The sequence below is a fragment of the Cephus cinctus genome, unplaced genomic scaffold (genome assembly GCF_000341935.2).
Source record: "Cephus cinctus unplaced genomic scaffold, Ccin1 Ccin1_scaffold0303, whole genome shotgun sequence".
NCBI lineage: Eukaryota > Metazoa > Arthropoda > Insecta > Hymenoptera > Cephidae > Cephus > Cephus cinctus.
In genome coordinates this window covers 363261-417084 of record NW_014333006.1, presented here as the reverse complement: position 1 = coordinate 417084, position 53824 = coordinate 363261, and the positions used below count along the sequence as shown (strand labels likewise).

General features: G+C 36.3%; 3 protein-coding genes across 14 annotated transcripts; 1 reads left to right on the top strand and 2 right to left on the bottom strand.

Annotated features, from left to right (window-relative positions):
- Positions 1-8704: 8704 nt before the first annotated feature.
- LOC107266191 (potassium channel subfamily T member 2) lies at positions 8705-46899 on the top strand (the record flags this gene model as incomplete). 10 transcript variants are annotated; one of them, XM_025083461.1, is given in 23 exon segments in its annotated part: positions 8705-8784; positions 11196-11295; positions 11391-11589; positions 20497-20556; positions 22097-22180; positions 22276-22370; positions 28284-28467; positions 29552-29716; positions 29849-30069; positions 30377-30574; positions 30670-30896; positions 31070-31573; positions 32318-32479; positions 32597-32750; positions 34416-34424; positions 37087-37192; positions 37310-37437; positions 37519-37770; positions 37870-38041; positions 39695-39880; positions 39955-40086; positions 40731-40856; positions 41264-46899. In XM_025083461.1, coding segments are annotated over 23 exon segments (4447 nt in total), but the record flags the coding sequence as incomplete, so codon positions are not given.
- LOC107266193 (facilitated trehalose transporter Tret1) lies at positions 32496-37348 on the bottom strand. Of its 3 annotated transcripts, none has more exons than XM_015736445.2 (5): positions 36760-37093; positions 36404-36669; positions 35729-36010; positions 35380-35653; positions 32496-32780 (listed from the first exon to the last, which is right to left on the bottom strand). In XM_015736445.2, the coding sequence occupies exons 1-5, from the start codon at positions 36842-36844 to the stop codon at positions 32731-32733; spliced, it is 957 nt and encodes a 318-aa protein (XP_015591931.1). In that variant the 5' UTR covers positions 36845-37093; the 3' UTR covers positions 32496-32730. The 3 variants fall into 3 exon arrangements, with proteins under 3 accessions (XP_015591931.1, XP_024939239.1, XP_024939240.1); XM_025083471.1 differs by lacking the exon at positions 32496-32780 and adding an exon at positions 37107-37348 and having other exon boundaries at positions 33179-35653; positions 36760-36993; XM_025083472.1 differs by lacking the exons at positions 32496-32780; positions 36404-36669; positions 36760-37093 and adding an exon at positions 37107-37318 and having other exon boundaries at positions 33179-35653.
- Positions 46900-49018: 2119 nt separating the features above from the next.
- Positions 49019-50097, bottom strand: LOC112494130. The gene is made up of 2 exons (XM_025083473.1): positions 49919-50097; positions 49019-49635 (listed from the first exon to the last, which is right to left on the bottom strand). The coding sequence occupies exons 1-2, from the start codon at positions 50052-50054 to the stop codon at positions 49466-49468; spliced, it is 306 nt and encodes a 101-aa protein (XP_024939241.1). The 5' UTR covers positions 50055-50097; the 3' UTR covers positions 49019-49465.
- Positions 50098-53824: the final 3727 nt, after the last annotated feature.

Below are 53824 nucleotides of genomic sequence, written 5' to 3'. Positions count from 1 at the left end.
GGATTAATCAAGTCCAGGTATTCGTTTTGTAGAACTCTTTGAGAACTATTTTTCGACCGGGGGGATTGTCAGATTTTATACTCGCTCTCAGCGCTACACAGAACCAACAACGCAGACGTAATAATATCTGGCTCCATCACTATAATACAGCTGAGATGCTGATAAATAATTTTTAATAATTGTTTAGAGATGATAAGAGGCCATAACTCTTTTCGAGGGTATGTAGGGCGACTAGAACTGTGGATTTCACCCACGAGGGAGGCCAGAACTGAGATGCTGATAAATATGATAAAACTGTTTCCCACGTGGTTTATTCGTTAGAACTATTGAGATAACTTTCTTAGGGGATAGAACTCTGCAGGATTGTCTTCTTCTATGCTCATATATGTGAAATTCGATGAGATGCTGACAAGCGGTACGAGAAGTTAGCATCTCATTTCTCAAAAACGTGATTTGAAGGGGTAAATCGATTTAAATTCATTTAAACTACTGTTAAAACTTATCAAGAACTGTGGAACTATGATGGATGCAAGTAAATATGAAGTTTATTTGTGAGATGCTAATAGTTGAGATGCTAAGTTCACACACGTCTTTGCCTCTCTCCAGCAGGGCGCCGATGTCTCACCCGGACCTCCGCCGGTCCGGGAAGACGTCTCCGTCGGATCGTCTCCTCTGTCGGGCAACTCGGTACGTCGAGACTATCTCTCCACGGCAGATTCGAGCACCTCGACCTCCATTCAACAAAAACAAATCTTTCGAAAGCATTGGCGTGACTGTACGAATCGATCCGAAAGCGTAGCTTCTGAGCAGAGTGGCTGCTCGAAGTGAACCAAAAAGCTAGAACGTTATCTTAATTGGTATCTGGAGTCGCTTTGTGACCGTGAATCGAAAAATGACGTCACAAGATATATTAAAATATATAATTAAATATATTTATTCCAAACCCGTGCATATGCACACTTTGTAATAAATATTGTATACAATGACACGTGTGTCTTGCGAGAGACTTCATTATTTTCCATCTATCAAAAAAAAGGACTTTGAACACGTGGACCGACTATACGACTAATTAATGTTCCCAAATTTGTCAAATCAGCAATAGGTACGTGTCGAAAATCCCGAAAATGAGTTTAAATTCCTTAATGATCAGATTCCCGAGTAGCTACACAAATTAACCTGACAAAGCAGCATGCTCGAGACACACCTGCTTGAACTAATTAAAAACTGTAATTAGTGAGACGAAGATCAATTAAACGTTCGCACCTAGAACCAGTCCAAAATACCCAGGTCTCAAATACCTAAATACATTTTTATTACGATAAAGATCCTTCATCCAGAGAAAGGAGTCCTCATCGACCCATATCCAAAATGAAGATGGTGTATTATAGTGTACCACCTGACAATTAGGAACATTCTGAGTCTGACGAGGGTCAGGACCTAACCCCTTGCTCCGAAATACCAATCGCCCACACGAGCTTCTGTCTTCTTCAATGAACTGGGTTTAGGATGATTTTACGTTGGCTAAAAGTACGCAGCGTACACTTACTTACAGTATGTACTTCCGTTATCTGTCAATAAGTTGTATGCCTAGATGAGGGTCTAGTTAAAATTATGTTAACGATCCACGAAGTACGCAATTTGCGTGTCTATTCCAAAAATTCAAAATCCAACAAACACGGACATCGGGACTGATTGAACCTCAGACTCCGAACCAGCATCCCACCGTATACTGTAATCTGTGAGCAGCAGGACCAATGAATTATTATTGCTATTCGATTAAATTGCATCTAGAGTACCATGCAATAACTAGTGATCCTGAATAGGAAGCCTAGAATTTCTATGATTGGTTTAGTCGGTCAAGGATTGGACAATCCATATAACGTACAACGTTGATGGTTCGAATACGTTCTGGTCATCATGATATCTAGGACAACGTGAGTACGTCGTGGAGGTATAAGCTTGATCCTGACCACCCAACCAGCCTGGTCTTCCTGGTGAAAATTCAAGTCAATTTGCGGATCATGTACTCCGAGCACAAAAACAAACTATGGGATTATGGAGAACGTCCGGAGCAGAGATTACCTCTGAGCTCAAGCACGTGGCCGTCATATGGAACCTCAGTGCTCACCTGTCTAAGTAATCCTGTACTGGCGGGTGAGAAATTATCGGGAACTCATTTTCCTTATTAACTTTTATTTCATTCGGTTATCTACAGGACGGGCTGTGTACACGCGATCGAATGTAACTCCCGACACGCACCCTCATCCTATGAGACACAGGGAGTCTATGTTGCTAATTTTCTTTCTTTTTATTTTACGCAATCATTCTTGATGGCATTTCTAGGCGGATTACTCGGGTCAATTTGCCTAATTGATTCTACGTCGAAATAATTATGGCACTCGGTTATACTTGGATTATGAACATGGTTTTTCGGACTTTAGTTAATTTTCAACTTTAACGTATGTTTTCTTGCTATGCATTTAATTACGTACTGGTTGTCCTGGTATTAACGAAGGAGATTCACGTCGTTGCGATATTACGGTTTGCATCCATTAGCGATAATTGCAAAATTGCACAGTGCCTGGGATTCCGTATAAATTTGACGATGCATCAGTGGAGGATTGCAGGGTCTAGCGATGCAAATATATTCATGAATGCGACTTCTCGTAATTAGATTATTTCCTATGACAGAATCATCAATGTGATATGAAGTGTCGTGGGAAATCGTACGAAAATACAGTGTAGTCAATTTGTAATATCGAGTATGAAGATTTCATTGAAATTACAAATTACGTGACACGTACTATAATCGCAGACGTTATAAAACTCAAATATTCTAATCGGCGTTTTTGAGTAATTATAATAAAATTCTGAGTGTCGCGCGAATTATTAATCCTATACAAAACACTTATACTAAGTACTAATTTCAGAAACATGAAATTCTTAAGTATCACGAACTGCATTTTATTAGGAATTAAATTCGAAATCGTCGCCATTTTTAGTATCGCGTGTGTACGTATAGAGAAGTTCAATTTGCATTTGTGACAACTATACAAATATAGACTGTGGAAACTTTTGGATCGTCCTGAACACTTTCATGGATCAATTCACTGAATGAATTAATGTTATACTGGGTCAAGTTGGCTGGATCGAAATAAACGTGGCTACGTGTAGCGCGACTATTGAATAGAACCAGACAAAGAAACGTTACGTTGAAAGGAATTAAATGAAAAATATTCAGCAGCTTCATCTGAGAAATTCTTTTTAACGATAATAAGCTCTTATGAGAATACGTACATCGTACATTGCGTTATGTAGCAATTCAATCAGATGTGATTTTATCTATTGAGAGCTTTGTTTCAGGACTTTTGACGCGCTTAATCTTTTATCTAAAGTCGGATATTACTGTATACGGTCATATCAATATGTGGAGCGTATACTCTGGCATCAGCACTATACTTCATTGATCCTTTTTATACAGACGTATGTTTATATATATATGTATAGTATAGGAGTATAGTGCTCGTGCCAAAGTATAGTGAGTGCATATATGTATATATAGACACGTGGGTCAACATTCAACGTGCTATTGGACTTGGCATACATCCGATCTGTTCTTCCTTCCTGTAGTAGACGATCGAAAGCACTTTGTCACATGTGTTGTCAGTATGGCTTAAAAATAAATCAAATAAGAAAAAATATAATAAATTTGAGAAAAAAATTATAATTTTCTAAACTCTTGTATTCTTTTTTGTTGATTATTCCGAATGTCTGAATGGTACTTTTTGCGAAGCACTTTGTACCAATTTTCGTTGAATCGTTCTAGGAGGATGTGACGTAAACGGTTACGTGTATTTCGTAATCAATAACTTCCAAGCAACTTGATACTTAAGGATAACTTTCTATATCGAATTAGGTTAGTTCTTTTTTTGTATCTTCCTGAGAATCACAATGGCGCCAAATTCGGACTTTCAAACGAATCGGACGGCTACTGAAAACAACGAAACAACTTGAGAATCTCGTAAATTACTTTGGCGTCGTTGTTGATTTGGATTGTAGCTACTTGTAAAGAAAATTGTCATTTCATCTGCTGGAATTTCATATTAAATAAGAGTGAAGTAATATAAATAAAATTTGTAGGGAAAATTAGATCTTTATTTTCGAAAGGATAGAGAATTTTGTTCTCGCATCTAGTTTCAGAAAACTACTGTCTCGTGCTTTCTGTCTCATAAAAAAAAGCTTCGTGCTAAAAATAATTCTTAGTGTAGTTACGTACCTGTTTTTATGTCTGTTATTATTATAATTATTATTAAATTGTGACCTATACCCCATTCCCATTAATTTTCAAAATGCTAGTACGGCGTATTAGAAATGATAAAATTTCGTGTTTAAAATCGTATTCGATTGACACGTAATGTCATTATTTTCGAAATTGAGTTGAAGTAATAATTATTAAGCATGATTATATGATAAATGATTATTAAGCAAATTATATATGATGAATTGCTAAAAATTTCAGTTACAGATATCAATAATAAATAATTTTCGTATAATGTCAATAACTCGTATATTGAATACAACGAAGAAATAAGAAAGATTTAACAATAAAATTTTAAAAAGTTTAGATAAATTTACTCAAAATTCCGATAAAACCCGTGTGGAAATTTGTTAGGGAACTCCTCAATACGGAAAGGCCGTACTAGGAGTCAACTAGGGTATTCTCCGATACGTTTACTTAATGAGGCCTCGACAAGGGCCTGGTTTGATTTACTAACGAGGATATTTAGCCGGACCTTCACTCAGATTGCATTAGGGAATATTATTAGACACAATCAAGAAGCTTCATAAAGTTTTATGCTAACCATTCTTTGCACAAACTTGGTTATCGAAGTATTATTCGGCATAACGTCATTTTCAAAATGTTATTCTGATCTGCTAAAAATATTTTATTTTACTAATTTTTGTCAATCATTAAAATCAAAATCAGGCATAATTATAATTCCTTGCAATATTCATTTTATAATTGCTGGTATATATTGTATCATGTTCCTAGAGAAATTCGAAGAAGCTTATTATATTCATATTTACAAATACTTATTTAAAAAATTCTTAACCAAAATAACATTTGAAAATTCGGTTGGTAACTCAGTGGGTAGAATGTGCTCTAGATTTCGAGCATCCTGAAAATCGTAGGTTCGAATACCGCTTGTAGCTTCACATACATATAGATGGATTGTCTATTATAAACCTTTTTCTTTTATTTGGTTTTAATTACAGAATCATATCATTCCACCTTTCGTATCTTAGATGCATTTTAACGAATATTGACAGTCTAATCAATTTTAAATGAGTTCCAAAGTATATTATTATATTGATAAGCAGGCCTAGTGAGGAACGCATCTATTCACCCTAGTATGGTGTTTTCAGATTAAGCGTTACAGGGTATTTGGACCATAGCTGGATGAGAATTAGGAAAAGCTGATCGTGCCCTGTCCGTAGCCCTGAATAAATATCTACACGGGAATATGTATTTATTCCATAAAATTTCGTACTGACGTAAAGTATAATGCACACGACAAAGTTTATCCTAAAATAAGTATCCTATTATCAAACACTATTACCCTTAACAACAATAACGATACTAAAAAAATGTTAATCCACATTGAGAAAAATAATAACCATGATAAATCATTTACCTTAAAAATAACGATTCGTTACAAATATCAATTTTTTTTACTATTTCATATAAAATAAGACTTAGAACCATAGCCAATTCTTCGGGGACTAGTTTTTGTTTTCACTTCGACATGAAACTGGTCAATGATCGCTTGGAAATGAAGGGAAAAAAGTGAGAGGGGTAACCGAGTAGCTCATGTAAGCATTGAGCAATGGTCTTTGTTCGGAACGCCGAAAAGTCCGTCTCACCTTTCCAGGGTGCAGTGCCTGATTCCTACGTCCATCCGTCGCAACCGGGGGTCAGCTGGTTTTGAGGTCGACGTTGTCCCGGGGTGGACTCTCCCTTGATCTACGCCGAACTCGATGAATTAGCATCCTGGTCTTGAAGCTCCTAGGCTGCTAGACCCATGTAAAATTGGGTAGCGAGGACGGTGTTCGGACGGGTCGAGCGATTAGAGCTAAAGGCGATCTGGATCGAAGACGTCCAATTTATACGAATCGAATGATCATGGCGATAGGTGGATCGAATTCTACCCCAATTGACAGGACATTTACTAAAGTTCTGATTACCCTCTCGGTTCCTGTGAAAGGAAGTCCAGGGGAGACCAGGTCGTCAGTATTAGGTCTCCAACCCTAAAAGACTAGTTGGCAACGTTGTCCTATGTGGTCTACCTGCCTCTTAAGCACGTCCTGTGCGTTCTACCTCGAATTTTCTGATTGTCCAGCAGGATTAAGTCGGAAACCACCAGTCAGATTTAGTGCCGTTTCGTTCTGCAAATAAAAAGTTTTGACAATTTCAGATTAAAAAGAGTTAAACTTGAGTCATTTAGCATTGAAGTTCTAAGCTATCTGAACCTACCGTTAACCATTACCAAGCTGACTACCATAATTAGCAGTGAAGAATATTCGGAGTATCGTAAAGCGGCATTCACACCAAATTTTCAAAATTCTTTAAATGTTAAGCTGTGGTGAGTTTGCTAACGGCTATTCGATATTGACAGATCAGAACTTCAATGCTGGATGACCCAAAGTTTAGTTTATGAAAAAATATTATGTGCATATGTCGGTTTCCATCTCTATATGTACCCGAACTTTTGTTAATTTGTAGACTACGTGTAAACACATGCGTTAGTCTAAATACAGATAATTCTGGTATAAGAAAAATACTACATACGACAACGTTACCAACTAATGTTCGTTATAGCTACTCGGGCGGGATTAGCCTAGTAGTTTTCGGAGTAAAAGTAGCTCTAGATCGGAAGTCCAAGATAACGAGATTTCGTACCCGCCAGTGATAACCTCTCATTGGTACTTTCGAGCCTTCCAGCAGGTCATGAAACCCACTGGTCACGTGGAGTTATAGTTTAGAATTTCCTCAAAGGACAGAACGAAGGGATACTCTTCTTTAGTGTTGTTTTACTCGTAGCAGAGTGGACTACATGACACACAGCCAAATTGAAAAATCGATCGTAAATACGTCGTAGGATGTTATTTTCACGTTGTAGTATCCGTGTGTCGATACATCAATAGTAAAATTGGAAATAGCAGCCATACTCTGTTGCATGAAATTACAGTAATACTCAGAAATACAGTAATAGTATATTACGATACAAGTGCGCAAAGTAGGTGATTCCCGCAAGAGTCGGGTTTGTCGCCCGAGCGTAGCGAGGGTGACAAAAGAGACGAGTGCGGGAGACGCCTATGCGCACGTGTATCGTATACTATTTTTCCTAACAAGCTGCGTAAAATTCGATTTTGCACACGCGTTTGACAGTGCGGGAATGAGGCACTTTGCGCACGCAAACCCGTGCGCAAAATTCGATTTTGCGCACGCTGTTAGGAAAAATATATTGCGGCAATATGGGAATATTAATTTTTTTTTTATGAAAGTTAGTTCAGGTGTCATGTGATAATTCATGATCAAAATTCTGCTCTGTTATCAGTTGATTAAACACGACGGAACGTGAAATTATTATGAAATGTCTATTAGGGCAGAGAAAATATTGTGTCCCATTAGTTGTTGATTTGATGCAAAAAAGGTTAAAATATCTCAGAAAAGCTGCGCCAGGAATATTTAAACTTTAATCTACAGGGTGAATCACGAATCGTGATCAGTAGAGATTATTTTGTTATTAGCAGTCCGATCGAAAATGTTTTTATCCGCTTTTGCATGGTTTCGAGAGAGCTTTAACGTGATAGTGAAAAATTACTGGTCAACTCTTTTTTTTAAATGTTTTTTCAAGGTTACCTTGAAGTTTTTGCAACTTTTAATGTACCCAACAAAAAGTAATCTAATGGAGTAAGATCGGTAAGTAATTTTGACTTGTCAACAACATTGGATGCGTAATAACAGCGTAGCTGTGATTCTCCTTGTGATACAAAGTTTTTTAATTTTCTTTCGAACCAGATGAAAGAAATGTCATATCCTTACATGTGCCGAATTCATCTTGAAATCGTCTAACAGACAGGCGTACAAAAATTATATGTTCAGTTGCAAAAAATTCAAGGTAACCTTGAAAAAACATTTAAAAAAGAGTTGACCAGTAATTTTTCACTATCACGTTAAAGCTCTCTCGAAACCATGCAAAAGCGGATAAAAACATTTTCGATCGGACTGCTAATAACAAAATAATCTCTACTGATCACGATTCGTGATTCACCCTGTAGATTAAAGTTTAAATATTCCTGGCGCAGCTTTTCTGAGATATTTTAACCTTTTTTGCATCAAATCAACAACTAATGGGACACAATATTTTCTCTGCCCTAATAGACATTTCATAATAATTTCACGTTCCGTCGAGGTCTTAGTGAGGCCTTTACTGGGCCTAGTTGGAACATAAACAGGTGCTGGATTTACTTAAGAAAATTTCTATCAGGATAGTAGAAATTACGTTTAAAATATGTATGATTCGTTAAGGACCTAGCTAGGTCTCGGAGGATTTTTTTTGTGACCTAGGTACCCAAGTCTCACTCAACCATTTCGTAATTCTAATTTATCCTAAAGGAAACTTTTTCCTTTTTGTTTCAGAGTTCGCGTCGAATACTACGTGAACGAAAATACATTTAAGGAGCGACTTCAACTTTACTTCATCAAAAATCAACGTTCCAGTAAGTTATTCACTTATAGTACCGACGCTTCGCTTAATCTGAGAGGTCAAGCAGAAGCCATTCGCGAAAATATTATAAGCTGTAGGGAGTGGCGCGAAATTTGATTTCATCGAAATTTCATTTCTTCTTGCTGTATATGAAATTCGAAGAATCTAATGGATCGAAGGGAAACTAAATTACCTTAAATCTCTTTACTATTTATAGTCCTGTTCCTATATATGTACGTATATATAGATATATATATAGTGCCTGTGCCTATCTATATATAGATATATAGAAAGATCATTATATTATTTACAATATCTTTTTATCTATTATGTATATATATACAGGGTGTTGAAATTTTTTAATTTTTAAATGACAGCAGATCAAAGGTAACCATTGAGAGTAAGGCGGCGACGGAAATAGGTACGTGCTACCTTTGTTTTTTATACACCATGCTTTTTTTCCAGTTTTATCGAAATGGACATATTTCGAATATCGCGTATATTCTTTTGGTTCACTACTATTTTTTGTAACATTTTTGTAACATATCTTGTAACATTTTCTTAGCGCAAAAGTCTTGTTATTTTTCGAAAACATTTAATTTCGATTCCGTTTCACTCATCAGAATTGCTAACGAATATATTAACGATACGTCTATAAATTTTCATTTATTACTTGTCGAATTTCTAAATTGTCCAAAATAAAAGGACATCTGTCATTGTTTCCCATTTTCAGGTTCTCATTCTCCCGACCGGTTCTCTTATCAACATCTAGGCGTTCCCTGCCCCTTTATCATCCCGTATCGCCTGTGCTAATCGGTTGCGCTTTCTCCGTCCCTTCTGGAATTATTTTGTAGATTTAATCTCAAAGGGTGCATCTGGCGCCCAATCGGTTCTTTTACGTATCCTGTTCCGGGGGACAGAGTCTCGAGTAATTTGTCGGCGATGAATCAACTGTGTTGCTACGTACAGCTGGGGTATTTTTTGTATTAGTTTCCGTCCTGCCCTATTTCGATTGTTCGTCACAATAGGGGGTTTCACGTCACAGGGTTTTACACTCGGTACGGTAACGACACAATTACTATTAAAAGTGCTCGTAATATTTTAACGATACTTCCTAATAGGCGTGCACGTTTATTTCCCGCTTTATAATCCTGCTCGTAACAGCTCTGCCGATAGAGTGCAGCGTTCAGACCACCCGTTAGATATCATTGTGCTTTCGATGGAGAATAAAGCTCCTTGCTATTTTTTATATTTACGTACTGTAGATAAGGCCGATTGCCTTTGTCGAAGATTCCATCGTCATAAAAGTGTCAACGGCTCGTAGATAGAAATGGCGCTGCACTAAAATTACTCGTAATTTTTCATGGGCTTATTCCTCGTAACGCGAACAAGTACCGGTTAATGCTATGGTAAAGTGTTGAGGAGTTTTTTTTTCTGAATCTTGATAAAGTTCCGCGCGGCGGCGCGACAATCGTAGCGATGGGTTTGTCATTTAAATATATGTACTAAAGCGAAGTGAGTTTTTTATTTTTAGAAATACTATCCAAAAATACATATTTTTTAATATTCATGTATTCGCTTTTTTTTGTACGTCGTGGATTTTGGAAATATCTGAATTACATGAGCTTTCGAAATTTTAGTGAATTATCAATGTAAATATACATTTTTTAAATTGTTTATGAATGCGATTAAAGGAATTTAACCAAAATTTATTTATGCTAAAAAAATCGCGATGGATATCAAATAAAAATTGAAAAATCCAAGAAAATAGCCATTACAATGTAAAATCACCAGCCCGCGGCTTAATGAACTGATAAAATGTATGTTACTATAGCCGTTGAATTGTCAATAATAAAATCTATGTAATTCGTAAACCTTGAAAAAAATATTTGTACAAAAATATTGAACAATAAGAAAAGTTTTTAAATATATTTCTATATCCTAAATTTTTGAACCTTGACAATTTCTTTAGTATCCATAAACTAGAAAAATTCAAAATTTTCATTATTCACATCCACACGATATTCCTTAAACAAATTTAATAAAAGCACATCTTTGTTTCAGTCAAACTCTAAAACGTCACCTGCCCTCACAGACGCCTGACTCGTAGAACCGACAGTCAATATATCGCAGAATCAATTTTCATTCGCGACACATTTTATTTTCATAAATCGACATTGTCTCAGTTTCTATTGAAGTATGAATAGAACTAACCACTGTGGCAGGAACGTCGGGTACATTGAGGAAAGCAACCAAGCAACATGAACTCCCTTTGTAAACCACCGTTCACATAGCGTTTCTATACGTTTGATACGTCTTTGTCACGTGTTGGTTTCAGCTTGTAGGCCCAACAACCAATTTCGTTGTTTTCATCCAAGAGGTTAAATCGTTTCGCTCTATTCGGAAATCGAATTTCTGTTTCAGGTTTGAGAATACGATTGGCCAACTTGTTTTTTAAACTGGTGACATGCTTCCTCTATATATTCCGTGTGATCATCGACAACGATCCGACATTCGCCACGTGGTAAGCATCTCGATAAAATTTCAGTAAAGTAAACAATCTCATTTCCTTAGACGCTTACTAAGATCAGAATCTCACATATGCTTTCTGAATTTAAGCTACGGCTGTATACCTGGCAACAAGACCGAATTTCTGGCATCTCAAAATCTCACCGAGGAAGAGTTTCAGGAGCATCCTACTATCAACTGGGATGCTATAGTATGGGTCAGACGACCTTTAGAACTTTGGGTGGTCCAGGTCATCCTAGCAATGGTCTCCTTAACCGAAGCTCTTCTATTGGCCTATCTCGGTTACAAGGTACATCGAGTCTCCTTTAACAGGATAACCAAGTTTCGTTGTGCTTTTAGCGCTAATAACTTTAGCTTTATAGCTGCTACGTTGCAAAGTCGTTAAATAATTTTTTTTTATTTTTCTCTTAAATATATAATCGCTTGGCTTAATTCACTGTTCATTCTGCATTTTCACCCATTGTCAAAAATCAAACTACACTACTGCTTATCGAAATTTACATTCGTAATACTATATTTGAAAATACCGATAATCAGTTATTGGGATAAGTGAAGCAAAAATAATTTGATCTCTTGTCGTTCAGAAACATAAACTTTTGCTATGTCATAAGCTATAGGTATTATATTTTATGATAAAAATCTCTATGGTGTTTACAAATCTTTGCGGGGATCGTTATATAATATTTATGATAACGGTCTTCGTTCCATATATTCACTGCCATCTTAAAAAATCTCTATTTAAACGTTCCCATCATAGGCTACATTTATACAGAAATATATTCACAGTAAAAGTATGCATATACATATATGTGATACAGTTCAAACAGAAACTTTTACTTGTTTAGTACTCGAATGACCTAGATTCAACAACAACCTTATTCCATCAATATATCGTACCAATGGTACATACTTCCTTTGTACCAATACTGGGCAAAGTACTAATCGGACTCTCAATAAAAAAAATTTATTCACGTTAATGCTAAAAAAATAATCAACATTACATTTCCATGTATACAGACAGCTTATAAGCTGTCATAGCATAATCCGAACTAATTTGACTCAATCAGAAATAATAAATATTCAATCGAACAAATAAAGGTAAAATTCAGGCGGATCAAACTATCCGTAGCAATGAAATTTTTGTAGTCGAAAATTATCTACATTTTTTCCCCCCCATTTTACTAAAACAAAAAATACCATAATAGTTGATCGATTAACGCAGATTTCTAATAAACTAACCTAACATGGCTCCAATAATTTGTGAACAAATTTTACACTTCCTGTCATAAGTGACGGGATTGATACAAATTAGAAAACGGTGACGTAGAATGTATTAGTACGATGACCACGGCCAGAGAGGGGCGGAGAGTTTTTTTTTATTAATACATATTAGCTACAGTATCAACTTTTAATTCAAAGTCTCAAATGTATAAAAAATATATGTCTGTGAATTAAATTTGGTTAGGATATCGCCAACCAGTTTCAAAACACTCTGTATACGTCCAGTTGTTTCTACTTGTTCCGCCGTACTGGACTTTACATCTAAGATACTGTCATGCAAGGAAGATATTAAACACTTTCCATAACACTTACGTTTCACTTTCACTATGAATATTTATTGAACAGCGAAGCTCATATAACTGCATGAGAGCAAAGAAGACGAACAATAAGTTTCTATGTGTAATAACGATGCGACGGAGCTAATACTTTTCGCGTATCGGCACTTGGAGGCGCAACAATCTAAGGCCAAAGAAAAGGTTGCTCGAATTTCTATTAAAAATTCGTAATGGGTAAATTCACCGCAGCTTCATTCCTCGGGAGAGGTTATGTAATCGAATTTTTTTAAGTCGAAACGAATATTTGTATTTCTATACAAATATTCTGTACGTTGATTTGATTGTAACGAATTTCTAATGCTACACGTGTAGGATTTTTGTTGTATCGTGTGATATTCTTTGAATTAAATTTGAATTGAATTAAATTTATGTCGGGAATTTAGTGAAATTATTGAAAATCAATACAGTAAGTCATTTATTATCATGAGCACGGTTACACGGTCGGTAAGGTAGAGTCATAATTTAATTTTGTCAAGGATGTGATTTTGTATTCAATCCCGATATGCTAACTTTATATGTTAACGGTCTATTAATATCGTATGTGGGGCTTTAAGTGACTTATTCATGCGAGTATAAAATTAGAAGGAAATGTAGAGCTAGGTAGAACTCTGTTATGTAAAAGAAGGTTCGTCTAAGTAGTCAAGGATATGTGACCATCCCCCTACGACATTCTTACCGTTACGATCGCTCTTTGAACTATGTGAAATATTTGTATAGTGTATGTTCGACTTGAAAGGGACGATTGAGAATAATGAAGATTCAGTGAATATTTATTTAGAAAGGTAGTTAGGATGGTTCATTAGTTGGATTTGCCGGTATTGAACGGTACGTCCACGTGTTAAATCTACCCTGTCCCTGTCTGTTTATTCTTTACTACCGTCTGTTCCTCCTATAGTTTTACTATCGACACGAGTGCGCTGGCCAACTGAAGCTATTTCCTCTGAATATGATTTCGGTAGGTTTAAACACCCTGTATGTTTGGATTTCGCTACTTCGTCTACGCGATCTGCTAATTGATCTAGGTTGTAAAGAATCGGAAGGAATAGGAATTGGGTCCCAGGTCACTTTCCGAATAAAGTGACGTGTACTTTTGCGTGGGGTTATAGTCGTATACTGGTATATGGAACGAGAATAAATTTTAACTGTACGATCTAATTGTTTCTTTGCTCGGATTTTTTCCCTCGGCTTTAGATAAGCTAAGTAATTCTGGATATGAATGAACTGTTGTGTGTACCTGGATGTTTGCAATTGGATTCATAGGCTCACCCCAGTATTTTCCAATAAGGTTTCAATGGATTTTATGAATTATGTAGATGTAGTGTTGATTCAGTGATGACGTTTTTATGGACCCTCTATTCAGATCAAGTTACAATAGGGGAGAATAAAATCACCAGGTATGCTTTACTATGTTCAACTATTTAGAACTGATTTGAAAGTCCGGGTATCGTAACAAGTTACTTTAGAAAAATTAATTTTTTTATGACAAACCTGGAAATTATCAGTTTCGACTCTAACGTATTTTCTTACTTGACTTTGATTTTATTTATTGTCTTCGACTCACAGCTACTTGACTGTGACTATTATATCATGAAAAAGCGAAAAAGAAGTGACGAAACCGACCCGCTCAAATCTTTGCAACCCTTTTTAACGACTCTGTTTCTTAACCCTTCCATCACTTCTTCTGAATTTCATTGGTCTTTAATTCCTCATCTTATTAATTAGTTGGTGAGTCAGAGTACTAATATTTATCTGCCTGTTTCTGCATATCTGAATCTTCAAATTCTGTACCTGAAACTTCGCGAGTGTTGCTTGTCTCGGGAAACTTCAAATTTAAGTTTTATTTAAATACATAATAAGGATTGATATAGCAAATTTCGTTTGAACAAGATGCACTATAAAATAATATAAAATAATGATTGGCGTAATTTCCAATTTTACAAAAAAATAATATTATACGTAAATTGTAGAAAACAATATAAGCCATGATATAAGATAATCGTACTTATAAGCAGAATATTGAAAAAAGCATAAATGAAAATTGATAAGTATAAATCATAAAGATTAACCATATAAATGGTTGATTGACTGATATAGCGATGTTGGTGAAGGTAAAGGCATAGGTTTTGTGTATAGCATAAGTATATATGGGCTGGGATGTAACAATACATGTGGGTTAGCCTTGAGTATGAGTGGATGTATATACTAGCAATAAGTGTAGGTGGGCGAATGACGCATAACAGTCAGACGTAACATTACATATAAAATTCGATTATCTTACGTACGTGGCTTCATTTTCTATTAAAGGGAAATATAATATTCATTGGGAACGTCACTTTCCGATAAACTTAAAAATAGATCACGGCTGAGGTATTGAGTAACAGATATTGGTTATCACGAGATTGCCTGATTTTCAATGAGTACTTATCGTACCTGAATATACACATATAAAATGGAAATGGAGCATGGTTAAAACTTATTTATACGACGAACGAACTGCGGAATTTGATTATGGTAATCCATTAACGTGTAAAACGTTAAATTACCGTGAAATAATGTGAAGCATTGCTCGTAAGAAAGCAAATATTTCCTCTAGTTTTATTATATTATTTTCCAGCTTTCCTTCTATTCGTCCTTTTTCCCTTCCTCGTTCTCGAAGAGAAGCTTGACTAAGTCGTGAAATTTAAATGAGAGCTTATTGATCATTACATAATCCTGACACAGTCGAATAGATAACAGAATGCGTCAGAATTTATTTTTCTTACAGAAATAGATTCTATAAATAGAATTCTCATGGAAGATTTAAAATACATTTTGTTTAATAATAATATTTTAATTTTATTTCTATAGATTGAATTAATCAGCAAGAAATTAAAGACACTGCTTGGATGTGAAGTATTAATTAAATCTTGAAAAAAATTAAACTTTATTAGCTGTCCAGCTGTTTTCTGGTCTTTAGCACTTCAAAAGCTTTTATCGCCACTTTCTAAGATTTTCAACTAGTTATGCACTCTCGGTACATCAGGGAAACGCTACGACGGAATAAGATTTTCCATTCCTTTGCATTTACGTTGTACGATAAGAATTTGTTTCGAGGACGTCAAATTATAGTGTTGCTCTCTAGATAACAACTTTCTACATTAGCATGCGAAGATAGCATCGCGAAGCAACTGGAAATGCTTAAAAATGTTGAATTAAAAAATTTCTAAAGAATTCAAAAAAAAGGATGTCCACATTTTTTTTCACTTTCGCCACACCTATTTGAAAATTTTCTAATTAATAAAAATTTTTTAATTTAAATGAATGTCTTTCTCATCAATAATGAATTTTTACATTTTTACAATCGTGAAATCGTTATCGCTTAGATGTTACGTAATAAATAGTATGTCACTAAATTTTCAAAATACACACAAACAATGCATATCAAAATCCATCTATCCATGAAAAACTCACTTTAGCTATGTAAATACATATACCTAGTATACACTTATAAAAGTTTAATATATCCGTAAGATTGATAAGAACCCATAAACCTAAATAATCGTAAATAGTTAAATCAGTTTGTAAAAAAAAACGCAAAAAACTGTGAAACATAAATGAAATTAATTCAAAGGCGCTCAAATTAAAATCATTTATGCGCTACAGCCTTTTCGAAGGATTCATTTAAATACAAAATTTTCCTACAGTCCACATCCACTCGCGTGCAATGTAAATAACCTGACAGATGTCACGCAACTATAAATTCGAAATTCAAAATTTGTACTGCCGTCACAAAGCGCCCATTCAAATTCACGCGAAGTCCTGCTAATACACGATATATGTATATATGGACGTACATCAGACTCTCTCAAAGGAAAACGATGCCGTTGACTTTGATGTAATTTAAACGGGAACGAACGACCGAGCGGGCGTGTAGTGCTCTTCTACGTCACATGGTAAATTTGATTTTCACAAAAGTGTAAGATGCGTGACGATGCGTCGTCGAGGAAAAACGGTGACATTTACTATGGCAATACGTTCAAGCAAGCTCGTTCACTTCAATCCGTGCTTAATGGCGCCACTTTATTTCCAACATTCGCATCTCCCTTTTCTATTCTTTTCCGGTCCCGCGGGAGACTAGAAGGAAAATAGTATTAGGTACTTTATGTCTCGTTCTCCCGTAAAGGTAAAGTGCCGTAGAGTGTTGGAACGTAGGCATGGCGTAACCTGTGTCAAACCACTCTTGGGGCTGTAAGTATTTATCCTTGCTTTTTTCTCTTTCTTTTTATCACTTTTTACCCTGTTGTTTTTCTTTTGTCACTGCAATCCATAGTGACCGTATAAATTTACGGGATAACTTACACCTATGCTCGTAACGATATTTCGATTATTTGACCAGCTCGAATGAATGTCAAGTTTAGAAAATAAATTTTTGCTTAATAAAATTATGTTTTTATTAGCTTTATTATGGATTACATATAAGTCCGATATTATTCAGGGAATATTTACAATTCTGTCAACCTAACGGTAATACTGATAGACACGGTAAATTATGAGAAACTCGTATCTGCTGTATATACGAAAAGGGCTATGATGGTGCTTATGAAAAAGTAATGTTTGAGCCAAGAAGATTTTACGTGTTTGATGCATACATATATAATTTAACTTGTTACATCATTCACTCTAATACAGATATGACGACGTAAATATTGATTTTTTTTTCGTAAGCATTTTTAACGAAATTTCTCCCCCCCCCCAAAAAAAAAAAAGAGAAATTTTAGAAGAACTTGGTTGTACAATTTTGATTTGAGCGTGTAAACTAAAAATGAGTATTTTTCAGTTTTCTATCAAAATTTGTAAATCTCTTAACTATAATATCTCGACTGCTTCAGACAAAAAGAAAGACCGGATCCAGCAACGCAATTAAAACAGCAGTTTTCAATTTTCGCACGACGGCAAAAAGTATTTTAATGCAAATAGAGTAAAGGGAAAAACGTCGTGAAAAATGAATAAAATATTCGGTTACGTTAATTAATGTTTAAATTATACTGATCGCTCGGTGACAATCGATTAATTTGTATAGAAAATAAAATGTCAGATGAAATTCAAAAACTTTGAAAAATTCATCACGGCCTTCTTAGACTATCCACACGAGACGGAGAACAGACGTAACGTATTAATAATAAATTAAATAAATAACAAAAGTCCCTATAGATTGATGTTGAAACAAATTAATTATTCTTTATTAAACAAGACAGTGTCCCCCTTTTCAAATCGACCGCCTTTAAATTCAACGACGTGCCGTCACCTGGCGGGATAATATTATTGGCCAGCTTGCGCTTGCCGAACTTATACAGTCGGTCCTTAGACACTGACGCCTCTGGCACTGACCAACCTCCAGCACTCTTCGATTTGGAACCTTTGAAATTGACAATTTTTACGAGCGATGACACTGTTGTCGTTAAATCGTGGGACTATTTGCCTGTGCACCATCTATTCGCATCTTCGATCAATCCGTTTTTTGAGTATTCAGCATCCGTTTCAAACAATATATTTAATATTGTATCCAGTTCCTTGGTGCTTCTTCATGAGCTTCCCTGTATTGAGACAAAGACCAGGCCGTCGACGGCGAACGCTGGTATGTGCGGAGTTTTCATCGTTTGACACTTGGAGATTACATTGAAGATCATCTCCGTGAAACACACCAACGTCTTGTACAAGAAATTTATTTCATGTAGCGCATTATACATACTACGTCCAGGGAGACTAATTTCCCTGACTACGTCCCTGGCTCTCAAACACGATCTCATAATGGCTAGATAAAACGGTCAGGGCCTGACACTTTATGCGTTGAAGTATGTCAATGCCTGAGCTCCGACTGTACCTTGAACGTGGTGATAATACGTAGAAAGCTTCAAAATTTTCACTGCGACATACAGCTTCAATGCATCGGGTGCGCAATTACGTAAAATTGATGTTCCCGACTATTTACGACAAGAAGCTGATCCCCAACTGTTCGCGATTTACGCAACGACCCTCGTAAGGATTTAATTGCTCTCGCAGGATAGATAAAGGACTATGGATATGACGCAGGGAGACTCAAAAGAAACGGAGCCGTGTGAAGAGCGAGAACAGGCTAGAATGGTCTCTAGACATCCTATTCAAGTAGCAAGAGAGATCTAGGAAATATTTTAAAAATTTTACGAACATTCCAATAGGATTCATATTAAGTCAAACTAGTCAAAGAATAACTTCTGTTTCACTTTTTACTGTATTATTTAAATAATTTGTGATCTGAAAATTTGTAAAATAATGGAACTCTGTCCTTTTGCTTGTTCCAAAGATAATACTTTACATAGGAATTTTTTTTGCAATGAACGATATACATATATGGTATTGACGGAAATAGGAATAGTTTCATTCGAGGATGTTGTCCCGAGTTTCACCTAGGCCTGCCTCAAGTTTAGATACCAAACTTGGTTCAAGTCTCATTAGACACGGTCCAAGCTAGGTCCAGGCTTGGTACATCTGTTCATGCCTATCTGAGTTGCACTCGGGTTGTATTGGCAACATTTTAATAAATATCCGTTCCACGATATTTTTCGAAATTATGGTTATTTCGAAAACCAAATTAAAAAAAACGTGTTGATAGTCACGCCTTTTTCCTACATTCGTATCCCATTCACCTGGCTCTTCGAAGGATTCCAAAGAGCCAAGTAGTGATCCACCCAATTAACCGTTCAATTGCGCTCTACCAGTCAATAAAAAGTTTGGAGGAGCCATTATTCTCGAAAGGAAAAGAAATTTGCAATCGCAATTTTCCTTGATAGCTCTGCCATCAACCAAGACCCGAACGAAATTAATAGTCAGCAATCCGAATTTTTCGAAACGATCCTGATTCCCGAAATCACCCACCGACTACTAGTTCTAGACAATTCGTTTTCGATTCTGCGTTGATGGGTAAGAATTATAGGTCTTATGCTCCACCTTTCCCTCAGGAATGCAATCTGGACCAAATCAACTTTTCTTATACCTATCAACACGCACTCAAGATACGATCAAGTTCCCAATAGGCTTGACATACTATTTCCAAAATTGATTAACCTCCGTAGATTATTTTTCAAACAAATTATCGTAAAACTTAAATAACTAGTAAAAATTTAATTTTTTAAATTTTACAATGAATACGATAAAAGTAATTTTTAACAAAAATTTATCTCCGTGCACGATCCCCGAAAATATCTTCAAAAACTTTCTCTTTCTGAACCAGTGAAGTTCCTTCCTTAGAAAGGAACATCCTGTATTCTGGGCAGTGAGGCAGAAATTGAATGGTCTGATAACGTATCGTCTAGAAATACCACGTTACAATCTAGGGACTTTTTCAAAAATTCCTAGTAAAAGATTATTGAATAGTTTGGAAAGCCTCGCACTGTACTGGAGAAAATAAATGAAAAATTCTTCTTAGCTCTTGGATGAATATGCAGAAAGACTTGAATGCTGCTTTTGATATTTATAAGTGTGGCTTACTTCTGCGCTTATTATATAAGTGTACCACTGGGTATGTTGAGCTGTCTCCCTGATGTTCACAGGGTAACATCTGGCAGCAGGTGCTCTCCTTTCATTTCATCCTAGAACTGGTGAACACGATACCCTTTACTATCACGGTGAGTACTTCTAACTGCAGTCTGTAATAAATGTGCTGTGTCTTGCAAATTTTAAAATATTTTTTAAATAAAATCATTTTTGTAATATTCAATTTTTATCGACATTAAAAAAAGTGTACTGGCGACTGGCGTGTCGTTAAAAATGAAGAGAGAGTAAAATTCAGTGGATTAGGGACAACGAGTTTTATTGTCATGCGAAAATTTAATTAACACAACGTCAGTCATCTTTCTTTGTGCCGCGACGATGCATATGAACCGTTGCACATGCAAGGACCACTAACCGTCAGTGAATTGATTGCGAGTTGAATTATTTTATAAATGCGGCTGCGGAATAATCTGCTATTACGAATAATAACCGAGATGGGTTATATTACGCGAAAGCTCATTAACCCTTTCAGAACAAGGGTGGAAAAAAAAAGTAAACTTTCAGAACTAGGGTACCTTCCGGTTTTTGAGATCACTCATTTTGAATCTGACTTTAGAATTTGAAAATTTAAACTGACGGATACAATATGTCGCGTTGAAATTCGAAAAGTTGTCCAATTTGCACGATAGTCAATTCGCAACGGATTCTGGGATTATCATTTTTTGACCTAATTTTTTTTTTAATCGAGCAACAATATTAGGCGGTTAAGCTTTGTCAAAATCGATCAGAAAGTCAAAGGGAGTGGCTCATATATGAGCCACCCCTTGACAAAGGGTTAAAGGATGCTTGTTGTAACTTTATACAGTTTGTCAAGCTATGATTATAATCACACAGTATGGTATTATAATTAACGTTTGAATCTATGATTTTTTAGAATTGGTTATAATTATTGTTTACCAAATTAGCGTCCAAATGACGTTTTTTATAATTTTTTCTTGTGACACTAGAAAATCTATTTGTTGTTTAAAAATTTAGCAATAATTCATCGCAATACAAAAACACCCGTAGAGAATGACGATCATATTGGAGTTTCCAAAAAAGTTTAGCTTTAGAAAAAAAATACTATTATAATGAAGATGTTTTTAGACAATTTTCAATTTCATATTCAAATGGGTATGTACCAGATGTAAGGAGAAACCAAAGGTAAAATACCATAAACTGAAATATTGTTAACTAAAAATAATAAATCGTTGTTATGAATTATATCATTATTATTGTTAATAATTGATACCATACAAACCTTACGTAGATTGTGCTTAGTTCAAAGTTACTTGCTTGATAATAATTTTGTATATGTCTGAATTTCTTCTACCATTTACTCAACTCAGTAAAGTAAAAAGAACATTGCATTAAAAAAGTGAACTGAACAAAACAAAGCGAAGTTAGGTGTCTTTGAATACCAATTGTTGTGCGTTTTGAATAAAACTATGAGATGTTCAATCATCATTTTGAATTTCAAATATTCAATTTAAAATTCAGAATCAAGGATTTCATAAACTCTTTCAATTTTAAATAATTCTCAGTCGAAGTTATTTGGACGCTAATAGTTTCCTTGTTAATCTTTATTATTTTTATATATAAATATATATATTATTCATCATCGATTATTTGCAGTTACTGTATCCGCCAATGCGAAATCTTTTTATCCCGGTATTTCTGAATTGCTGGTTGGCCAAACATTCCCTGGAGAACATGTTTGTAAGTATCATATCGTCATCCGATTGCGTGGAGAGGAAACAAGTTATTAAGAAATATTATTTAACTCCTGTGTGCAATATTATGCTTTGTTATAGAATGATCTGCACAGGGCGATGCAAAAGTCACAATCAGCATTGAGTCAGCAATTAATGATCCTCAGCGCGACTTTACTGTGCCTCGTATTCACTAGGTGAGTCAAATAGTTTTATGATAATGATGGTAATAATAATATTTATGAATATTTATAAATCAGGAATAATTTCTCAAATTGTTATTTCGTAATAAAGGCTGTTTCTCAATTGGATGAGAAGTTGGTGGATTTTGTCGTTGATCAATTAGTGTGGAATGTCGGGATCAACTTTAGCATAGTTATATAACAATTTTTTTGCAAAATTCTGTGATACCGTAACCATTATTATTATTTAGAATTGACTGACTATTGAATTTTCAAAATTGTCCTACGTTATTGTACAACTTTTTTAAAATCAAATCTGAAGATACTATAGTGAATTTTGTTCTCAATGGAAATTGCTAATTCTCCTGTAGCTGATCGCAAGTTTATTTTGCCACAGTTATTAGATTAATAGCAAAAGGGTTTATAATGTTATTAATTATCCAGAATTAGATTATAATAGGTATGTTTCAAATAATAATTAAAACTTTATGCAAATTACACGAAACTTGATGATAACAATGAGTCATTATGAGTGGCGTTGAAAAGGGGTCGTTTAACCCTTTGCCTGTTTTTTGAAAAAAAAAAAAAATGCTTTTGAGCCAAGAATGCTCTCAATGTAGAAATTACTATAATTATAGAAGTTTTACTTTCTGAGGATTTTTGAAATGGCTGAATTCAAGTCTGAGGTCAAAATTTAAAAATGCAAAATAACAGATTCAATATGGCGACGAAAATTCAAAATTATTTTGAATAGTTTTTTAAGCAGTTTTCGGATTCGAAATCAAAATTTTTGAACAAACAATGATGGATCCGACAATTGCCGAACGTTTTTGGAAAACCATAGTGATACAGACATTTTGTTGCATCTATTTCACGTATCAAACTGTATTCTACAATTTATGTAATTTTTTTCTATTCTAGTTTTGTCCTACTACCCAGTTATTCTCTCCTTGAAAAAACGAAGTTAACTCTGCCATATTATATCCGTCTTCTCGAATTAAAAAATTTTAACCTCAAACTTGAATTCATCAGCCCCAAAAACATAAAAATATATAAAATCGTGTCAATTGTCACTGTGGAAATATGTTTCGTTAAATGTGCGAATATGTTCTTCATAAATAAGTTCAGTGAATTAAAAATTTCACCCCAGTACTTCCATAGTATCTCAATATAAACAATCCATAGTTCAGTATTTTAATTAAATAAAAATAATAATAATTCATCTAACAAAACATGAAAATACAATTGAACATGTTACGGAATAAAAACATGCAAAATTAATTTTTCAATTTCACGGTTCAAATAATGAACAGACCACACGATTATGATATAGCTTCATAGTTATAATACAGCAAGTAGGTCAGTCGGCATTTAGCAAAGCAGGCGACACCATAGCGAACATACGTCATGATAACCAACAGATACATAATGAAAGCAGCAACATTAGTCTTTCCCTTATAGAAATTTCAAGTCGCACGAACATACATATAGGAAACAGCGCACGGCTTTGGTATGCATTATTAATGGTGCACTGTCCTATTTCCTGCTTTCCAGTTGAACACGACAGCTGCAATCGTGTTATGACGTCGTACGCCAGTGTTCTTTAGCATTGAGAGGCCATCTCATTATGGCTCACAATAACAAAGAGTCCCTTGGAACTCCAATACTCTGCACTATTGATTCTGGTGTACGACCTTGTTTCCAATTTTTCGTACAAAAAATTCCTAAACATTTTCAATTGCCTTTGGCAAACGAGATTCCTTTGAAATGCTGGTACATGCTTGTTATGTATAGCTAAATAAAAACAGCATGGCTAATATTCACTTCGGGCTGATTCGTATCGAGTACCGATATTAGTGAACCCTAGTGGTTCCTTATGGTTCAGAGTTACCGTGACGCGGGTCATCCGACATCGATCCTGGTTCCTTGCGGTAGTGTGCCGCACCTATATGCTTCTCACTCGTAACCTCTGACCTCACTTCAACTGAAGGTGTATACATATTCTCGACGTGTGAAACTGTAAAAAAAAATTTTACGGGTTCGGAAGAAAATATGAAATATCTGAATAAAGCTTTATTTTTTTTACATATTACTTATTAATATTTATTTGAATTTTTAGGTCCGGGTTCACACTTTGCCCTTTTGTCATCTTTGATCAAACATGGAAAAATCGGTTAACAGTCATCTTATTTTCGAAGGTTAATCTTTGATTGGGCGCTTTACTGATTTTAATTAAAAGTGGTTTTGGGACGTACGAAAGGTTGGGCAAAGGTTACGTAAAGTGTCTTCGGTGTACTTAAGTAACTATACTAATTTGACAGTATTTGCGAGTAATTTGTTACGCAATATATGTAATATGTTACGTAAATGTTGTTACACGTAAGTAGCTTGTTATGGGTGATACGTTGATTTTGTTTCGATTATCGATAAGAGTGGTATTCATAAGGAAAGTTTGCTTTAAGAGTTTAAATACGAACTTGAAATCTCTAACGGTCTATGGTACTTTACATCTAAATTCATACGAAGAAGGTAACTCTGAAACGTATTTTCTCGTAGATTGAATATACAGGGTGTGCCATATAACTAGAAGTAATATTTTTGTAGTCAAAGATAGCCAAAACATTCAAAACTCATTTGCTCCGTAAAACAGTCAATAAGGTGCGTTCGCGGTAAGAATATATTTTAAGGGGCCTACCTCTTATGACGTTTACCGTAAAAGAGTCCCTTGGTTTTCGTGGTATAGTTACGATCTGATTAAAAAATTGATTAAATGAGCTAAAAATACGCAATATAAATTATTATCGAATTTTTTAGCAATTTTATTTTTAATTTGACGTAAACGTTTCTTAATCACATCAGATTCGTAAGCTACTTGGAAGAGTTTGACACGTTTGAGTATAACTAAAAGTATATGAATTCTTTATTTTACTAGCAATTTTCGTAGTGATTGAGAAGTCTGTGCTCGTCCATGTACTGTAGTTTTTCATAACGTTTTCTCGCTCGAGAATAACTTTATTAAACTCGGCGTTTCACGAGAATACGCCATATGTTTCGTTCACTCGCGTGGCACTCAACTTAATCGGGGCGCTGTAATGTAGGCCAAACATAAATAAATAATTGTCCCATGTGGTGCAAAGGAAACTTGTACAATATTGATCTGTAACAGTGTATTATTAATCGTCCGGCTTTGTCCTGAAAATCAATTATTGGTAGTCCACCCTTCATTCAACCCTTTTTATTGTTACGAAAAATCTCCTTGGAATCGAATGATAATTCGAAAGAAAATATCGGTCAAATATTTGTGCTTTGAATCAGAGTCGTAAAAAATATGCACTTGCATCATATACAGTGTATATTCGCAGTTGCAAAAAAATAAATTTTGAAAATGCAAACATTTTTAAATTCAACCTGGACAGCTGTATCTGTATTTGATTTTTTTTCAACCCTCTATTGATAGCTTTCCTTTTATACAAGAAATGTACACTTGTCAGGCGTTCTAGACAATCTCAACACTGGAAGATTAAATTTAAATCTGATCGAATAAGTGGTTACAAATTTTTGTTCTTAATTTTTTCAAATTTAATCAGGTCGCCTTGACTTGAAATCGAAAGTCCTGAATACTAGCAGAACTTACTGTCTAATCTACGTCCAGAATTTGATGTCCCTTGTACATGTCAACCCGACCGATTTAATGGTTCATTTATAATTTTGAACATATACATTTATTTTCTTTTTTGGTATGACACTGACGTCGGACAATCGTACCCATGGTCAGACAATAATGAAAAAATAATTACGTAGACCTGTGGAAACGCAAAAAATGATATTAGGGATCATTCTGTATTTTTTTTAATAATGTCAATATTTAATAAGATTGATGCTTTCGCGAAATCGTTTATGTTATGGATCATTCGAAATTGAATTGTAGGTACCCATCTCGATGCGTAGCTACGGCTTTTTTTTCGTGACCTTCTTGTTCCACGCAACACGCAACTTTGCAGTTTACGCGCAACGAAGTCATGCGTGACGAACAGTCGCTTTCTACGGAATGGTGCTGAACGCTATCGCAAAATATGATCGAGTATGATGGTATAATGATTATTCCGAAGTAAAGGCGGGAAGGATGTAATAAGCGAAACTGTTAATAATAAATATTAATATTACTTTTTTTTGAGTGGAATAATGGTTTTCTGTTTTGTGAAAACAGGTAAATAATTTCCTTTACATATTTATGTGCGTATAAATTATACATAGGCGATTGTTATACAGTGATGAATATCTTTTAGTAATTTTTAGTCACGTTATATCCAGCGATGAATTATTTATTTAATCGAGATAACGCCTTTTTGGAAATTCATTAATTATTTTCTAATAATAGTCTCAATATCCAAAAACGTATTATTTACCTAGGTTTATTTTGGAAATCCTTTAGATCGCGATGTAACCCTTTTTTTTAATACACTTTAAATGATTTCAAACTTTTTCAAAAATCACATCATATTTCAATATATGCGTAGGGAAATTCAAAATTTTTAACTTTATTTCATAAATTATATGGAAAACTGATAAACGATAGGGACAGATATGTCGATATTCGTATTTATGTTTAAAGAAAATTAACGCTTTGATAATTTTGTGCTGATTACGTCCTGTATTATCGGATTTGTGATTTTTCTCTATATTTCATGTTACGTTAATATGATCGGCGTATCATATACTGTATAAAGATAATCAAGATATGGTTAATTTATTCAATCATAATTATGAAGCATCATTTATTATATTCGGTAGAATTATACAGTAAACAACCTTTATCCCTATGCGGTACTAAATAGAGTTACATATATGATTGTTATCATACAAATTTATAAATATGATTATTCAGAAACTAATATACCATATGAAGAAATCAATTGGTAACTTCCACGAGTGCGTGATTCCTAAACAACCCTATATATCATTAATTCACTTGGGCTTCTGCATACAATATAACAATTTTATATGTGCCCTAATATAAAAAAGCAATTTTTTTTCTGTAGTCGATTATTGTCTTTCGCTTTTTAACCCTTGACCCGCCATTTGACGTCGCCCGGTGACTCGTGCACATCGACCAATCCAGTGACACTGTTTATACGGAAATATGTACGGAAAGACGCTGTATTTTGATTTTCAAAAGATGGTTTAAGGGTTAATAAATTTTTGGCTTATCATTAGAATCGTCTTTCCTACGAGGAATCCAATTTCATTTAGCTGATTTGATAATGCCTATATATTAATACGTTAATGTATTCACAAATATGGCGGATTTGATTCGTTTTAATTAAAGTTTCCTTTGTTATAAACCACCCTGTTGTCGCCAGTCTAGCATAAGTAAATATTAATCAAATAAATTAAGTATAAAAAAGTAGGTCACATGCATAATGAATTACTAGTTTACAAATACAGCTGATTTACCGCAGTACCTACCGAATGAGTACTTAAATATTTTCAAAAGATAAAGTGAGAAATTGGGAAAAAAATACAATGTTCTCAAAAATACAATGAGAAGGAATGTTTTTTAAAGTTCAAGCTTTCAATACACCAGTGACTCTTCCGAAAAGAATTATTTTCTTAAGTCAAGAAAAAAAGCTTTTCTTCAAATAGGTTATTTTTTGTCAGTTCAACAAACCCGTACTTCTTTCTAAATTCTTTCAAAATTTATCCATTTTCCGCCCCATAATTTTATCTTGATAGAAACAACAAGTAGATTTTTATCAAATAAAATTTGCCTTTGAGTTACTAATCTGAAGATTGATTTTTCCGATTTACGTGAAAACCATAAATAAATTTATCAAGTAGAATTTACTTAATGGTCTATATAACGTTCATAATCTTTTTCTCAGGAAAGCATCGATACGATTATGTATAACAATGATATTTTTCGTACAGCGTCTGCGGGATCCAACACTTCCAAAGAGCCGGTCACAGGCATCTCAATTTATTTCAAAGTACTTATTACGTCGTGGTGACATTCTCCACCGTGGGCTACGGTGATTTTGTACCGGATATTTGGCCGTCTCAACTCTACATGGTGATCATGATCTGCGTTGCTCTTATAGTGCTTCCAACACAGGTAAATAATAGAATTTTTAATCAAAAAACTTAATGCAACATATATTAATAAAAAACTACAAATAATATAATTTGATGTAATTAAATAATGCTTATTATTATTATTGAACATGCTCACGCAAAACGAACAGTTTTTTATATTATTTTTATGTATTTCCGATAATTACGATATATAACAAAAATTAGCAGGATTATTGCTATTTTTATGGAATTTATATAACGTCTCTCTAGATTAGCACAATGATATTGAGGTTCTACTACGTGAAGATGATATTTCTCATATATGACGTTTCTTTTATTTGCAATATTTTTTTGTTTTTCAAATACGTGTAATTATTACCAACGACTAGCAGTGAGATGCGCAAATAGTAATGCAAAAAATTATTTTACAGCAACAGTCATTAATTTATGTACATTTTAAAGTATCCTTAAAAATGAGCTATTAAACTTTTTAAGATCGACAAAAACACGAAGACTGAAATGTTTTTGTATTAACATTTATAGAATATGAGCATCAGTTAACCTTCATATCATTTACAATCTTTTTTCCACTCATAGTATTTACCTTTTTCAAATTGTAAAAAAAAATGGTGTCTTACGTATTTGCACAAAAGTTTTCTCTCCCATGCTGTATTGAATCAACAGGATCAAACTTGCAAAACCTATTTTCCTATAAAGCGGTGGCAATATATATTATATCTATATAAACATATATATGTAATGAAATTCAATCAAAGCGTCCTTTTAGTACGTTTATAAAAATCCCCTAAAAAATTGTGTATAAATAATAAAAAGGAGTAATGCCAGAATCCTTTTTAATTTCGCATCTCGATTCAACCAGAAATGTCCCTCATTGTCGGTTTTCAATTCTTCATTATCCTTCAACGAACAAATTTCAAAATAATGGACAGATCAAATTCGAAGCGAGAATGAAATCAGCGAAACGGATACGCCCTCTAACGCATGTCCACGAGATACAGATGTATAGGCTTTGGGTTCAATATTAACGATTGAATTTGCACACAAGTACTGAAATTTATCATATAGGTCGTATGAGCTTCATGACTATTTGACATTGTTGACAGTTCGAGCAGCTCGCGTTCACATGGATGGAAAGGCAGAAACTAGGAGGATCCTATTCCTCCCATAGGGCCCAAAGTGAAAAGCACGTGGTGGTTTGCAGTACGACGTTGCAGGCCGATACCATAATGGATTTTCTTAATGAGTTTTATGCGCATCCGCTGCTTCAGGTACTTACGTTATAGGTTATCATTGCGTACCACTTTCTGCATGAAAATTCTCCACTTTATAGGTATAGGTGGTTAGACCCCAAAGTTCAGCACCTAATTCCCACGTAATAACGAGATCTTGATCCTCTTTAGGACTATTACGTTGTCCTCTTGTCGCCAATGGAACTGGATACGACTATGAGGATGATCCTCCAGGTGCCCATCTGGGCACAGAGAGTGATTTACATTCAAGGATCATGTTTAAAGGATGGCGATCTGGCGAGGGCGAGGATGAACGAGGCTGAAGCTTGTTTTATCCTTGCGGCTAGGAATTATGCAGATAAAACAGCTGCGGATGAGCACACTATATTGAGGTAAAGAGGAGGAATTTTAATTACTTGATTATACCATTTATAATAGCATATATCACGTTAGAATAGGTGATATCATAATTGGGATATAGAATTGTTAGATACGAGATGGATCACTGGTAGATCATTTTAAATTCGTCATATAAGGTCCCATGCAGGATCTCTATTGATACTATAGCTTACTAGATATACCCTGTATGGGACCTTTGTATTATGTAAAATGATTTCTCATTGATTCATCCCGTATCTAATTTTTATATTTTATATACCAATATATAAATACTTAACAATCCCACGCAATCTGTATCAGGTCTTGGGCTGTAAAGGACTTTGCGCCGAGCGTTCCACAGTACGTCCAGATCTTCCGTCCGGAGAACAAGCTGCACGTTAAGTTTGCTGAACACGTGGTATGCGAGGACGAATTCAAGTACGCGCTCCTTGCTAACAATTGCACGTGTCCAGGTGCATCGACTCTAGTTACATTATTATTACATACATCAAGGGGACAGTAAGTTACCACTCCAAATTACTCATAGTTATACGACACAAGGTATATCCTTGCATTATAGAATCCTAAAGTCAGAATGCACCTTTTACCTTCAGAGAGGGTCAGCAGTCCCAGGAAGAATGGCATAGACTCTACGGGAAGTGTTCTGGGAATGAAATCTATCACATAATACTGGGTGACTCCCGTTTCTTTGGCGAGTACGAAGGCAAGTCTTTCACTTACGCTTCCTTCCACAGCCACCGGAAGTACGGGGTCGCCCTAGTTGCCGTCAGACCTGCTGAATTACCAGAATTCTACGAAGACACGATCCTTCTTAATCCAGGTATGCCTTATACTTTACATACGTACGCAGTCTGAAATTGCAATTTCATACTTGGTCATGATCACACCTAACCTGGTATTATTTTGGCTAACCTAGTATTAAAATAAAAATCTCAAAATGACCTGTTATAATAGGTAACTGCTTGATGATCGTTTTTGTTTAAAATCTTCCAGGACCTCGTCACATCATGAAGAAAACGGATACTTGTTACTATATGAGTATAACCAAGGAGGAGAATTCTGCATTCGTCGTAGCTAATCATCAAAGTAGCGTCGCGACGGAACCGACGGGGGTTGTTGTGGATAAAAACTCGGATACGTCGGCGACCGGAAGTGAAAACGCGGCGGTACCGTCCTCTAGCACAATGGCTACAACGACCATGGGGACAACTACGACTACCACCATGACGGCGACGTCTGGCTTTTCAGCGATGTCCACTTCCGGTGGAGGGAACGGTACAGCAATGAACAATGGTGCAGAGGCGCACCTTCGGTTTTCCACCAGTTGTAATCCGCTGACCGATAACACTAGGCCCGTGACCTGGACGGGGCCCCGGGGACAGGGTCAAGGAAATTCACCAGGCCCGAAGGCCCCGTTGCCCCCACAGGTTATCTTGCTGGTCCCCCCTAGCACGCCCACACTCCAACATCACAACCTACTCGCATCCGATGTTCACCGTGAGTGTCGCACTCGCTTCTGCTTTTAATTAATCTTCTTGTAGGTGCGCCAGCTTCGATTTAATCCTGCACTGTAGTATCCATTGTTAAAAGTATATTTATTTAATGTTTTAATGTGGACCAGCCTTAAAAAATGAAGCCACTACTCGCTGGCTTTGCTAACTCACGATGACGTAGTACCAGGTATTACCTTATGGGCTTGCTTTGGTTAACGCGTACATAGTTTCCCATATTGTGAAATGGATAATAAAGATTGTTCAGGAAGATATAGGATAACTGCATAGTCAATAATCTGACATGTAGGTTAGTTTAGATTTTAGTTTCAATTTCATTAGTGGACACTTCATTGCAATATTAAAACCTCCATCACGTCCCTCATACAACTGCTTGCACACCTTCTTCCTTCCTTAACCATGACTTTTCTTCCTTCCTTTCATCTTTCCCCTTTCGACGCTTTATCCTGGGGATGTTATTTTACACGCCTAATACACGTGTAAGTCTTATGCAAATCGTTTCAAATTTGTTAATGGAATTTATGCTATTTCAAGAATAACAATTTTCATGATCGTAAAATATTTTTCCTAACCGTTATTTTTATATTTTTCTCAAATTTCTAGACACTATGCTTCAGTACGTATTAACCTGTTTCGTAATCGTGAGCATGTAATACACTTTATGATGCACGACTCTAAGGACTTACTGTCGCCATATTGATTTCACAGAGATGATTTATTAATTTTTCAGCAACTTATCTGGATCCAGCAGGCTTAGGAGACTCAAGGCAATGTATAAAGGACGCAGGATCATCACCACCAACGCCAATTACTGGAAATCATCTAGACGTGCCACGCTCGATGGATCCAAATCCAAATTTGCTCAGTCCGGAAATATTGATGCAAAGAAGAGGTCTGTTATTTTTGACATTTTATTATTAATCAAACCATAAAAAATCCAATACGTTTGATTGTCAACAGTATTGTTAAAATAGATACGATCCATTCAGTATTTCATTTCAATTTTCAGGTAGTAGACGACCCAGTATACTTCCGGTACCGGATATGATGACTAGCTCGACCCTTCATCTTCCTGGTCAGGAATCATTGGACCACGAAGGTGATGAGTCTGAGGATGAGATGGATGATGACGTCCCTTGGAGATCACCCAGTGAAAAAATTGCGTGAGTATCTTCCTTTGACGGTCCAGATCTCTGCAAGATATGAATGAATCTTCACTAGGTGTAAGCATTCACTTACAATGTAAAACCATGAACACGTATATAAATTATAGGCTACAAATACCTCAATAGACTAAAATTCATCAGAGAAGTTTGACTTTATTTATTTCATTCACCGCACTCGCATGGCATGATCTCAAATTCTTTGGTCCACTATTACTTGATTCTGACAAATTATTTTTTTAATAAATTTTTTACTGTTTTTTTTTCTAGTCACTTTCACGCCATTCAGATCTTACATGTTGTTCATTCACCGCAAAAATTCATTACGATAAGACGCACAGAACTTGTCAATAACTTCAACAATTAAAGTATTAAGAATTGTCAGTAGTATCAAGTATCAACAATTATTAACAATTAAAGTCTTCTTCTTCATGTAAAAAATTGTTTTCACTATACAAGTTCAGCATATAGATACATTCTTATCTACTATTGACTTTTAATTTTGGTGAAGTATTGCGATGTAATACAGTGCAGTTTCAACCTTGCCTTAGCTACAATTACACATCACTTATGTAAACCGTTCCAATGCTACATTGCACATACATGCATATTATAAGAGTGCATTTTAAGTGTTTAACTACAGATAGCGATGCGTCCTCTTGAGACCCGACTGACAAGAACAGAGTTAGGGTTTTTGTTAAACGAATAATAAAGTTTAGTATAATGGAATTTTATTGGTTTAAGGCTCTTCCGGACCCAGATCAGCCATCTTGAATTATAAGGACACAAGCGAGGATTTTCCGCGACTTACTTTCATTTAATTTGCCACCTCTATGCTCCGTTTAACCATCCTGAATATATGTGTAACCTTGAAAATGCAACGAAAAAAATAAGTCACATGTCCTCGTCCGACGTCTGTCATGCGCCTCGCACATACTCACTAGTCTATTACATGTTTATCATATTTTTAATACAATAACGGAGCATAGACTCGGACAGACTGACGGAGAATATATTCCGTTAAAATTTCACGATCAAAATATCTAAGACGGTTGAAAAAGGTGAAAAAATACGATTCGCACTATTTCATGTTATTTTATACAGTTAGAGACATCAATATATTCCGATAGGTGTCGTCCTATCATAATTATATTATCCATCCAGACAGTAGTAACATCCTTTATTATTACATCCTATTGTCCATTATCTTCATATACGTTCTTCTGGAATCAAATAACAAAGAATCCAGCCAGTATTCTTACTGCCCATACCTTTTTTTTTCTATGAGACGGCCCTGTGATTTCTACGTTATCGACCGAGATCGATAAGTTCCCAAAACTCCCGCAGGATAATACCATATATTATATATGATATATCATTGGAACTTTTGATTTGGGTTAGGAAGAGCCTTGAAATGAATGCGATCTCTTTCTTTCTCACTACGTAATGCACGTCACTGTGTCATCCATTCTGCCATGCAAAAGTCCATTCGACAAATGTCTCCTCATAATGTCTTTCGATAATCTCCTGTGTGATGTCGCAATGCTGTGTGATGATGTGCCCTGCCTGACACCCTAAACTCCTGTGGATGTTTTTGATGTCTTCCTCGCACCGCTCTTGCGCACTGCGCACGCTCTTCTCTTCCGGCGACTTCCTGTGCCTCAGTTTTAAAGGGTGAGTCACCATTATACGTACTGTACGATATCCCTTAAATTTATGTGTATATTATATATATATATCGACATAGATGACCATAACAATAATAATTTTTCTAGTGCAGACATACTGAACGCTCATAATTATCATTGTTGATTTCATTCGATCAAACCAGACGGACAATAATCATTATCTGAGATCTGGTTCAAAATACAGAATCTACACTGTGTTATTAGAAGATAATGTCTAAGAATCAAACTGATTAATGATTATGGACATACAATGCTTAATTCATATGGATGCGTACGGAAGTCCATATGAATAAAAAAACGAGTATGGTGAAGAATTAAATATTCAAAAATTACCCCTTCAGTGCTTCCCCCCTTTTTCTCGCCCTAGGTACATCTGTCACGTTCCTCAGGCCACGGCTCACCACCGGAAGGTTAATACGAAGGGATCACTGGGTCTATGATTTCGTCTCTTAATTCATGTTGAATCTCATACAAGCTCTTACCGTTGGTCTCTGGCAATGACCAAATGATAACGGGAAGTCCTATGGCGCCGGTGAACGTGAAAACGGCGAACGTAGGACAGACTCCCATGAGATGGCTCAATGAAAAGTACAACCATGCTATTATCAAGTTGGCCAGATACACAGAGGAAAAGCAGAATCCTATTGCTACTGTTTTTATCTTGTTTGGAAAGATCTCACTGGTCAGTACCGGTATTACCGGTATCACGCCAAATGTATAGATTATGTAATATATTGCTATTATTATTATCAGTGATGTTGCCGTCCCGTTTCCAGGCTCGCATTTGGTCCCATAATAAAAATTGTATATGAATATTATCAAATAGCAGGTAGACGACCCGATACACGATAATTTCAGTATGAACTTACGTCCGATTTTTTCGATCGTACCCAGACAACATACTACTGAGACAAAGTTCATAAGGGCAAGGAAAACGGTACCGTATCGGGGCAGCTGCGTGCTCACGATAGAATCAACGTAATTGGTCATTGCGTAGCCACCAATCACTTGAGTCGTGCACAGTGTCAGTAGTAGGAACATCATCGACATCTCCATTTTCCCAGAGCCAAACATCAAGTTGATCATCCTCTTAACTCTTGTTGGATATTCAATTTCGGAATTGAAAAATTGTACCATTGACTTGTGCTCCTCGTCGATTTCCAAAATTGTGGTTTTGCCACGTAAAGTCATCAGAGATAATTTAGCGTCCAGTACCTGAAACGGTTTTTATTGATGGTCAATTTGTTTAAAATTTAGTGTACTATTTTTTTATTGAAACTATCCACTGACCCTTCCACATTTGTACAGATAGTATGGTGACTCGTTCATCCATAGCGATGTGGATATTATGAAAAATATGGTAAATCCTATTATTCCTGGTGCCAGGATTTGCAAGTCCACGTGTATTCCCAGATAACAAATAATAAATATTCCAAAATAGCCTGATAAGCTTGTCATTGTAGCGACTGTCCCACGATTTTCTGGCAGCGAGATCTCGCTGACAAAGAGAGTAGCGGTTATTAGAAATATTCCTACAGCGAAGCCGCCGACGAATGAGCCCGTAATGATAAACTGCAAATTAAAATATTAATTTGGAGGTTATACAATTTATTGTTCTTATTTGACATTTTTTAATTAACACTTGGAAACGTGTTTGTGTATTTTTTAATTTCATAAAATACGTAGATAATATATAGATAATTCATAAACGAACTCGATGCCAGTGACAAACGGAATAAAAAAAATAATTAAATTTTATCGAGTATAAAGTCGAGTATAAAGTCGAAAATACGTTTCAAAACTAATTGATTTTTTAAATATGTGATTACACGTATTTTTTATTTTATTTCATTGCAGACTAATCTGCTACTGATCCATTAGTGTGACAGGGCACTTTTATAATTATTTTGATAAAAGATGAATTTAAATATTCGCAAATTTAAAAAAATCGCTTTTATTTCTTACCACCATGTCTTTCGCATTAGCAAGTAAAATCCAAGAACTAGCATTAACAACTCCAAAGACAATGAAAGTCGTGCGTCTCCCATAAACATCGACGATGAAAATTGGTACTAAGACGCCAAGACTGGCGCCTATAAAAATAGACGTCTCGACGAGAGAGACGTTTTCTAGAGCAACGTCCGTCTCGGTATTCGCGGAATCACCGAATTCTGGAATACTAACATTCGGTAGTCCCATCGTCAGCCCAACGGATATTGCGCCGATATTCACTGTGAAAGTATAAAAAAAAAGCTAGGAATGCACTGGAAGTGCATAAACGCTCATGACTAATAAATTCGAATAAGCTGCATTTTACGTACGCGTAATTAATGTCAGGAAAAATCTGCCAAGTTTTGGGTTTTTGAGTAGCCAACCAGTCGTTACCATATCCCAAGTAAAGTACATATTGAAGCAACATGATCATCGAGTTTCGTCATGATGAACGTGTAACTTCACTTGCAACATTCAAACGAGCAATGCGGCAAATACTTCAAATTTATTGCATATTAGAGGTGATAATGCGCGTGGCTCAGATAAGAAAATATGCCAATACCCTGAAATACTCGATGATCCAAAAATGAGGATTTGTGTTGATTAAAAAAAAAAAGAAAAGAAAACTATCACATGAAATTATGACTTTTTTTCAGAATTGTCAAAGGATTTCCACCTGTGTCGCCATTCATCGGTGTGTCGCCAACCTTGTGTTACCTCCTTAAGGAAAAGAAACCACTCTGCTGTTTGCAACTGGCACAGGTAATCGTTGTCTATCGCCGATGACTGAGCACTGTCAATGAGCACTGAATCAATTAATTATTAAAGTACATTTTTTATTAACTTTATTAACTTCCGTATTTTTCTTTATCTCTCAAGGTTTGCGAGCACTGCAGTTATCGAAATGCTAAGGAATACAATTGGCAAAACAAAACTATTATACTGGCAGCGGATTACGCGAGCAACGGAATATACAACTTTATCATACCGCTGCGCGCGCATTTCCGGTACGTTTTTAAAAGTCTGAATAACTTTGAAAAAAAATGTCCTCACAAAATTTCTGTATTGAAATAATTTTATTTTATCAGATCAAAAACTTCCTTGAATCCTATCATTCTGCTATTGGAAAGGAGACCGGAAATTGCTTTTCTGGATGCTCTTTCTTACTTCCCGTTGATATACTGGATGCTGGGCTCCATTGACTGTCTCGATGATTTACTCAGAGCAGGAATCACGCTTGCTGAAAATGTCGTGGTTGTTAACAAAGAACTTAGTAATTCAGCTGAAGAAGATACACTGGCTGATTGCAATACGATCGTAGCTGTGCAAACCATGTTCAAGTAAGAGAGAGAAATTGGGGAACAGAATATTTTATACTTTTCATTTAATTTCATTTCTTAACAATGAATAATGTAATTAATTTCTGTTGTTTTCAACAGATTCTTTCCGAGCATAAAAAGCATAACGGAGCTGTCTCAATCGAGCAATATGCGGTTTATGCAGTTCAGGGCACACGACAAGTATGCACTGCATCTCAGCAAAATGGAAAAGGTACTCCTCAGTGCTACTTCCAGTGACAACTACCCCGATGAGCCTTCGATGGGCTCCCCGGTAACACGATATCACTCACTTTCAACTCTGATTGACTTGATTGATTGACTGATTTTTGTATTTTTGTCTGTCTGAGAACTACCGATGTCACTTTGTACTTGGTTGGGATCATAGTTCATGATCGCATTTATTTATCAAGAAATATTCATAAACCATAAGTGTTATGGGACATGAAATTTTTTCTATTAACATTTCAATACTGAGAGTAATATCTATATTATGATTTTCGATGACTGGCAGTAGCTGCAAAAAAGGATCAGGGCTTTCAGTAGCTAAATGCTAAGGTTGCTATTGAACCTAAATACTAGTGGCAATTAACTCGAGTACTTTAAGTATCGTTACGCACTCTTAAGCATTGCTGAGAAATGTTTCACTGTAAAAAAATTAAAAGGCAGGAAACTGTGGAAATGTAAATTTGCTGTACACGAGAAATACTTTTACTTAGGTACTGCTTAGGTACTTTAGGTACTGCTTCAACAGTCTCCTTCGGAAGTAATTATCTCTTTTTCATGAGTATGAACTCTACTGCTTGTCGTCATAAGTATTATTAGTGGTACTAGGTTGATACTTATGAAACTACCAAATTCAATGAAATATAGATTATACTTATCTTGTAAAATTAAATTAATACTGCCAGCTGTTATTTTTATGATAATCAAGCTTCTTGATGAAACGAATTATAATATTGATAATTACTTTTCTAAATGGCATCGTTTGAACTTTTGATCTTCGACCAATCTTTGAAAGCACTTGGGTAGTTAGGCCCTTGGATTGGAAATTTTTAAATGTACATAGATTGACAGCTGATACCTCGATTCACGGGTTCTAATTTGCAAGATACAACAGTGAACCGTTGACATTACTTAAGTAACATCAATATGAAATTTTGTGTTATTAGTCAATTCTTATCGAAATGGGTATACTGATGACGATTCGTGTCTCGGGGTCTCTTAGCGCTGTAATAGAATAGAAATCCGATCACGCGTTATCATTTTAATTTATCTCGCATTCTTACTGTCTAGTCAAAAGCATGAAATAACGTGTAGTACGCATCTTAGCACATTCACGAAGGAATCGAAAAGTTTTTCAGATATTTTTTCATTTGTATTTAGTGTCAGTTTAGTCCGAGGTCTAATGTTGCATAACGTTATTAGTAACAACTGAAAAAAGACTCTTGTCGTTGCGATTTGTATAAAGGCACGCATGAAAAACAGTAAGCCCAAAATTGTTCACAATAATGAACAACTGGAATGATTGAAAGATTTATTTGATAAGTATACGTATTCATCGCGTGGATTAAACAATTGTTCAAGTGTTTTTAACGTGCATCAATTTAATTTATAATTTTGTACCGTTCCTTAACATCACAATTTTATTGATCCTGATGTAGAGACAAAGCATTTTTCGATTGAAATAGAAATGAAAGAAATTATTAAGAAAAAAATATTTTTGAACAAAAAGCTAATTAGTTTATTAATAAATATAACGCGCATACACATTATACGCTTTGCGATTCGCTTCAATGCTAAAAATTTGAAACGCCAGGATTGGTGAGTTTTTTTGGAGTAGAAGTGAGTTAGGGGATACAGTAGATAAAATTCAAATTTATCGATAGCGAGTGAATGCTAATAATTTATTTATATTTTAATACAGAGAGAAAAGGAAAGAGGTTCTCACATATCGTACATGTTTCGACTTCCGTTTGCCGCCGGAAGTGTATTCAGTGCGTCCATGTTGGATACCCTACTTTACCAAGCCTTTGTGAAGGACTACGTGATAACTTTCGTGAGATTACTGCTAGGAGTGGATCAGGCACCAGGATCAGGATTTTTGACATCAGTAAGTGCCTGTAAAAAAAAACATGAATGACCCAAATACATAATTTCACGAAATTAAGAATAAGCTCTATTCAGATGAGAATAACAAAAGACGACATGTGGATAAGAACATATGGAAGACTCTACCAGAAGTTGTGTTCGACGACCTGCGAGATCCCAATAGGAATCTACAGGACGCAGGACACGAGCGTAGCCGACATTTCGCACGTGAGTCAAATTGCTTGAAAAAAAGAAAAATTTATCAAAAACAAATAATTTTAGTAACGGGCGTAAGATGCGTTCCAATACCTTACTCGAATGATCATGATCAAGTTAAGACTACAAAATTTAATTAAACAAATTATATCAGTAAGATCAACATTGACTCGATTAAATTTGAGTAAATTTTTGGAACGCATCCCTACAGATGCGAAATCAATAGCGGCTGTGAGTAGCGCATGGCTGTGCTCATTCTCTGTCTATTCTTCCATCCTACAAACCTTTCCTGATCGCGAAACCTGACCCAATTACCAGGATCAGATAATGTGCAAGCCTTGCATTAACAACCTTGCATCGTGCTTAGATTTAGCAGCAATGGAAGACGAGAGACAGCAAAGAAACGTCGTTTTAGATGACGGAATTATAAAAAATGTATATACTTTGCTTAATAAGGTGATCCTCGAGGATAGTCTCTACTTTGGCATGCGAATGCGTAACTCTGACGATAAGAAAAGTTTTGAGTGAATATACAGAGCGATAACAAGGTCGGAGAGTGCGGGATGTTAAGGATGTAGAAAAGGATGCCAAGAGGACTTGATCTCGTTACAGGGCGACAGCGCGTAGTAAAGGTAGAATTAATTATGGTTTGACAGGGCGACTCAGACGCTGAGAGCGACACTGGCGTCGGGGTGACATATAAGGTTCGTCATTCCGCAGCAGCTTCCTGTCTAGCGAATTGCGCGAATCGCGACAAGAGTGCTTCCGCTGTAAGTATTGATGTGTGTATCTGTCTTTTCTCCTCTTTTTTCGAAACACTTTTCTTCTCCTCATGCTACTCGAGCACCGCACGCATGCCAACTTAAAAAACGGAAGTAAAATATGAAAATGATCTCGGGAGCGTGAATGTCGCATGCCTATACGAAGCGCATTGTTTAATTGCATATATATGAATATTAGCTCGTCGTTGTCTCGAGATGGCAGATGAAGATTTTCTCGCCCCTGCAGCAACGACTCGTTTTTATTTTGATGAAAAGAAAAAGTCAATTTAGTAAAATCACATTTGGAGAATTATATCGTTATAAATACAAAATGGAAAGACGAGTCGTGCTGCTTTGGAGGCTGGGGTGAGATCGGAAGTAATTTTCCTAAGGGTGACGTAGTGGATTAATAACTGTCTTGGTTCCAGTACTCGATGAGCCTCAGCGATGAGGCCCGGGACAATCATGCCCAGCAAATCGAAAGGGCGGAAATCGCGAACCTGGTGCGATCGCGTATGGAGTCATTGAACCTGCCAGTAGCGGACTACGACGACGTGTCCGAGAAGAGGAACTCCTTGTCGTACGTGATAATAAACCCCAGCTGCGATTTGAAGCTGGAGGAGGGTGACATAGTCTATCTGGTAAGGCCGAGTCCATTCTCCGCGCAGAAGACGTTCGAGAGACACAATTCGCGAAGGAAGAGCAACATCAGTTTCTGCTCGGCTCAGCTGGTGGCGCAGATGAGCGCAGCGGTAGCGTCGGCTGGGATTGGTGCCGGAGCCGGTGCCGGCGGTCCAGGAAGTCGACGAGGCTCCGGGATCGGATTAGCTAGAGCACCACCTCTCGGAAGTACAAAGTCGAACTCTCTCTCTTTACCGGACAGTCCCACCGTAGCCGGCACCCTAAGAGGTCGTTCGAATTCCCTGCGAGTAGTCGACGACATCCTCCTCAGGAGGAGCAACTCCCTGAGACAAGGTCTGACCACGAGGCGAAAGAGCAGCTTGGAGGACATCGGCCTGGGGGCACTCTCCCACCCCTCGAATCACAATCCCATCAAGATCGCCCTGAACGGCTCCATCGGTCTTGAGGTCACACCACCGGAAGAGGGTACTCTGGGTAGTATCGCCAGTAACACCGGAATCCTCGATGTGGGTTTACCCTCTATGCCGACCATGGGTGCCGGCTTCGGCCCATCCCTTGGCGCTGGTCTTGGTGGCTCCCTTGGCGGCCTCTACGATCCACCCTCCCTTCAGAGTCCAATGGGACCATCCCCCAGCCAAACCCAAACTGGCCCCCAGGACCCCCAGCACATCCAAGGGACGATAGTATGATACAACCTCATGTGGGGACGCAGACACTCAAGTGTAATGAAGCGAAACAAGTGGATTTAGCGTTCCCACATAGGCTTAGCGACCCAGCCTCGATCCTCTACAGACAGACACCCTGATGGTCGTCGACCTCTCGATCATGGGATGACCGACTCATGGTACGTCAGCGAACGCCTCCGTCGACTCGGAGGTCACTCTGCCGGAAGAGGGAACTCCGGGAGGTGGTGCTCGTAACACCCGTGTCCTGTGCCACGAGGACGACAACCTAGCCACTTGTACTCCTTTGCGATCACCTCTCGACGATCTTGTCTTTATCGGTCGCTCCGACTTCCAACGCATCGATCTCGAACTTGGCGAGATTTTTGGAGATAAAATCAGCGGCAAGAGAACTGCGCATGCGCGGTAGTAATATTGTTAGTCTGATAACCTTCGTACAGTATATACTATATATATATATGTACATGCAAACAGGGTTATTTGATAGAAACGCACCATCTGAAATTGGTGCGCCCATTATAGTCTTATGGAAAAACCATATTCAGATGGTGCGTTTGGACTGAATAGCTGGTATATATTGTAACGGCAATTTTCATAGTGAAATCGCGTTTATAAATAAATGAGACTCTATGGAAAATTAAAAGAAAGAAAGAAACCGATAAACCACGTTGATTGGCGCCAGGTACAGTGAAGCTGTACCGCTTAACTGTCTCCAAAATTTACCATGGCTAACTTTTATGCGGTGGGGTCCTAGGTTTGCGAGACAAATTATTATTGACTTTATAAAACACCAAAAATCAAATCTAAATTAAAATAAATAAATTCTCTACAATATTCTCAACTGAATATGCAAGTTAAACTGTATTATACAAAAATTAACGTTAGCTAGTGCTAACGGATTCACGATACCCTTGCGCTAAGAAAACGATTCTGTGAAGCATGGACTGTATAGGCGATAACGCAAAACCAAAATATGACACATGAACGTCATCAGACAGCACTAATCCTTCAAAACGCCACTGATCAGCAATTCGCGAATCCAACAATGATGGGAAATGCGTAAGGCACGACATTGCGACACGGTCTATCAATCGCTAACGTAAATATGGCCAACTCGCAAAAGCGTCTCTCGCCGCCTTCCCAGTCGCTCTAAATATCCACAGGAACACAATCTCCCAGGTATCTGGACCCTCAAACGGTAACGATTCTGTACTATACCCTATATAAGACCAGACAAGACTAGACAAAACAATACAAGACAATGACACCTCAATGGCCCGTAGTATTCAAATTTTGACAGGGTCCATTCTGATCTGCTTGAAAAGTATGAAACACAAAAAATCGTTCCCACGAGGGAACTAAGTATAAATTTAGCAAATAAGACAGTACAACATCACGAAATCCCTTCCCTACGCATAAGGCCCCACGTTGTAGCCGAAAATCTTAGAATTCCACGTTTTGTGACGTGCATCCCAAAATGCCACTTTACAATATATATACGTATATACTATATATATATAATATACTATACGTAATTCCTGAGAATTTTATACTAGATAATTAGAACGAAGGAGGAGCGTTACTTAACATGACAATTTTATTCATATCAGTGATAGACTTTTATCTAGCCTGTCGAGGATCACCGTCTTTGTGATTCCCTATGGTCAGCGAATTTGCAAGGACAGTGCGAAAGCCAAATAGAGAACAGAAGTATAAAAGAGAGTGTGCGTACTTGATGCGTGAAATGATGAGAGCATGAAAGAGAAGGAGATAGGCAAGGGTGATATAAAATCGGCGAATGTTAAGAAAGTAAAAAAGTGAACAATAAAAAATTCGATAAGAATCGGGAGACTGCGACATGTGCACAGACTTACGTCATAGAGCGTCAGAGATTATAAAGGTGCAACGAACGAAAACCAAAACTTTGAATCTTAAGAGCGCCATCCTTATTCCTCCTTTTTCTTCATTTCTCGTTTCCTTGGTACATATAAATAATACAGGCGGCGTTATCCAATTTATCTTGAAAGAATAAGAAAAAAAAAACATCAAACAATTCTCAATGCAAATTTTACATTTCAGCACGAGCTCCTGCAGTTCATGCTTCTTTTTTGACAATCCGTTAATTGAAAATCATTATCAATATATACTTGTTGTACTGACTATCCAAAATCCAAAATCTACTATAAAACGAAATAAGTAAATTAATAAAACACATTTATCGACCAATCTACACAGAACACGTGTTTTTCGCTGTACGCTTTAGCAACTTGGCATCGGCTAGAGGTTCCTTTTAAATTAACCTTTAGGCTCGAAATGGAAAGTCGTCCGACGCAGTCAGACAAATTACTCTCACTGTGTTTGTATAGGAGAAAACGGAGTAATGCCGGCTAGTCTATTTTCTACATATTTTACTCTATAGGGAAAACAAAATCCATATTGATCCTATGGTCTGCGTAGGTGCCAAATGCTTCATTTTTCTTCATACTAATCATTATATTGATTATATACGTGCGGTTTCATTTTTTCATTTTCGAAACATTATACAATTCATTCAAAGATATGAAATCCATATGCTTTGCTATAAATAATTTAATAAGTATATTTGCAAAAATTATATTCACTTTTTGAGCAGTATTGTCACCCTATCAACTATATCCGTGTGTGACAATTAAAAAAAAAAGATCTTTCTTTAAAATTTTTTCAAAATTTTGGCTCACCATATTGGATCCACCGTTGTGAATTTTAATATGTTTTACCTCAAATTTGTATTTAGCGATTTCTAAAAACTTTTAAGTACTGAGTTTTATAAAAATCAAAGAGCATTCGCATTTTGTTCTTCTTTGGTTCGGTTGGTGATTATTTTCTTGCAGATCAAAAGGTTGATCCAATATGACAGTAAAAACTTAAAAGATTCATCCTTTCTCTATTGATTTCTAATGATAAAAAATTTTTAAAAAAACATCGTCGCCATTAACCAGTTTTCCCCTATTATTATTATGATTGTACACTAGCAGACTATAATAACCATTTTTGTAGGTAGAGGCGCACGTTGTATGTTTTTCGAAAGTGATATTTTCCATTTGCGTCGGATGTGCTATTGTGCCGAGTGTCGAGAACAGTTGTCGTACTAGCTTTACGATTTTATCCATTAATTATACATAGTGTAATGCGTACACCTAAAATTATATGGACACGCAAATACGTAAATAGCGACCATAGCTTGTATACACGAGAACAGATCATTTTACACTGTGACGATTTTAACGAATTTAATACCTTTTGGATTTTATTCATAATCCGTGCAGTCGGAACTTACTTGCCCTCGAGTCATGTGTAACTCTTTATACACGTACTGTATCGATCAGTCAGATTGTTGTCAGTGTTATTTATCGCAATCGTCACCCCTAGAAAGTATGATAATGTAAAAAAAATTCAAACTAATATATAACCGTTTAAACCGAAACAGTCCTTGGATTGTCCAAGTGGTTCATATAAATTTTTTTTTTTATATATTATGCTCGTGTAATTAATCTGGATCGAAAATTCCGACTGCACGGTTACTCAAATACACTCTGTTAATAAGATGTATCTTTATCTTAACTGATGCTTTATCATTTCATTCATCGATAGGCGTACCGCTGTAATGTTTTCCGGTTTACGGACACTTTTTCGAATAGACGTTTGTTCGAATGAATAATTTTTAGAAAATTCGTTGAACGGAAGCATCAAAAAATTGTACTTTATTACAAACTAGAAATTAATTACAACTCTTTATTTTATTTAAACAAAATTTTTTTCGGGCAAGATGACAGTTTGGAAGTCTTACCTAACATAGCCACTTTTAAGCTCATCATATCAGAGTTCTAAATGCGGTTTTATATTTAACTAAACAAGAAATCGGTGAATCGGTGAACCTTTATACACGCGCTGTCCGTGCGCCTATCGAATTAGTGATTTATGGAATAATTTCGAGAAACACTATTTACGAAAAAATGTCAGTTCGAACAAATGTCCGTGTTCGAACCAGTGTCTTTCGAAAAAGTGTGCTTCGAACAAAGGAGTTTGAAAAACTGTCCGAATACGGTATTTTCCTTATACAAAAAAAAAATGTTTTAAAAAAATTGCGAATCTCATTTGTACGAATAACACGGCATTTTTTCCTAAAACAGCACTTTGATTCCTCGATAAAACCAAAATTGGATATAACAGTTTTTGAAATTATATAACGCATACATTAATACGAAAATACATGTAAATAATAAAATAATGACTATTCGAAAAAAAAGCACATTTTTAAAATCAGTCGATATTTTCGCACGTCAAATTATTTGATTTTTGCAGAACTATTTCAGAATTTTTGATAATCGAGGAAATAGAGTAATTAGTTATATTTTTCATCATTTTTTTTCCATTTCAATTTCCTTTTCACAGTCACATGTAATATATCGAAACTTAATCGTTAATCCGTGAATATATTGTCTGTTAAAGTGTTTAAAAAAAGAAACAGAAAAGTAACAAAAGAAAATTATATTATTATACTGACTTCACCATCAGTATTTTCGACGTCCGCACGTGACTTCTCGTTCCAATTAATAACGTGAAGATAGCTGTTTCAGACGACCGGAACGAGATGCACGGAAAAATTCGAAGGTGGACGAGCATCGCACGAAATTTCGTGACTTTGTTTTCGATAAGTGCGACGCTCTACGAAGAGATCAATTGGATTCTTTATAGATTAAGTATTAAGCATCCCTCGACCACGAATCTATAAGCGGCTGTACGTAATGTAAATTGTAAAAGAGATGTATCTATAACGTGACGCATATGCAGTCAATTTATTATGAATAAACTGTGACGCAGAGAGGAGGAGAAGAGAGCAGGAAAATTATGAAAGGCATTAATAAAAGAAATCGATATTATAATTACTTCTTTACCCTAACATTTATCTACCAATAAAATGTAGGTCGAAAGAGAATAAAAAAGTTCACGAAAATAAAATGAACATACGTTCTCGTACATGTGGAATACTTAATTCTAATATATACGCATGTATGTATCGTAACGGTTTTTTTCTTGTGCGAATCGCATTAACGAATAAATGGCTGAAAGTGAAATGGGCACCAGATACAAATTGTAACGAAGAATCGAAGAAAAAGAAAAGATGACCTCGTTGTGATACGAAGGAAGTACAAACGCATCCTGAGCATTTGATATCTTTGATTTGCATTTCTTATTCGCAATGAAAATACCTTCTGAAACAGGACTTTTTGAAGATTGAGGAGCCAAATAAATGTCTGATCGATGGGACGAAAATGGTTTTTTCGTCACGATATGGGCTCATCTTTCGATTTGAACTGATTAGAATTGTGATAGGTAAAAGTCGGAATTTTATTATTTCAAATGATATTGTTCTCACATTAATTTTATTAATTCAAACTTGCTTTCTGATCGTGATCATTATTTTTCCTAATCTCTTTATTCTGAACATCGTCCTACATCTAGTATTTAATATATCTCCACGCATCCTATATTCGCCCATACAGTAATAAATTAAATAGTATTCTTACAGTCAATACTGAGTACAATTTATCAACATATAATATATTATACCTTAACACTAATCGTACCATCGACCGGTCATTTCACCGTTTTAGAGACAAAAATACGTTTATAAAATATGTCGGTATGGTTAGTGTTTACCTAAACATATACGAAAGAAGAAGGAAAAGAATTTCTGTGACTTATGATGACTCCTCTTATAATCAGTGGTATAGTATTATAACTCTATTGAATAATTTAGCAATTACATTAGTATGCGCATTACCTGCAACTACAAATAAAATCTTTTGTCTTTATTTGCAAAATTTAATATTTTCTTTAGATATACATTAACCCATTGACTATTTAATTTCTCCATTTCATTTTCGACTTGAAAACAGTGATGGAATACTCAGTTCAGAATAATACAAGACGTCTGTTGCTGCAGACATTGATTGGAGGTGATTAGAATTACAATGCACTATAATCAATTTATATGGTACCTACCCCAATCACAAAAGCCTTAGACAGATATAATCAGGAGCTCCTGGAGCTCCTGATCAGGTAGCTCCAAATTACACATTTGTAAGACTCGTGTGACTGGGCTACACATATAAATTAATTACAGTGTATTATGATTCTAAATACCTTTAATCAATATCTGAAGCAGCAAACGTCTTGTATTATTCTGACCAAAATATTCCATATGCCTCTCCATACATTATTTTTGTATATATTGTACATATAAACAAATCGACATATGTATACATATTTCGAACCAATTTCTTCGCATAGATCGTATGTCCCATGATTATCGCCCCATTAGAATTTCCAAGTTCAAAAACCCATCCAATAGCTGATTCCCGCATGAGACAATCAAAAATACCCTGATCAATTGGACCCAATAATTCGATCGTTCCATTTCCAATCACTGTCTTGACGATGGCTGCTCAATCACAAGGCTGACACTGGGCAGAGACTACGAAGGATTTCCTCGAGTCCAGATGAGTCTCAGACAAGGATCTTTTTTTAAAAAATATTCTTCAGTATCGAAAGGCAAGTGACGTTTTTGATCTTATGAAATCATGACGTTTTTACGTTAACACTTGATACGTCTAATCTTTCCGGCACAAGTATCTCTTTCCGTTTTTTTTTTTTATTATCACACTGATTGCCTACCTTCTTAAACCAGTCATTTTCTCCATCTTCAGAACGTGTTTGAGTAGACAATTGGCATGGACGTGGCAGGATCCAGAACTGTAGGTAAACCTTGTACGATAGGATGCCAAATAGTATCTGCTCCTTGGTCTGGTTTCACCATGCTCCGCATTTCAATTGTGCGATGGAAAATGTTAAATCGTTAAATCGAATTCTTCGGTGACATACGAAGGGTCATTCTTGATCTCCACCGACTGTACATGCTACTGTGCGGGAAAGTGTAAAGGGTAGGAGCTGCTTCTGGATCGCAAGTGCAAAATTCGGTAACGTACAAAAGGTCAATGTACTCAATTACGTCTGATGTAAAATTCCTAAAATCTGCCATAATATTTCTGAAATCTGCCGTAAAATCCCTGACACCTGACGTAAAACTACGGCCCCCTTCCGATGACGTTCAGCCGATGAAGGGGTTGGCGCCATCGACTACTGCGCGCCCGCAGCACCTTCATCAAAGAAAAAATGTCGGTGTTGTCGGTAAGCAGAAATCTTTCATACGGCGCCCAATCACCCTAAGTTACCATAGTCGCTAACCTAGGGGGCACCACGTCCCTAACTTAGCACGGATGATAACCCACAAGTCGGTAATATGTCTGTGCAGGAATCTTGGCCCAGAACTCTCGTTGTGTAACTACTACTCTCGTACGATAGGATGCCAAATAGTATCTGCTCCTTGGTCTGGTCCAAATCCAATCCAACTGCTTTGCAGAGTGATAATTTATCTGCAAAATACGTGAGAGTCAGTTATTTTTTTTCTCGTAGACGCTGAACCTGCCTCTGCCACTTTTGATCATCTGACTTCTACGTGATGTATCTCTCATGGAAATGACATTGAAAATTCGTCCAAGTCTTAGGAGCGTTCAATTGCAATAACCAGTGACCTCGTGCGGCTATATTGACGTGACGTAATGATACCGAAAGTTTCTCTTCGTTCGACCATCCATTTATCTTGACAAAATAATTAAATAATCTCGGTACCAGCGAATTTTTCGAATCCCAAATTACCACGCAATTCGGCTAGGCGTGGGTTCTGCTCGTCAGTCTTCGGACTGTGGGTTCCATGATGTAGCAGGAACCGGATCTCTTTGATTTTCTCCAGAATAAGCGTTAGATCTTCTTTGAATTCGGTTGCTTCTCCCATAGCGATGTTAAAGTTTTGTAAAATTCCTTGGAAAAACTTTATATTGTCACTGATGAAAGATTCGTTGAAATTTTTTATTTCATTCCCGTCGGCTGATTCCGACCATCCATTTATCTTGACAAAATAATTAAATAATCTCGGTACCAGCGATTTTTTCGAATCCCAAATTACCACGCAATTCGGCTAGGCGTGGGTTCTGCTCGTCAGTCTTCGGACTATGGGTTCCATGATGTAGCAGGAACCGGATCTCTTTGATTTTCTCCAGAATAAGCGTTAGGTCTTCTTTGAATTCGGTAGCTTCTCCCATAGCGATGTTAAAGTTTTGTAAAATTCCTTGGAAAAACTTTATATTGTCACTGATGAAAGATTCGTTGAAATTTTTATTTCATTCCCGTCGGCTGATTCGTTCGAATTAACTTGCTGGCAGAGTGTGTCTCTCCACAGTGTCCAAGTACTGACGAGTAAGATTACAGAGTACTGTATCTTCATAATAATTTTAATATTTGTCAACGTTAATTTTTGGCAAGAGAATTCTTTAAACACGATACTACATACGGTCCCTATTATGCTTATATACAAGCGTTAATTTTTGGCAAGAGAATTCTTTAAACACGATACTACATACGGTCCTTATTGTGCTTATATACAATGGCAGAGACTACGAAGGATTTCCTCGAGTCCAGATGAGTCTCAGACAAGGATCTTTTTTTAAAAAATATTCTTCAGTATCGAAAGGCAAGTGACGTTTTTGATCTTATGAAATCATGACGTTTTTACGTTAACACTTGATACGTCTAATCTTTCCGGCACAAGTATCTCTTTCCGTTTTTTTTTTTTATTATCACACTGATTGCCTACCTTCTTAAACCAGTCATTTTCTCCATCTTCAGAACGTGTTTGAGTAGACAATTGGCATGGACGTGGCAGGATCCAGAACTGTAGGTAAACCTTGTACGATAGGATGCCAAATAGTATCTGCTCCTTGGTCTGGTCCAAATCCAATCCAACTGCTTTGCAGAGTGATAATTTATCTGCAAAATACGTGAGAGTCAGTTATTTTTTTTCTCGTAGACGCTGAACCTGCCTCTGCCACTTTTGATCATCTGACTTCTACGTGATGTATCTCTCATGGAAATGACATTGAAAATTCGTCCAAGTCTTAGGAGCGTTCAATTGCAATAACCAGTGACCTCGTGCGGCTATATTGACGTGACGTAATGATACCGAAAGTTTCTCTTCGTTCGACCATCCATTTATCTTGACAAAATAATTAAATAATCTCGGTACCAGCGATTTTTTCGAATCCCAAATTACCACGCAATTCGGCTAGGCGTGGGTTCTGCTCGTCAGTCTTCGGACTATGGGTTCCATGATGTAGCAGGAACCGGATCTCTTTGATTTTCTCCAGAATAAGCGTTAGGTCTTCTTTGAATTCGGTAGCTTCTCCCATAGCGATGTTAAAGTTTTGTAAAATTCCTTGGAAAAACTTTATATTGTCACTGATGAAAGATTCGTTGAAATTTTTATTTCATTCCCGTCGGCTGATTCGTTCGAATTAACTTGCTGGCAGAGTGTGTCTCTCCACAGTGTCCAAGTACTGACGAGTAAGATTACAGAGTACTGTATCTTCATAATAATTTTAATATTTGTCAACGTTAATTTTTGGCAAGAGAATTCTTTAAACACGATACTACATACGGTCCTTATTGTGCTTATATACAATTTGACTCCATTTTGAATCCCTACTCCAGGTCTTTCCTTCCCTTTCTTACTTGGTATCCACCAATTATCTTAATATTTTCAGACTCCTCCTACAGCATCTTAGGATCGATATATCCCGGAAACATTTCTCCACTCCGGTGCAGCTAATGGTATTGGTACCCTGGATGTTTTTTAAGGTACTCGTTCTTTCTGGGTATCACCATCTCCTACGTCACCAGTCCTCTTTTCTTTTTGGTAGCAAATTTTATTTTTAACCACCTCTTTCGGCCTTATCACCTGTAATTTACAGTCACCATTCGCGGATCAATAACAATTACCCCAAAAACGCGAAAAACAATAATACAGACACTTTTCAAATTTAAGGTGGTTCGTCACAAATACAAAAGATGTAGCATGTGTTTCAAAATTATGCACACTGTTCTCTGAGGTACTGTACGTGGTTCTGCGATTGAACAACATTTTTTTTACACTGTCTTTAAAAAAATTATATTCCGAATGATGAACCTGCTCAACTTATATGTACGACCTCAGTGCTGCAAATAAATAATTTCAAACCAATGAGCATCTTCCCCTGGGACAGCATCCCCCTGAGTGGGGAATATCTTAGCTCCTCCTACTGAATTTTCAAGAATTTTTAAAATCAGAAATTTCACTCTTAATTTACGTTACAATTCATTAGTACCACTTCGACTGTTGGGCCATTCGGATATTTCCTACTTAAGGATCAGCAAAATCCTAAATTAGTTATAAAAGTCGAAAAACTTCATTGTACCAGTGTTGCATCCATTTGCGAGAATGTCTCAACCGTCAGGATCAGGAGGTAGCGATGATGCAATCATTTACATTACTGGAGTACGTGACGTAACCCTTTCCATTTTGTATGCTACAGGTAGACCACAGTTGGATAATTGTGATATGTGCAAGTTGAACTTCCTGTTCGCATCTAAGTCGACTGGCTCGGAAATCGTTGGAAATCCTGAACACGAAAATGCCTCCGCGTCATGTGCTACGAGTTCTTCCTTTCCTGTGAGATCTTCCACATCTTCCCAAGGTGCAATTGCCAAAGCGTATTTTGCAAATGACGACGACGAGTCATGTACGAATTTACTCAACATCTTGAAACGTATATTGGATATCCTGGAAACCTGTGCACAGCGGCTGAATAGACTTGAAAATAATATTAATAGAATGAAGGAATCACGTACTGGTGTCAAGGACCTTTCGGAATCGTTGAAAAGTCTTAAAGAATGTTGCAAGAGACTGGAAAAGTTAACCCATCAGTTATCATCTATGGAATTATTGTAAAGTGATCCTCCCATGAAATATATCAAAGGCAGTGGGCATTTTCCTTTCGTGGATTTATGCGATCGATATGCAAGTAATAGAGTCCGTGAGAATTTATGAGGGTAGCTCTGCTTGATTTGAAGGTCAACTGTAAAAAATCCTTCTTATATGTATAAGTGGAGTTACGATTTCTTGATTCATGTACAAATATATTTCAAGGGGAAAATATACGCTGTGCGTTATAACGCTTATGGTAAAGTTGCAGTGGTTGAATCTTTGCACATTGCCGAGGAGTAAACCTATTTTTTTTACAAATTTCTCTACTACCCTCTCCCACTCCCCTTATTTTTCTTGAGTTTTCCTTTTTCTTTTTTACCCCTCCCTACTTATTCTTCAAGAAAAAACTCTGACGCACGAAATAGGGCTCGATCTTCCCCACTGTCTACACAAAGGGTACATGGGGAGCGGGGGCGCACACCAGTCAGTCTTAAATAATACTTTTTTTTCAAATCTCCAAATCGTTCACATATTCATATTCTTCCATCGTAATATTTTTCATATTGGCTTCAACAGTTGAATACGTTATAAGCTAACTTTATTTTCAGTTTCTGATAAGCTATAATTTTGCAACTTACTTTTTCAATATATTTCTATGGCTCAATAATTCACATTAATTTACTGCTATATCAGCTAATGTTTGTAGCGTTCAGAATTTTAACTGAGTTCTTCCAAGTATAGTACGCCCCCCCCCCCCCCCCCCCCCC

Coding starts and splice junctions, on each gene's coding strand:
- LOC107266193 (XM_025083471.1), bottom strand. CDS start 36,844: ATGTACTTTACTTGGGATATGGTAACGACTGGTTGGCTACTCAAAAAC. Junction 36,011..36,403: donor CTAATGCGAAAGACATGGTG/GTAAGAAATAAA, acceptor TTTAATTTGCAG/TTTATCATTACGGGCTCATT. Junction 35,654..35,728: donor ATCTGTACAAATGTGGAAGG/GTCAGTGGATAG, acceptor AAACCGTTTCAG/GTACTGGACGCTAAATTATC.
- LOC112494130 (XM_025083473.1), bottom strand. CDS start 50,054: ATGGGAGAAGCAACCGAATTCAAAGAAGATCTAACGCTTATTCTGGAG. Junction 49,636..49,918: donor ACGCCTAGCCGAATTGCGTG/GTAATTTGGGAT, acceptor CGTATTTTGCAG/ATAAATTATCACTCTGCAAA.